This window comes from Chiloscyllium plagiosum, unplaced genomic scaffold (assembly GCF_037043375.1).
Source record: "Chiloscyllium plagiosum isolate Xiang-an unplaced genomic scaffold, Cpla_swu_hap1 HiC_scaffold_10, whole genome shotgun sequence".
Classification (NCBI taxonomy): domain Eukaryota; kingdom Metazoa; phylum Chordata; class Chondrichthyes; order Orectolobiformes; family Hemiscylliidae; genus Chiloscyllium; species Chiloscyllium plagiosum.
Window position 1 is genome coordinate 4,359,579 of NW_028270148.1, and position 51,090 is coordinate 4,410,668.

At 42.6% G+C, this 51,090-nt stretch overlaps 1 protein-coding gene across 1 annotated transcript; it reads right to left on the bottom strand.

Moving 5' to 3' along the window:
- Positions 1-14,112: 14,112 nt before the first annotated feature.
- LOC122552546 (zygotic DNA replication licensing factor mcm3) lies at positions 14,113-50,471 on the bottom strand. Its single transcript, XM_087991030.1, has 15 exons — positions 50,024-50,471; positions 49,362-49,492; positions 46,649-46,887; positions 44,080-44,188; positions 43,573-43,726; positions 42,380-42,511; positions 40,375-40,583; positions 38,973-39,147; positions 37,503-37,629; positions 22,475-22,625; positions 21,402-21,542; positions 19,034-19,128; positions 18,486-18,598; positions 17,544-17,634; positions 14,113-15,846 (listed from the first exon to the last, which is right to left on the bottom strand). Exons 2-15 carry the CDS (start codon positions 49,407-49,409, stop codon positions 15,648-15,650), a joined length of 1,983 nt encoding a protein of 660 aa, XP_087847156.1. The 5' UTR covers positions 49,410-49,492; positions 50,024-50,471; the 3' UTR covers positions 14,113-15,647.
- Between the last annotated feature and the right edge of the window lie 619 nt (positions 50,472-51,090).

The window sequence follows — 51,090 nt, forward strand, 5'->3', positions numbered from 1 at the left end:
GATCAATAGTGTGGGAACTCGGGAAGGAGCACGGAGGGGTTTCTGTGAGGGAGCTGCCTAGGTCTCCACACCAGTGCTAATGCCTGCATGCAGAATGGTGCCTCACCGCAGTCTGTATTGTTGCTGCACAGTTGGCACCAGATAACATTATCAGCTTGTGGGGTACGTATTCCACTGACTGCCAGTCATTAGTCAGTACCTCTCATCGCAATGTTGGTGCCTGGCACTCACCATCCAATCAATGCACTGTCCAGATGCCAGCCTTTTACCTGGTTTCCCATGGTTCGGATCAGTTGCAGTCTGGAGTTAGCCTGCTCTCTTCAATTGGGCCAATCTTGGAAGCAATGGGCAGTTTTAAAAATGCTGGTGCAAACTGCAACAAACTTTAGCAAACAAATATAGCAGATTACGCGATGGAAATGAAATGTAAGAATGTATTAAATGTGTTAATTTATTAAGTTATTTCTTTGTATTTATATAAAGATTAAATATTTCTGCCTAAAATGCCTCAACTGTACACTTTGGTTTTAAAATAAAGATTAATGCATTAATCAATCAGATTCTGGCTTTGAGCATTCGTTTCACAACCAAAGTAGAAAATCTCGGAATCACCACGAGTTCAGATTGATGAAGATGCCATCGTGGCGGTGCCAGCTCTCTGAACAAGCATCCCCCTCAGAACCATTCTCTCACCTTCATTCGGTAATCCTGCACATTCTTCCTTTGCAAACAACTGTCTAATTCCGCACTGAATCACTCAATGGACTCTGCTTTGCCCACTTCTTGCATTTGCTTCTTTCAGTAAGTAATTTAAAGCTCTCGATCTTTTCACCAATGGACACTGTTTCACCCTCTGTCCTCTGTTCAGACCTCCTGTGATTTTGAACAGTTCTCTCAACTTTCCCTTCTCCAGTATGGCAGGCACAACACCTAAAGACTATCTTCAGAAATTAATCCACACCTTTGCACAACATCACAAGCTAAACTCAAAAATTACAACACTTGGTCATTGGCCTCTCTAGTTAATGGTTACATTACACAGCCAGTCATTCTGATGTGAGACTGAGCTTCCTTGTTGAGTCACTGCAGTCTGTGTGTGGTCTACATACACTCACATTCTCTAGTAGGGGAGAATAGGACCATGGGACATAAAAGGTTTTATAAAACATAAGATGTATTTAAACATAAAAGGGACATGAGGACTGGAGTGTGGCTAATGTTGTGTCTTTATTTAAGAATGGCTATAAGGAGAAGCCTGGGAACTACAGGCCTGTGAGCCTGACATCAGTGATGGGTAAGTTGATGGAGGTGATTCTGAGAGAGGGGATTAGAGAGAATAAGCATGTCAGCAAGATTTTGTACAAGGAAAGTCATGTCTCACAACTTGATTGAGTATTTTGAGGAAGTAACAAAAAAGGTTGATGAAGGCGGAGCAGTAGACATTGTTAACTTGGGAGTTTAGTAAAACCTTTGACAAGGTTCTGCTTGGTAGACCGATGAGTAAAGTTAGATCACATGGGATTCAGGATGAACTTGCCGACTGGATATAAAATTGTTTTGAGGTAGGAGGCAGAGGGTGGTGGTGGAGAGTTACTTTGTAGACTGGAGGCCCGAAACCAGTGGTGTTCCACAGGGATCAGTACTGGGTTCACTTTGATTTGTCATTTATATAAACAAATTGGATGAGGATGGAGGAGGCGACATTACTACTTTTGCAGATAACACCAAAATCGGTGGGAGCGTGGACAGTGAAGAAAGTTATCTAAGATTGCAAAGAGATCTTGATTGATTGGGTCAATGGGCTTAAAAATGGCAATGGGGTTCAATCAGGATAAATGTGAGGTATTACATTTTGATAAAACAGAGAAGGACAGGCTTTATGCAATTAATGGTAGGGCCCTGGGTAGTGTTGACAACCCAAGAGACCTCGGGGTTCACGTACACAATTCCTTGGAATTTGTGCCATAGGGAGTCAGGGTGATTAAGAAGGTGTTTAGTACACTTGCATTCATTGCTCAGACCTTTGAGTTGACTCATTCTGTTGAGGTTGTACAGGACATATTAGCGAGGCCCCTTCTGGAGCACTGTGTGTAGTTCTGGTTGCCCAGCTATAGGGAGATTATTAAGCTGGGGAGGGTTCAGGAAAGACATATCAGGATGTTACCAGGAAGGGAGGATTTGAATTATAAAAATAGGCTGGAATAGACTGAGACTTTTTTCATTGGAGCATAGGAGATTGAGGGGTGATCTAATAGAGGTTTATAAATTATTACTGGCATAAATAAGGTGAATAGCAAAGAGTCTTTTCCCTAGGGTGGAGGAGTTCAAAACTAGAGGGCATACTTTAAGGCAAGGGGTGAAAGTTTTAAAGAGGGGCAACTTTTTTTACAGAGTGGTTCATGTGTGGAATGAACTTCCTGAGGAAGTGGTGGATGCTGGTACAGTCATAATATTTAAAAGACATTTGGATAGGTACATGAATAGGAAAGGTTTGGAGGGATAAGGGACAAACACAGGTAAGTGGGACAAGTTTAATTTGGGAAATTGACTGGTGTAGACTAGTTGAACTGAAGGATCTGTCACTCTGTGATAGAGATGAGGAAAATTTGCTTTTCTTAAAGGGTTATTAGCATAATGTGTGGAATTTTCTTCCCAACAAGGTACCAGAGACTGGGTCATTGATTGTATTCAAGGCTGAATTCGATAGATCTTTGATACACAAGGGAGTTGGGAAAGTTAGAAGGTCAGACAGGAAAAGTGGGGATAAGATCACACCCAGATCAGCCACTATCTTATGTGAATGTTGGAGCAGGGAAGAAAGGCTGGATGATCCTCTCCTGCTCCCATGTTCTGACAATGCTGTTAGGGAGGGAATTCCTGGGGTTCTCTCCTGGATTGAAGGAATGGCAATGTATTTCCAAATTAAGATGGTGGGTGGCTTGGAGAGGAGCTTGCAAGGGGTGATGTTCTCATCTATCTGCTACCCATCCTTCTGGATGATTGGGGATGACTAACCTCCAACAACCACAACCATCTTACTATGTGTCAGGTATGACTCCAACAAGAGGAGAGTTTTTAAAAATTTATTCACAGGCCCTAATTTCCCAGAGGATAATTAACAGTCAACCACATTGCTGTGGGTCTGGAGTCACGAGTAGGCCAGACCAGGTAAGGACGGCAGTTTCCTTCCCTGAAGGACATTACTGAACCAGATCGGTTTTCCCTTACAATTGACAATGGATTCATGGTCAGATATTTTTCATTGAATTCAGATTCCACCATCTGCCATCACAGGATTTTAACGTAAGTCCCCAGAACATTACCTCCACCTCTGGATTAATAGTCGAGCTATAATACCACTAGGCATTAATTCCCCTTGGAAATCCCTCCAGTTTTGCTTCGGCTTCTTGAAGCCATACTCTGTCAGATGCAGTCTTGATATCAAGGACCGTCACTCTCCCCTTATATTTGTATGTCATTCATCTGTCATTGACACTGACTTAACAAATAGCCTGACTGCCATCATCTTCACAATGATTACACTCAATTCCCTGAAATTACATTCGCCAGTAATACGGTGATAGTCTATGTCTTGCTTAAGCTAAACACTGACAATTTTTGATAATCTCTTGAACAGGTAATGAAGGCTGTTAGCAACTTGTGCACTGTGTATTCCAGTCATGGATTGTGAATGAAGAAAGAAGGCATGTGATTGCAAAGTTAGGAAGAGATGTTGCAGGTTTAGAAAGTTGAGATTATAATGCGATTTATTTCCAGCGAAATGTCACTGTGTGTGTAGGAGCATTGTCTGTGGACATGTATATTTAAATAACTACTATAAACTTGCAAGTCAAGAATGCGCATTTCTGGTGCAGAAACAAGAGTCCTGTCTATTCTTAGTTTGGTCTGAAAAGTCAAAGCATTGAAAGATAACCACTGCCTGCAGCTTCACTACAATGTCTTTATAAAGGCAAATGCAACCCACCTAAGAGCATGCAAGATCTGGTTCTGATAACATCACATCCAGCCACTGGAGAAGAGAGTTGTCTGCACACTGCCATGAAAGTGTCACAGCCAGGGCTGTCATTTACGGTCAAACCAAATGGTTCTGTTTGCAGCCAGGCCTCCTGCAAAAGACACAAAACTCAAATATAAGTATGAAAATGCGACGGCTTTGTTTGGTTATGGAGTGAATGCAGCTGAGTTTGCATAATGTACATCACTGTCCATCATACACTCTTCAAATGGTGTTATGCTGCAAATTCCTCTTTCTCTCACAAACAGCTGTCTTAACTGTCCAAAGGGACTTGGTGGGGAATAATGAAAAGGAGCACAACTTAAATTTCTCCTTAGTTTGCCTGTTCATTTAATAAAATGTACAAGTCTGGTGGTGCACTGTTAGTGTCCCTATCTCACGGCCAGGTACCATGTGTCCTAGTGCAGTGTCACAACATGTTTGAGTAAGTTGATTTCATTTTAAAAAAGGGAAGGTCAATGCTTCCTGGTTAAACGTTGATAATCAGCCACAGATTATCTGGGTTTCAACATCACTCCAACCTCATACACTGCAAGTAGCAAGAACAAAATTACTGTGAATCCCCAGCAGAAGGCCATTCTGTCTCAGAGCACAGGAGAAAGTGAGGACTGCAGGTGCTGGAGATCAGAGTCGCGAGTGTGATGCTGGAAAAGCACAGCAGGTCAGGCAGCATCTGAGGAGCAGGAGAATCAACGTTTCAGGCATAAGCCCTTCACCAGGAATGAGGCTTATGGGTCGGGGCTCAGAGATAAATGGGAGTGGGGAGTAGGGTTGGGAGGAGGTAGTTGGGAAAGCGATAGTTGGATGAAGGTGAGGGAGAAGGTGATAGGTCAGAGGGGACAGTGATGGACGGGTGCGGAGGTGGTGCTGAGTTGAAGGCTTGGGACTGGGATAATACCCCAGGAAGACCTCTCCCACCATGATCAGCACATTCAACATTTATCTATAACTTACAGTTATGTAGCTCTTCTTATGGTTTCAACTTATATTTTTATTGCAAAAAATATACTTTTTAAATAAAAAAATCTTTATGTACAGACACTGAAGCAGTTCTGTACAGTATTTTACATGAAGAACAAACAAACACTGGGACTTGACACTACCTGCAGTTACAAAGACAGTCCAATGCATTTCTTATTTATGCAGGACAATATTTTTCACACATCTGAGACACCCAGAGGATCTAATAACTGAACAGACTCCCATTGTACTTTAGTAGAAAGACCTTAAATATCTTCAAATTACTTATAGTCAGTATTCGACTGTGAAATGCAGCCATTATGACAAAACAGAAACGTCACCAATGACACAAACAACAAGATAAGCTGTTTTATTGTTACTGATGAATAAATAAAAACCAAAAGATCTGAGGATGCTGTTAATCAGAGACAACAACAGAAATTGCTGGAAAAGCTCAGCAGGTGTAGACAGAAATCAGAGTTAATGTTTTGGGAGAAGTCACCCTGAAAAATAAACGTCAGCCACGATCCAGGGGCGAGCTCCTGCCATCTTCAAAGCTGCACTATGGGATGTTTCTGTACGTGTGAAGATGACATTCAAGCTATAACTCCTTCACCTGAGAGACTGAAGCGTTAAACTGTGCCATGTACAAGACAATGACAATTCAAATCTTGATGGGAACTTTGAGCATGTTAACTTGCTTGAAATCTTATCTGGGAATAAAAAATTGGTCTTAGTAAAAGTCACTGTGAAGTACAGTGATTCTCCTATAACACCATTGTTGCATTCCAGTGAAATCTCGCTTAATAGAAAATCATTTAATAGAAATAATGGGGTTAGGGGCAGACCAGCATAAAATCTCACTCACGATCACTCAAAAATCACCCAAATGTTGAATGAAGGATTAAATCATATTTATTAATAAAAGTAAATTTAACACAACACATTTAAAAGATGTAAGAAAGCTGCTCTAGCAGCAGCTGACATCAGTGCATGTGCAGAACAAAGCGCACAAACCAATTCCTGCTGGAATCATGCTATTGTGAACAAAGGTAAGAGTTCTCAAAAATACCGTTCCCTAATTCTTTAGCGACATTATAGCCAAATTGTGCTGTCGAAATGCATGTATTCCCAGAACTACCTGTAATCAAACTGTTGTGTAAATCTGTTTGATTCGCTTAGGGAAAGAAAGTGTCTTGGTTATCTACTCTGACCTGAGACCCTGAACACAATCTCACGATTGATTTAGTCAGTGAATCCATGTCTTCTTCCACCTTAACTACCTCATTTATTATTTGCCCCAGTCCAATCTGTTCTAGATTCGGAATAACTGAAATATTCCAGTACAGAATGCCATTCAGAATGCTGTGTCTGCACTGGCTCTCCAAATGAGCACTCACACCATACCATTCTCTTGCCCTCTCCCTGGAACGCTACACATTGCTCATTGTGAGGGGAGGCAATGGCCCAGTGGTAGTATTGCTAGATTGTTGATCCAGATAATGTTCTGCCACCTGGGTTCGAATTCCACCATGGCAGATTGTGGAATATGATTTCAGTAAAAATCTGACTTTAAGAGTCTAATGAAAACCATTCATCCATTGCCAATCATTGTGGTACAACCCATCCATTCACTAATGTCCTGTAAGGAAGGAAATGGCCATCCTTACCTGGTCTGGTCTACATGTGACTCCAGACCCACAGCAATGGGTTGACTTTTAAATCCCAGGGCAATAAATGCTGCTTGATCAGTGACATCTCCTTTGTACCTTCCTCCTAATATTCGACTAACGACGACTCCTCGTACCAGTCAATCCTGCCCTGGGGAAAAATCTCTGGCTATTGACTCTATCTATTCCACTCATTATCTTGTATACCTCGATCAGGTCTCCTCCCTTCCTCCTTCTCTCCAGAGAGAAAAGTCCGAGCCGAGGTTCCCTCTAAAGCTGCTGCCATTCACCTCAAAATCATGCCCCCTTGTTATTGACCCTTCAGTTAAGGAGTGCTGCTTTTTATCCACCTTATTCATGCCCCTTATAATCTTATCCCCCTCAATCAGGTCCTTTCTCAGCCTTCTTTGCTCCGAAGAAAACATCCTGAGCTGATCCAGCCTTTCTTCATCGCTGAAATGCTCCATCGCACGTACCATCCTGGTGAACCTCCTCTGCACCCCGTCCAGTGCAATCACATCTTTCCTATCATGTGGAGACCAGAACCACACACAGTCCTCCAGCTGCAGCCTAACTATAGACCTGTACAGACCCAACATCACCTCCCTGTTCTTATAGTCTGTGCTTCAAGTGATAAAGTGTCCCACCTCCCTTTGTAATGATCCTAGTAACCTGTCCTGCAACCTTCAGGGATCTGTGCACAAGCTCCCCAGATATTAGTCAGTCTTGCGTCTGTGGTCAGCAAAGTTTTAGAAAGAATTCTGAGGGATAAGATTTATGATTATTTGGCAAAGCATAGTGTGATTAAAGGCAGTAAGCGTGGCTTTGTGAGGGGCCGCACAAATCTTATTGAGTTCTTTGAGCAGGTGTCAAGACAGGTTGATGAAGGTCAAGCAGTGGATGTGGTGAATATAGACTTCAGCAAGGCATTTGATCAGGTTCCCCGTTGTAGGCTCATTCATAATATCAAGACGTATGGGATACAGGGAGATTTGGCTATCTGGATTCAGAATTGGCTGTCTGATAGAAGGCAGAGAGTGGCTATAGATGGAAAGTATTCTGCCTGGAGGTCAGTGTTGAGTCGGGTCCCGCAGGGCTCTGTTCTTGGGTCTCTGCTCTTTGTAGTTTTTATGTGACTTGAATGAGGTGGTTGAGGGTGGGTTAGTAAATTTGCGGATGCCACAAAAGTTGGAGGTGTCGTCGATAGTATAGAGGGCTATTGCAGGCTGCAGCGTGACATAGACAGGATGCAGAGGTGGGCTGAGAAATGGCAGATGGAGTTCAACCTGGATAAATGCAAAGTGATGCATTTTGGAAGGTCGAACGCGAATGCTGAATATAGGATTAAAGACAGGATTCATGGCAGTGTGGAGGAACAGAGGGATCTGGGTGAGCAAGTATGTAGATCCCTCAAAATTGCCACTCAAGTCGATAGGGTTGTTAAGAAAGCATATGGTGTTTTGGCTTTCATTAACAGGGGGATCAAGTTTAAGAGCCATGAGGTTTTGCTCCAGCTCGACAAGTCCCTGGTGAGACCACACTTGGAATATTGTGTCCAGTTCTGGTCGCCCTATTATAGGAAAGATACACAGGCTTTGGAGAGGGTGCAAAGAAGGTTTACTAGGAAGAAGGGCTTATGTCGATTCTCCTGTTCCTTGGATGCTGCCTGACCTGCTGCGCTTTTCCAGCAACACATTTTCAGCTCTGATCTCCAGCATCTGCAGTCCTCACTTTCTCTCCGAAAAGAATTTTTACTCAGAGGATAGTGGGTATCTGGAATGTACTGCCTGGGAGGATAATTGAGGTGGGAAACCTAACAACCATTAAAAAGGTTGAGCAATTGAACTGTAATAACTGGGAATTGGAACTACTGTAGGTTTTGTGAAGCTTTGGGGATACAGACTTGATGGGCTAAAAGGCCTCTTCTGTACTGAATGGTTCTATGATTTGAGATGACATTGGACTGTCTCTAGCCTCTAAATTCCATATAGTACAGACAACGGTCTTGTCTGTACTATATGATTCTAAGTAATGTGTTTTCCTTTGATATTACAACACACTAACCACTTGGATGAGTTCTGTACTAATGCAAGCAGTCCCTTTTATCAATACTGACACTCCTTCCTTATCTGTTCTTGCTCAATCTGGATCAGTTTCTATTAATTCCATGCAATACAGATGCTCCCATAAAATTATTGCTTCAAGTCCTATGCTTACCTTGCCTTGATTTGATTTATTATTGGCACATGTACCAAGACAGTGAAAAGTATTGATTTACATGCTAACCAGACAAATCAAGCTTACATCAGGATAATAGAACAGAATGCAGAATATAATGTTACAGCTACAGAGGTGTAGAGAAAAATCAACTCTAATATACGAGAGGAATGTTCATAAATCTGACAACAACGGGAGAAAGGTGTTCTCGAATGTTTGTATCTGTTATCAAACTTATGAATCTTCTGCCAAAAGGAAGAGAGTTGAAGAGAGGATTTTTGGGGTGGTAGAATCTTTGATGATGTTGACTGCTTTACCAAGACAGTGGGAAGTATAGACGGAGTTAATGGATGGAAGGCTGGTTTGCCTGATGGACTGGGCTGTGTTCACAACTCTCTGTAGTTTCTTGTGATCCTGGGCAGAGCAGCTGCTGTAACAAGCTGTGTTACATGTGGATAGGATGCTTCCTATGCTGCATGTGTAAAAACTGGTAAGTCATTATGGACATGCTGAATTTCCTAAACCCCCTTAGCAGTGGCATTAGTGTACTTTCCTGACTGTAGCTCATTGACACTGCTCACTGAAACCTCATGTTTTTAAATACAACTCTTACTTTATAAAAAAATCTAAGCCACTTCTACCTTCAGTCAATCCTTTCCATTAGTCGTGAATCATTTTGATTTTATTCCTTTAGTTCCCTACTCAAAGGAAAATTCCCTTGACATCAAGCAGCTTTCAACTAAATATTAAACAAGAAAGAAGGGATTGTCTTTTTAGCAAAGGCTAAAGAGGTGAGGACTCTACTCACTGGAGAGGTGATCTCATTGAAACCTATAGGATTCTGAAGGGGCTTGACAGGGTCAATGCTGAGAGAATGTTTCCCCTCATGGGAGAGTCTCGGATCAGAGCACAGTCTCAGGATAAAGAGGCACCGATTCAAGACTGAGATGGGGAGGAATTTCTCAGAGGGTTGAGTGTCTTTGGATCTCTTTGCTACAGAGAGCTGGGGGCAGAGTCCATTTGTATATTTAAAGCTGAGATACACTCTTGATCAGTCTCGGAATCAAAGGACATGGGAATGAGCAGTAAAGTGGATATGAGGGATGTTGGGTCAGCCACAATCCTATTGAATGGCAGAGCAGGTTTGAGGGGCCAAATGGCCTACTTACAATCTGAGTAAAACTGTGAAAACTCTCTGATGGGGTTGGCAACAATGGATGATGGTTGTGATGGGGGCTGGGCAATCATCTCACCAAGAACTTCGTTGTAATGATACATCATTGCATGGTCTGGAACCCAACCAGTTTCTGTCAATCCACCAACACCATTCCCTTCATCATAAAGTGGGCTGAAATACTGATGATTACAGGATATGATTCCTTTCACAGCTCTTCATAGGCATATGTGCCTGCAGTAAGATTTAGTCTGCCAATACTTTCCAATTGATCGATTCAGAGATGTTATTAAACACTTCTGGAGCAGGTGGGACTTGAACCTGGGTCTCCTGGTCCAGAGGCAGGGACACTACCACTGCACAGGACGGTGCCAGGAAAAAAATATAAGCACTACTGCTGTTAGGCAGTAGTATGGGGGAAAAGAAAAAATAATTCACCTCTCACCAGGGCTGTATGCTGAAAAATCAAGCTCTGCCACTTCCAAAATATAAAAATTGTTAGTTTTTTTGACAGCCAATACACAAAATTTGTCAATTGACCTGACTCTTTGACCTAGGACTCCCATTCAGGCAAGTGGGGAGTGTTCCATCACACACCTGACTACTGCATTGTAAATGTAGGACAGACTTTGGGGAGTCAGGAGGTGAGTAACTTGCCACAGTATTCCTATCTGACCAGCTCTTGTAGCCACTGTGTTAATGTGGTGGGTTCAGTTCAGTTTCTACTCAATGGTAATTTCCCGAATGTTGAGGCAATGGTTGAATCCTGTCCTGTTGCACATGGTCATAGCCTGGAACTTATGTGGTGCAACTGTCACTTGTCAGCTCAAACCTAGACTTTGTTCATATCTTGTTTCATTTGAACATGGACTGCTTCAGTATCTGAGGAGTCGCGAATGAACATGGTGCAATCATCAGCAAACATCCCCAGATCTGACCTTACAATAGGTTGTGAAGTTTATAAAATAACGAGACTTGCAGATATGAGTTAATGGTAGTTTTTTACAGTATTGGGGATTTCAAGATGATGAGGCACATTTTTAAGGTGGGAAAAGAGATTAAAAAAGGCGTATGGAATGAACTTCCTGAGGAAATGGTGTATGCTGGTACAGTTACAACATTTAAAAGACATTTGTATAGATATATGAGTAAGAAAGGTTTTGTGGGATAAGGATATGGTGTTATGGGCAGATGGAAAAACTGGAAGACAGTTGTGGCCCATCTACAGGGTTTGCTGTGACGATTCTGGGCCAATCATAATACTGCTTTTTGGCCTTCATTCTTCGATGCTTTCAACGGCTTGCAGACGACACAATGGTTGCTTCATACCTATATAAGAACGCTAACGTATTAAGTCACAGCTTACAGCATTTGCTGAAGGAGAAATAAACCTGCTTACATTCAGCCGCAAGGCAGCTTCTACCACATAGAACAGAGAAAGCTGCCGAGCTGGTGGAGGTTTCATGATTTCTCCCCTAAATCTAATGCAGCCCAAGCGGGTAAGCTACCTGAGAATCAATCACATTGTCCAGAGACCGAGCTACACGTTGCTAGCTGAATCTTCACGTTACCAGTCCAACTCACTGTTCGAACAAGCAGTTGTGTAAATAGTGCTTATAATGACTGTCAATCTGCTTGCCTTTCAAAACATGCAGTGAACCTTCAGTAATCTTTGATTTTTAAAACAGTTCTTCTCCTATTTTTGTCTGCAATCAGAAGTGCAGAAATATAACAATTTTTACAATATTCACACACAATAGAAGCAATGTGTACAACTGGCAAAGTGCACTGCAGAAAATCATCTAGGCTCCTTAACACCTTCTAAACCCAGAATTACTCCCATCTAGGACAAGGTCAGCAGGCAATTGGGAACATCAGCACCTGCAAGTTCCCCTCGAAGCCTCTCACCATCCAGTCTTGGAAATATATCACCCTTCCCTCACTGTCACTGGGTCAAAATCCTGGAGTTCCCTCGCTAATGGTATTGTGGGTCTACCTACAGCAGATGGACTGCAGCAGTTTAAGAAAGCAACTCACCACCACCTTCTTAAGGGACAATAAGGGGTGGGTAATAAATGGTCAGGCCAGCAACATCCCCATCCTGTTAATTCAAACATAAAATGACAGCTAGAATGTTGTCCGGGGCAATGGCCTTTGCTATTTCTTGTAATTATGTGAAGAGGGAGGGAGACCCTCAGAGATCTATTTACATCAGACAATTTGCACTTTTGACTTCAGTCTTATCTTTTACATTCAGGTGTCAAGTTTCACTTAAAATAACTAGGGCATTTACCAACTCTACTGCTGCCTGTCCCCACTATCAGTGTAACCATCTTCAAATACTTGTTGCAAAAACAGGTTTCCATATTCAAAGTCTCAAATAGTCTTTACCTCCTTCTCAAATAGCAAGCTCAAAACAAATTGATGACCCTCTCCGGATACATCTGCTGCATCAATAGCAGAATCTCGAACTCCTAACTTGTGGCAATGCCATTTGCAATATTATTGCGTTTACTTTCAAAGATTAAGTTACTGATATAGATCATTTTATTTTGCACTTCCTTCTCCTTCTAGTTTCTCTTTCTCTCCCTTTATTTCTCCATCGCTAGCTTGTTGCATGATCACCCCCATTCCTTTAGGTCTTCCATTTTCTTTTGAAACCATGTAAGAAGCCACTTCCTAAATTTTCTTAGGCGTTTGCAATGCCGCTTCCTTTTAACAAATACAGGTTATGTTGGCTATGCAAAGTATTTTGCCCCTTTTGCATTGGTCAGCAGCTGAAAGCGGTCAATCCAGGAGGAAGGGTTAGTTATTTCAACAGCTGTTGATCAATGGACAATATTGAAGGTGCATTTTTCTGATACAAATCTGCTTACAAAACTTGCTTTGCCAAGAACATGAATAACAGATATGAAAACAACCAGGAAGCCTTTTGCTTGAACTAATCAACTCATCAAAAACAAGCTCTCTCTGTACAATATTTGTTCGTTAATGGAGATTATCTTAGCTTCACTTTTTACATTATTATTTTAAGTACACTTACTCATCTTCTCTAAAGCTCTTTGAAGATCATCTATTCCCTCCAAAGCATTTCTCTTGAACTTACAATCAACATTGCTCTAAAATTCCAGCCCAGTACTTCTGTATGACATCAAGTATTGATCATTTCCTCAGTGGTGCCTGATTCAATCCAGACAAAACTAATTCATGGCATTTAAGGATGTACAGAAGCTTAATTCTGGACCTGATTGTTGCAAAAAGTCTATATTTGCATCATTTACTGTACACAACACAACTTTTCATGTCTTAAAATAGCCTGTGCATTTCATGCCAAAACTATTGCAGATGTATCTAGTGCACCACACTGAAAGCTTCATGTCTGTGGAATGCTATATGCAAACAAATGCATCTTTATTTTCTGAGAAATCTTCATGTATGAAGTTGCCAAGAATTCTCTCACCAGCTTTATTTCGTGCAAGTTACAATAACTTGCTAGTCTTGTACGTGTATGAAATGATGACCTACAGTAAAAACAAAACCATCTGAATACAGCACCAGTGTTCTGGGAGAGCTAATGGAAACAAAGAAAGATTGCTTTCTAACATTGAGAACAATTTAAGGATTTTTGGGAGTTATACCACCTGAATGGGAAATGTGCAGCAGGAATTGTCACTCCAGAGGCAGCTACATTCTTACAGTTTTCCAGCTTTTTAAAAAGGAATGAGAATGAATCTTCATCTTCAGGATAGAAGGAACGCCAAAGCAATACCATAATGCGCTGTGAAAATCTGAATGCAAAAAAAACTACAACTAAAAAAAGCGGTTCTTGAAACCGCAAATTACAAATGAACTAAGAATGGTCTCTACAAGTTAGTGAGTAGACCTAGATGGAATGTATGAAAGTAGAACAAAAAAACAAGGTCAGAAGATATTGCAGTCGGAACAAGACATACATTTCTTTCCATTATGATCTTACACACAATTTCTACAACTGGAACATCTCATATTGAAACCAAAAATAATTAATCCTTATTTGAACTGAACATTCCACAAAAAAAAGTAAAAACTCAGCTTTATTATCGAAACAAAATAAAAGCACATAACACAAGTTCAACACAGCTTATTGTTTGCCTCTCTGCCCAACCTTCAGTGAGAGTTAACCAAGTGTTATCTATCCGTTAGCAAACTGTTGCTGGGGTTAAATGGAATACTTGAAAGGGAGATGTGATGCCAGTTTTCAATGGACCTGTAAGTCTGGATCTTTGCTGCCAGTGGATCATAACAAGGTCAGGGCATTTTACACTGGATGGTGTATAGTGATTATCTCTTGCTAGGATGCTGCTTCAATGCAAAGTTACTGTGTCTGAACGCCAGGGAAATGGGATTCCACTGACTAACCCATTATTTCATTTGGAATTTACAATGGGTTGGTGACATTTTCTCACTGCATGCATTTTTTCTCTGTTGCCATGTGGGTGTCTCTGACTGGACAAGGATTTACTGTCCACCCTGGTTGCCCTGGAGGTGGTGGTGGTGAGGTGCCTTCTTGAATTGCTGCAGTCCATGTGTTAAGGGCATTGTGCATCTACCTACAGAACACAAGACTGCAGCAATTCAAAGTAGCAGGACACTATCATCTTCTCTGGGGGCAAAAGGGAACGGGCGATTAATGCTGGCCCAGCCAGAAACATTCACTCCCATGAATGAATGTTTTAAAAAAAACGTAGTGAGAAAGTATTGCCAAGTCTTGCAGTAATTTCCAAGCCAAAACGTGGAGAACAGCATTCCACTCCCTACGATTTTCCCCAAATCAGTGTTTTTGTGACTGGTTGATAGATCATGTGTAGCCCAGAGGCAAATACCACTCCCTGATTCACTTCAATCTAAAATCCCAGTTTTCATTAACTTTTGGTACCTGCAAAATTGCCAGGAACAAAATGTAATCCCTCTGTTCAACAAAGATTAAAATCAACTCCAGCCTCCGCCCCCTCCAACCACACCAAACACCAGATCTGACAGGAGTTACTGATAGTCAACAGAAAACGTCTTTTGAAGTACCTCTATTGCAAGTCTTTCAAAGATGCATACCACTTAACCACCCCACATGGCCCCCGAATTCTGGGGCTCTACATTAGACTAACACCTTGAATTAAAGATCAATAAGTTAGCTTCTTCTCCAACTGCACAAACAGTTCTTGGGAACCTAATGAGATTAGCTTGCATACAAACGTTGAAAATCACTTTCTTTTCTTCAGAGCTAAAGATAATGTGCCCTCTGCATCTGGCTGTACTTCCATCTTATCGACAACATTAAAAGATTCAAACAGTGCCCAACATGGTGGTCAAGTAACCCACGTACTGAAATTGAAGCAATTTGAGAGATGTGAGAGCGTACAAGGATGGGGCAAGATACCAGGGTTGGAAGCATTCAGCTGAAATCTGAATTATATACAACAGGATTGGGTGCATTAAATTGTGGGACATCCTTTAGACAGAATTTATACTTTGATAAGAGTGGTGAATTAATTCAGCTGGACACGGATTCACTCCATGAACTCCCCCCTCACTCAATTGACAAACACCATTGTCATTAGATCAGGAAGATGATCTGATCTGACACCATAATCTGGTTGTCTTCCTGCATCTTGTCCAAGGCAGTCTGCACCTCCACATCAGAGAATGGCGTCTCATTACCTTTGTTGATCGATGCCATCAGAGTCTGCATGCCAAGGGACTGAGCATGTGCAGTCTTGAAAGCATCCAGGAGAGCAGCTTTAAATTGTTTGAACCTGTGCCAGAATTAAAGACATGTTGAAACCCACAAATAGTGCATACAAATATCCTCGAGGAAGTATGATCAAAGTACAGTTACCTAATACAGAATGGAGCAGAATAATAGCGTAAGAATATATTGAGCTTGAGCTCAAGCTCAGTGTGCAGCATCATACTGTAAACATCAAGATATTCCGATTCTATGGTTCTCCCCCAATACTATGTTTTATTTATTTGTTAACCAGAGGGACTGGGAGATGAGCTCTATCAATGTCAGTCTTGTTCAGATTACAGTCATCTTAAATTAGAACGCTCTGAGATTAACCCCTGCGTGTTTGTGCTCATGTGCCTCCATAAAGGGAGTCCAAAAAGTTCGAAAATGTGTAAACACACCATTTTTCTCTTTGTCATACAGCACTTGCCCCAAACTTTCAATCTATGACAATTTGGTCCTTCAAGTTAAATTCCCATAGAGAAGAATCAATTCCCAAATCAATGTGTAACAAGAGACCTAGCTCCTTCAGTAAAGCTGGAATGTTCATCCTGCTGATTAAGGTCAGTTTACTTTGCCTGATATCACTCATAACATGAGAATGTATGAATTAGGAGGAGGAGATACGGTCCCTCAAGCTTGTTGCACCATTCAGTAAGATCAAGCTGATTAGCTTTGTTTGGAATTCCACATTCCCATTTATCCCCCTGTGGACCCTCGGTTCCCTGCCTAACAAGAACCTAGCCCCCTGTTCAATGAGGCAGAGAAATCAAAAGTCATGCATTACTCAGAAAACAGAAGTTTATTTATCTCTGTTCTGAAAGCGTGATCCCTAATTTTCCAAGCATCCTCTAATGCTGGACTGGCTCAAAAGAGGACACATCTCTTCCACATCCACCTTGTCAGAATTAAATACACTACAATCAAGTGACCCTTCACTCTTCGAAACTCTTGCAGAAACAAGTTCAGTCTGTCCAACTTTCCTCATAAGACAACCCAGATATTAACCCATAAACTTCCTCTGAACTACCTCCAACAGACTCCCTTAAGTAAAGAAACCAAAATTGCACAAGGTATTCAAGATGTGGTCTCAATGTTCTGTATAACTGGAGAACATCTGTATTTTATTGTTCAATTTGTCTTGTACTAAAGGACAGTATCCCATTAGCTTTCTTGATTATGTGCTGTATCTCCATATTAACATTTCATGGCTCATGTACCAGAATGCTTTGATCCCTCTGCACCTCAGAATTCTGCAGTCGGTCTCTATTTAAACACAACTCTGCCTTTTATTCTTCCTGACAAAGTGAACAACTTCACACTTTTCAACATTATACCCCATCTACCAGATTATTTTTCATTCACGCAATCTAAATCTGCCCGAAACATTACGAGGGGCATCGATAGGGTAGACAGGAAGAAACATTGCCCGTTGATGGAGGTTTAGCAGAGACGTGAGGAAAAGCCTTCTCACCCAGAGGGTGGTGGGAACCTGGAACCCAATGCCTGTAAGAATGGTAGAGGCAGAAATCCATCACATTTTAGTAGTATTTAGATGTATCCCTCGATGTCAAAGCATACCAAGCTACGGGCCAAATGCTGGAAAATGGGATTACAAAAGTTAGATGGTTGTTTTTAACCAGCATGGACACAATGGACCAAAGAGCCTTTTTCCATTGCTGATAGCGTTAGTCACAGTTTCAGGATACTGATAAGACTCACCTTTGCTCACTCAATTCAGACTTCTTAGCAGCTTCATCACTGGTGTCCATCTGGTCCTCTGGCTCTACGGTCATTGGAGTATGTGGTAGGACTGAGGGGCAAATAACATCAGAATCTTAATCATAATCTAGGTAAACTACACCTACCCTACTAGCTGCATGCATGAAAAAAAAAGTTTCTTCATCAAACAGGACTTTTCTTTCATAACACCAGGTGGATTTGGCTGATCACAGTATGATTTGCAAAACGAACTGTTGAAGACTTCTTTAATGTTGATTTCAGTACTTGACCAATGTCTAGGTAAATGGTTTGGTTTTCTCTTTCAACATCTCTTAAGGAGGGAAGAGGATTTATGTCTAAGCAGAGACACCTATTGTCCACTGGTGAAGAGATCACCCACCTCACCTCCTGACTGCTGAGTTTTGGAAGATGGAGTCATTGTTCATGTCCAACCTCCACTCCTCTAGGAGCAGAGCAGAAATCTTTCAACTCAAACCCTCACGCTACCTCAAGTCTCAATTCATGAAAATTGCAAACAAAAAAGAGCATTAATAATCAGCACTCAATGAGATTAAGATTCAGAATAATGTTACAGTTAGTGAAACACCCAGGAGCTATGCAAAGGAACACTCAGCTGAGTTAGGTCACTGTTATGCCAACCTTGTCACTAGACGAGATTGCTAATTTGATCTAATGTACCTGTTAGATTTAATAGCTAATCACTACTACTTGGGCCTTGATTAACCAACCTCAAAGCTAGCAATTGCACGTTTTGACAGTCAAAATATGAATCTGTTTTCTGATAGCTCAAAAGGTTTTGGTGATGAACAGCCAAGTCACCTCTCACTATGCAATCCAAACTGCAGACAGGAAGTCCACCACCCCCCTGAATGCATGGCTGTCATACACTCAGACTGCATCGAGAGAAAAAACTGGACTTACCATCAGGAGTTTCTTCCTCGGCGTCACTGAAGTCATAGGGATCATACTGCTCACCCTCCTTTAGCTCCCGTCTCTTTTTCCTGCTTTCACCATCTTTAGCTCGACTTTTCCTCCTAAGATGACCAGAGTTGACAGCTTTATTACACACACTGCAAACAAATACAACTCTCCCAGTTACTGTCTCATCAACTGAGACAATGTTTCATGCTTTTTGTGTGGGCATCCATTAATACCAAGAAAGAGAAGGCGGTAATTGATGTCAAACGAAAGACTGCATTAAGCTTATGCTTAAGCCTCTCAAAGACCGTCATTTCATTACATGCCCATTACCAATCAGGAGAGTACTTCAGTCTTAAACCGGAGGCCTCTTCACGAGACAGGGCCCCACCTGAGAATACAGTGAGCTCCTGCAGTGTGCAGCAACTGTCAAGAACAAAGTTCAATTAAATCCGTGATCTTGGACACACCTTACTGATGCACACATGTAAACAAATAAGCGCCTGGATTTGCCAGTGCTCTGTGCACGTTCTTGCACTGTATACTCTTACCTCTTCTTGCTATCTCCATCATCCTGGATTACCTCTTCTTCCTCAGTTTCCACATCACTCTCTTCTTTGCGACGTTTCTTCTCTTTCTCCAAAACCTACACAAAACATAACATTAGAGCTCGATGGCTGTCTGGGAAAATGAACATTTTTCTTCAATCGGATCTCCGTGACAGGGAGGAATAGGATCCAATGAGCAGTAGTTAGACTGCTCCTGTTGGTATGTAACAGAACTGCATGGGTGTGAGAATAATCGGCTATTCCTACAGCACATTGACACACAGAGCTCAAAACATTTAATGCAGACTCTTCTTCCACAATGACAGCATGGTGTTAAACTGTAAGTTCCCTCCAAGTTATACAATGTCCTAAACTGCACCCTTTCTTCAGGGTCGCTCAGTCAAAATGCTGGAATTAACCTCAGTGGCTCACCACCAGCAGCTCCAGGGCAAGTAGAGATGGACAATAAATGCTGGCCCAGCCTGTGATGTCCACATCCCATCATACTGTTCTCATGTACACTTCTAACTCTATCCTTGGGTACATTACTAACCCAATCCTCTGATACAACCTGAGCTGATTAACAGATAATAATAGCACCATTCCAGTAAGAGTAGTTGTAAGGATAAAACTAATTAAAAAATGTCTTAATGCATTGGTTCCTTAATAAAAGCAACACACGGTATGTGGTTGGGAAAACTAGACTGAAGCAAAAGGCCATTAACTTGAAGGGCAGTATGATGGATGATGGAGGTCAGAATTCCAGCAAAACCACTGGACATTTAATCAGTATCGCAGCTGCAAACTTACAGCGGGGTCGTGCAAGGTGGTAGTTCTGACCTTAAGAATTGTATACCTTGCTTGTAAGGGAGCTCACAATCTAAGACCTCCATGAGCTTTGAGCATTTTAGGTGAAAATGACACAGAGTTGGGAAGTCTTGGCATTAGACCTCTAGAAGAGACCTGGATTAGTGGTGCTGGAAGAGCACAGCAGTTCAGGCAGCATCCGAGGAGCAGTAAAATCGACATTGCGGGCAAAAGCCCTTCATCAGGAACAAGAGACCGACATGAATCACCACTCTGCAGTGATTGCAATAAGGTCAGCCAGGTGGACCACATAGAATGGGAGTTCCCTGATTGGGGCTGTTAACTTTGTCCAATCAGGGGGCCCTGGCTGACAGAGATAAACAAGAGTGCACTCAGGTGTTTCCTTTCTTCCTGGTGGTGGAAACTGAATAAAGATTCGTGCACCTTGTGTCTTTCACTGTGTCTCACACCTGCACACACACACATGGGTGCTAGGGAAAAAAATAAGCACTACCGCAGTTAGGCGGCAGTGTGGGGGTTAAAAAAAAAAACAAGAGTGTCAGACATCCTGACACTCAGAGCTGGCTATAAAGGAGCTTGATCCGTGTCAAGGGCTTTCCACGGGAAAATAAAGAGTGACTTAGTGATGGGGTACTGGTCTCTCTGGAGTTACTTCACACTCGACACTTCAGGCTGAAGATTAGTGCAAAGGAGAAAGTGGAAATATTTGCAGCAATATGCTTGGCTCCCCCTATCTTGGAGGAGAGGGATCTTTGTGAAGGTTTATCCATGAAGTTAATTGTCACTACCATTCTTATCAGAATGTGGCAAAACTAGAGTTTACATCTGATCCATTGGTTGTGGGATTGCTTAGCCCTGTCCATCACTTGCCGCTGATGCTGTTTGGTAGCTTCACTTCATTTTTAGTTATGTCTGGTGCTGGCATGCCCTCCTGCACTCCCCATTGAGCCAAAGTTGATCTTGCTTCTGAAGAGTCGTCACTGGACTCAAAAGACTAGCTCTGCTTTCTCTCCACAGGTGTTGCCAGACCTCAGTTTTTCCAGCAATTTCTTTTATTGTTTCGGATTTACAACATCTGCAGTTCTTTTGGTATTTATTAAGCATATTGTACCTGTTTGGGACAAGGTGCTTTCTACTGCAATCAGTGCACTGGTTACAATTGTGTCACAACAGCACATTGCTGCCCAAACTTTCTCCCACTGAGACTTCATTTCGAGGCTTGAAAATGAGGAAGTGGAGCAGAGCTGCTGAAACTTGGTGGGAGCTCCCTGGCAACCATTGCTGCCTCATAGGGGTTCCTCATCCCTTCCACTTTGGGAAACTCTGCCACTGCATAGGAAATGTGAGAAATAGGAGGAGTAGACCATTCAAGCCTGCTCTACCATTCAAGAGGTCACTGCTCACCTGACATAGATCTTAATTCATTTGAGTGTAACAACTATATATAATCGCCATTATCAGAAACATTGTGTAAGGTACAGAAATTATGCCCTCACTAACTGTGGACTGTACTGTTAAAGTGTATGCTACAAGATGTTCTCACCTTCTTAAAGTACGCAAACTGAACCAGCTCAGCTGCTGCTTCTGAATCTTGCATGTCTATTGTCTTGCTCATACGGGCTTTGGCATGAGCTGTTGACAGTCTGATCAAGGTCTCCAGAGTTCGGGCTGTGACAGGTGAAGTCTGAATTGGGTTGGGGAAGAGACAGAGGTGGGGGTTGGAGAAGAAGAGAGAGAGAGAGAGAGAGAGAGAGAGAGAGAGAGAGAGAGAGAGAGAGAGAGAGAGAGAGAGAGAGAGAGAGAGAGAGAGAGAGAGAACGAACATAACTAGTTAAACCACAGCTTGTAAGAAGAGTTGACTTTGCAGAGCAAGTTATGCACGCGCGCGCACACACACACATGCACGAGCTGGAGCCGAGGCAGCTTAAGGCAAAGAGGAGGAGGAAATCAAATGCAGTGACATTTTACTTTGAAACTATTCACCTTTAAAACACAATGGCAATGAAACAGCTTGCCCCCCTCCCCACCAACTCCCTTAGATGGCATGTGTGACATAGAAGGGCAAAACTCCAGCTGCCATCAACAATCTGTCACTGAGCTCAAAACTGAAGATGTGAAACAGGGTTCCCCTCCCCTCTCAAAGAAACCGGTAAACCAGTACCCAAGGATACAGGTTTCCAGGGCATGACAACATGAAGAAGTGCTCTTAAGAGGAAGGTAAACCTACAAGAAGCAGGTTGGTTCAACGAGTTACCAAGACCTATTACAGTACAAACAAGGCCAAAGTGTGGCTGAGAGATTAGCTGATCATAATATCCAGGGGCTCTTTCTCACAAACATCACTCTCCCCGACACAAACACCCTTGGGGTGGGGAGTGATTGATTCAGCAGCAGCCACCAGCACACAGCATTCCCCACTTCCCATACACAACCCATACAACAAACAAAGGGCCACCCTATCAACCAACAAAGCTGAGGGAGAACAAGTGTGCCCAGATACCTGGGCCACTCCATCAAGGTGTGTATCAATCATAAAGAAACATGATCAGGAAATGCATGAAATAGCTTCAAAGAAATTCTGTGTGAAAAGCTAGTGATATAAATAAATCCACAAACCCGAGCAACATCAGAACTCATCTGGTCCTGATTGCGCAGATTGGAGTAGTGCTCCGCAATGTAGTTTGCGGCCTCAGAAGTGAGCACGGGTTTAACAATCTTTGCAACGTGGATGTACTTGCGCATGAACTCCATGCTGACAATCTTCTCCCTGCAACACAAGAGCATTAGGCAAATCATTTGGTTATCATACCAAGTTAGACAAAGGTACAGGACATGTGAGCAACAATAACATGGCAATGCCCATTGTGTATCTCTGGACGTTGAAGGCAAAGTCAACCAGTCCAAGGAAAGAGTTTGTGAATGGTCATATTGCTCTAATAGTAGCCACAAAACATTTTGGACTAAAAAAGGATAAATCAAGGTACTTTCTATGGTAAAGTAGTTAAATACGGTAGATGTCCAAAGGAGTTGGGAAGCCTGGGTGCATAGATCTTTAAAATATCACAAACAGGTTTATTAAAAAATAATTCATTGTGGGACATGGGCATCACTGGCTGGCCAGCATCTATTGGCTGTCCCTAGTTGGGAGAAATTGAGGACTGCAGATGCTGGAGATCAGAGCTGAAAATGTGTTGCTGGAAAAGCGCAGCAGATCAGGCAGCATCCAAGGAGCAGGAGAATCGACGTTTCGGGCATGAGCCGTTCATTTTTAGACCCTAGTTGCCCTTGAGAAGGTGGTGGTGAGCTAACTTCTTGAACCACTGCAGTCCACCTGCGGTGTACCGACTCACAATGACCACGAAGTGAATTCCAGAACATAACATAACACAGATTATCATCAAATGCAGAATACAATCAGGAAAGCATTATATCAAGAGGACTGGAGTACAAATGTGCAGATGTTACGCTGCAGTTACAGAAAACCCTAGTTAGACCCCACTTGGAATACTGTGGACAAATCTGGGCACCACACCTTGAGGATATATTAGCCTTGCAGAGTGCACATCGTAGGTTTACAAGAATGATACCTGTACATCAGGGTTTAAATTTGGAGGAGAGATTATACAAAGTAGGCCTGTATTCTCTAAAATTTAAAAGGTTAAGGCATGATCTGATCAAAGCGTTCAAAACACTAACAGGAAATGACAGGCTAGATAAAGATAAATTACTTCCACTTGTTAGAGATTCTGGAACTAGGGGACATTGTCTAAGAATTAGGGCTAGACCATTCAGGAGGGTGTCAGGATGGTAGAGGGTTGGACCGCAATTTCACAAATGGTAGTGGATGCTGAATCAGTTGTTCATTTTAAATCTGAGATAGAGTTAAGCAAAGGTACAAAAGGATATGGTCCAAGGGCAGATATATGGCGTTTGGCCACGGATCAGTCAAGATCACACTGAATGACAGAACAGGCTCATGGGGCTGAATGGCCTCCTCCTGCTCCTATGTGCCCATCAGATTAGGAGAAGAACAAACAAGTATCAAACCAATATTTAGTGATAAGTTACCCTTCACAGAGACAAGATTAGTGAGTACGAGAGATACCAACTCTCTTCAAACAATAAAGCTCTCGCACCCAGTGACAGCATCTAGTATTTATTTCTCACGACTAATCAGAAATAGAGTTAATCATATCTAGCTACCGACTAGACTTTCACATCACTGCGCTGTATAGCTCATTAAAATAATTTCTTCAGTCATTATGAAAAACAAAAATATAGAGAGCCTGGCTACCAGTGTACAGTGAGTTTCTATATCCCTTGATATTCGCTTGTGAGGACCATGAACACGAGTGCGACATTTCCCACAGCACTGACTCCAAGGTCTCTTGTACGTCACTTAATTTGAACTAAAATACAGTAATGCCAGGGAGCACTGTTTCCACAAAGATCTTGAGCTGGTTATCGCAAAAGTAAACGTGTGCCCAGATTATTGCTATTTCCCCAACACTCCCACCCTGCAGGGTATTTCCAGCACTTTCTGTTTTATCCTTAAACTCAAAAATCCGAACAATATGGAGTAACAGTAAGAGCAGCCTCAAACTAACAGAACAGCAGAAAAAGCTCAAAGCATTCAGAAGACCTCCTCACGGTCACATATTCCTGTAGAGATATTCTGTTGAACATTAAAGATCCTCACAACCAGTTCCAACTAGAGATTTTGACTCAGGGTTGATCTGGGTTCCTCAGCTTGAGTTGTACGATTACATTAGATTCCATATAGTGTGGAAACAAGTCCACACCGACCCTCTGAAGAGTAACCAACCCAGACCCATTCTCCTTACCCTATATTCACTAATGCGCCTAACACTCTGGGCAATTTAGCATGGCCAATCCTAACCTGCACATCTTTGGATTGTGGGAGGAAACCAGAGCACCTGAAGGAAACCCACGCAGACACGGGGAAAATGTGCAAACATACAGACAGTCGCCTGAGGCAGGAATCGAACCTGGGTCACTGGTGCGGTGAGGTTGCAGTGCTAACCACTGTGCCACCATGCCACCCAACTCAGATGTTTAACTTATCCTTAACTCAGAGTTACTCAATTAATTATCCACAAGGCCACTGACTTTTTTGAACTGGTATGATAAGCTGCTGCACCAGGAAGTTATAACATAAAAGGAAACCTACTTAAAGCCAGCTCAAGTCCCGTACACCATCAAAACAAGTTAGAAATCCAGCCTTCTCCAGGCCAATAAGCCTCAAATCCTTTCCAAAATAGTAAAACCTCTAGTTCTGGCGTCATACTAGTGAATCTCTTCTGTACTTCTCCAGTACCTCTACTGATCAGAACTGATAATTTTCATATTACAAAAATAAATAAAAAGCGTGACAAGATTACTAATATTTAACCAGCTTTACTTTATCTGTATTTAACTGATCGATATCATGAAACAACTGCACAAATCTATTTCCTGTAAATATATCAGTTAAAACCTCACTCAGTGCTACTATAAGGGGCACAGTGCTACTGTCTAATCCTTAGTGCAAAAGACTCAGTAAGGTTAACTTAACCCTGCAATACCACCTCCATTTAGGATAGATCCGTTGGCAGTGCAAGGTCGAGAACAGAGAACGAAGCAAGTTTGTCCAGAGGTCGATTGTAAGAAAATGCCTCCCACATAAAGAGAAAAAGCAGCTCAGACTCCTCTTACTCCCAGTAATGAGTATTCCCCTCACCTCTACAAAATGGACACAAGAACAACTAATGTACAGTAGAATTCCTAGCAACCACGTGCAAACCTCAAGCTAAATTATCGCTGACTTCGTCAATCCCACTTTGCCACCCAAATCCCTCAAGAGATCACAAAGAAGGATGATTACATCTGAACAACCCACATTGCACTTAGATCGACCTTTCCACTTAAGTCACTTTCCAGCACAGAACCGGAGGATTTCCAAGAAGAGATGCTTTCAAAGCTTTTTACCTTGCACTGATCAGGACAGAAGCTTGAACACCAGATTTAAGGAGCGATAAGAGATTGCTGAATGAAGAAAGGGAAGCTATCTGGTCTCGACTCTTGATGTCGAGCTCCAAGGTACACTTTCTACGGCAACATCTCAACAATCAGTACCACTTACCTCACCGTATAAATTATTACTCCCTTTGCAATTTAGCATTTTTCTATCTGCCCTGATGAGAGCAAGATAGAAAGGGTCAAAAGCATGTCTCTTCTCTAGTTTCTACTTGGGTGACGAGAAGCAGGGGCATATATGTACCTCACCGCTAAACATAGAACATAGGAAAGTACAGCACAGAACAGGCCCTTTGGCCCACAAAGTTGTGCCGAGGGTTAATCCTAATGTAAAATAAAATAACTTAACCGAAGCACCCCTCAACTCACTGCTATCCATGTGCATGTCCAGTAGTCACTTAAATGTCCCTAATGACTCTGCTTCCACCAGCAACGCTGGCAACGCATTCCATGCGTTCACAACTCTGCATAAAGAACCTTCCTCTGACGTCTCCTCTATACCGTTCTCCTAATATCTTAAAACTATGACCCCTCGTACCAGTCAATCCTACACTGGGGAAAGGTCTCTGCTATTGACTTTATCCGTTCCTCTCATTACCTTGTATACCTCGATCAGGTCACCTCTCTTCCTCCTTCTCTCCAGAGAGAAAAGTCTGAGCTTTTCTCTCCACTACAGCGGACAGCTGAAACTGACAACCGGAAGCGGCAGGGACAGACCACTATAAACACCGGAGGAAACATCAAAGAAGCGCTTCGCAGGAGGCTCCCAAGCACTGATGATGTCGGCTAGCCAGGGGACGAAACGTTTGCAACAAAAACTTCCAGCTCGGCGAACAGAACCACAGCAACGAGCACCCAAGCTACAAATCTTCGCACAAACTTTGAGTCTGAGCTTATTCAACCTCTCTTTATAAGGCAAGCCCTCCAGTCCAGGCAGCATCCTGGTAAACCTTCTTTGTACCCTCGCCAAAGCCTCTGTATCTTTCCTATAGTAGGGCGACCAGAACTGGACACAATATTCCAAGTATGGTCTCGCCAAGGACTCGTAGAGCTGTAGCAAAACCCTGCAGCTCTTAAACTTGATCCCCCTGTTAATGAAAGCCAAAACAGCATATGCTTTCTTAACAACCCTATCCACTTGGGTGGCAACTTTGAGATTCCTCTGTGCCTCCACACTGCCAAGAATCCTGCCTCCAATCCTATACTCAGCATTTGAGTTCGACCTTCAAAAATGCTTCACTTCGCATTTATCCAGGTTGAATTCCAGCTGCCATTTCTCAGTCCAGCTCTGCAACCTGTCTGTGTCGCGCTGTAGCCTACAGTAGCCCTCTATACTATCACGGCACCTCCAACCTTTGCGTCATCTAACTCACCCTTTGACCTCATCATCCAAGTCATTATAAAAACTACAAAGAGCAGAGGCCCAAGAACAGAGCCCTGCGGGACCCCACTCAACACTGACCTCCAGGCAGAATACTTTCCATTTACAACCACTCTCTGCCTTCTGTCAGCCAACTAATTCTGAATCCAGATAGACAAATCTCTCTGTATCTCATACTTCCTGACTTTATGAATGAGCCTATTATAGGGAACCTTATCAAGTGCCTTGCTGAAATCCATATACACCACATCCACTGCTCGACCTTCGCGACCTGTCTTGTCACCTCCTCAAAGAACTAGCAAAATAAAAGCACAACACTGTGAATGCTGAAGATCTGAAATTAAAAGAATTGCAGAAGTGCTAAGGAAACTCAGCAGCCACCAGCGGCTATTCATTCTCCTAGAATTCATCCTCCTGGAACATTGGAGGCTGCGGGGTGACCTTATGGAAGTTTATAAAATCATGAGGGGCACGGATAGGATGAATACTCAAGGTCTTTTTCCCAGGGTAGGGGAGTCCAAAACTAGAGGGCATAGGTTTAAGGTGAGGGGGGAAAGATTTAAAAGGGATCAAAGAGGCAATCTTATTGTGCAGAGGGTGGTGTGTGTATGGAATGAGCTAGAATTAGAATTCCTACAGTGTGGAAACAGGTCCCCCGGCCCAACAGGTAATGGAGAAAGGATTAAAAGGGTCTGTTGATGGAGTGAGATGAACAGGGAATGGGAGGAATCTTATGTGAAGCAACAAACCTGGTGGTTGTGGGGGGCTGGGGGCAAGGAAATGGGAGACTTAGGGAGAAGACCTTCAGTCTGTGGAGGGAACAGCCCATGTTTTAGCGCAACTCTTCTATAACCTCCAAGTGGAAAACAGCCTGTGCACGCTGAAGCTCAACAGCACCAAAAACACAAATAGAAAAAATCTGATCCCAAGATCAGTGCAGATCACTGACCTCAACTGATCTTAGTCTAACAATTAGTTGCAAAACAACCCAAGAGTAGATTTGATTGAGATTCTTAAGATCTTGAAGGGGTCGCAAGATTTAGGAAGACATAAGTGTTGGGTTAATAAGGGGAGGTCACAAGTTGAAGATGCTTGGCAAAAGAACCAGAGGAGACATAAGAAAAACACTTGTAAGCAACTAGTGATAGTGACACAGATTCAATAGTAACTTCCAAAAAGGAGACCGCTGCAATAGTAAGAGATAACATTGCAGGGACAGACTCTGACTCATTCTTCTTCAGAAAGGCCAGCACACATCCTATACATCAAGATTCTGCAGTGTTTCGTTACATTTAACTTACAAACCAGGTAGGAGGGGTTAAAGTGGTTTATAAATTAATTTAGTCCAGGTCAAAACTATAACAGGTTAGTGACCTGTTACCCAAATACTACCGCCAAATGCGTAGCTGCTTTGAATAACTTATAACAGATGTTGATTACTTGTTCTGAACCCAGACTCAGTGAGATAACTCAAAGCCAGTCAATGCCACAAGTAACTCACTGGCCAGACTACGAGGTGAGTCAGTCTGTGTTGCAGGTCCAGAGGATGCAAGTTTCTCGACTCATCACTTTACAATCAGATAACTCGGTGCAGCTTTGCTAATACTTCAACCACACTACAGATCAGTGGCTTTGATTCCACAAAGAGGACGCCCAGGTATGACTACTAAAATTAGTCATCAACACATTTCATTGCCCTTCCTGCTTTGTTTAATTGATGCAACTTGTAATTAAATGTCACAGCCCAGTCATTTGCCCAGAGCCGCAAGACGTAGTAAGACATCTGGACTATTAGTATGATCAATTAAACTCTTAACGCTGGGAGAAGGGATGAGATAACTAATAAGTACACTATCTTACCGCAGATCGAGAAATTAGAGGTGGTAATGGTGTCCCTCAGTTGGCAAATTCAAAGATGAAATCATGATGTGATCGACAAGGATTGATAACAGCCAAATATAAAAACATCATAAGATTAGAACCAGGAGCAGGAATAGGCCATCGAGACGCCGTGAGCCTGTTCCCCCATTCAAGAAGCTCATGGCTGACTTTTGCGTGGACTCAGCTCCACTTACCCATCCATTTACAATATCCCTTCATTCCTTTAATGTTCAAAAATCTAGCTTTGCCTTAAGAACATTCAATGAGATAGCTTCAACTGTTTCACTGAGCAGGGAATTCCACAGATTCACAATCCTTTGGGATTCCTCCACAACTCAGCCCTAAATTTAACTCCATCTCATTCTGGGGCTATGCTCCCTGGTTCTTCTTTCACCTGCCAGTGGAAACAATCTATCCCTTTCATAATTTTATACGTTTCTATAAAGATCCCCTCTCATTCTTCTGAATTCCAATGAACAGAATCCTAGTCTAATCTCAGTCGACATGTCAAATGGACAAAACAGGTTGGTCAGGTAGCCTTGAGGAGGAATTTGTTGAGTGTGTCTGTGATAGTTTTCTTGAACAGCATATAATGGAACTGACGAGGGAGAAAGCTATCCTAGATCTGGTCCTGTGTAATGAGAAAGGAATAATTAATGATGTCACGGGAATCCTCTTGGAAGGAGCGATCACAGAATGGTTGAATCTGGAATACAAATGGAAAGCTGAAGATAAAATCTAGTACTAGGGTGCTGTGCTTAAACAGGGGAGACTACAATAGGATGAGGGAGGAGTTGGCTAAAGTAGATGGGAAGCAAAGACTTTATGGCGGGACAGTTGACGAATAGTGAAGGACTTTGAAAGCAATTTTTCTTCTGAGGAAAGACTGAGGGAACTGGGATTATATTTATTGGAATTTAGAAGAATGAGGGGGATCTTGGAGAAACATAACATTATGAAGGGAATTGATAAGATAGAAGTAGAGAGGATGTTTCCACTGGTGGATGAAACTAGGACAAGAGGGCATAGCCTCAAAATGAGAGGGAGCAGATTTCAGACTGAATTGAGAAGGAACTTCTTCAGCCGGAGGGTTGGGAATCTATGGAATTCCCTGCCCAGTGAAGTGGTTGAGGCTTCCTCATTGAATGTTTTTAAAGCTAAGGTAGAAAACTAAAGGAATCAAGGATTATGGAGAGAGGGCGGGTAAGTGGAGCCGAGTCCATGTAATGATCAGCCACAATCTTATTGAATGATGGAGAAGGCTTGAGGGGCCTGATGGCCTACTCTTGCTCCTAGTACTTACGTCCATGTATGTTCTTATGTTATGTTCTCAATCTCTCCTCATAAGCCAAATCTTTCAACTCTGGAACTTAGTGAACCTCTTCTGCACCCCCTCCAGTGCCACTACATCCGTTCTCAAGCAAGGAGACTGAAACTGTACCCAGTACTCCAGGTCTGGCCTCACCAGCACCCTATATAGCTGCAACATTAACTCTCTACTTTAAACTCCATCCCTCTTGCAATGAGGGACAATATTCCATTTGCCTTCTTAATGACCTGCTGCACTTGCAAGCAACCTTTTTCTGATTCATTAAGAGGCTACCTTGATCTAATTTCCTCTTCAAATAGGGCTGAAGCTGTGGATGTTTAAAGGATTTTCACAAGTTGCTTCAGAGGCTCCTCAGAAAGCTGAAGCAAATATTGCAGCATGGATAACATTTGCTGACTGACTGGGAGCAGAGTTGAGGCGAAATGAACTTTGCTCAGAATTGAGAAGGGAAATGGAGCATCTCGAAAGTTTGCACAGGAGCCATTTTGATAGGTGTAAGAGATTAATATGTGGGAAATATGGTCACTAAAAGGAAAAGCACTTGCATTTGTGCCCGATGATTCAGGCCATAACAGGATAGCAGGAACACGTCACAGTTATACTCCAAAAAATAACTATTTGAACAGAATTAATCCACTCTTATGTGAGATAGCTGCTTCTGTTAGCTACACTCCTTAAAACTCACCCTCCTCCAACCCAATTGCTTGTTTTAACCCAATTAACAAAAAAGGTAACATTCAATGTCCACCGGAACAGCGAGAACCCAGCTTCTTCTCCAATGCCCTCACCCCCACCTCCTTCCCATACTACTCACGAGGAGCAGTGTGAGGGTTATAAAGATGCAGGGAAGGAAGTGAGGGAATTGAATATTGCATTCATTAATAGTTTCCCCACTTTTATAGAACTGAATCACACAAACTTAACCTTCATTAATATGTCTTGACACGTCTCAGGCATTCCCTCAGATGACAGATAGTTATTAACAAACCGTTCAGATAACTCATACTGCTCGTGGGGCAGGTGCAGTGTCTTTACCTCTGGACGAGGAAGCTAAGGTTCAAGTGCCATCTACTCCAGAAGTGTGTAATAATATGTTTGTCGATATTTTCTAATTGGCCTGTTCAGAGATATCTATTATACACCTTTGGAGAAGTGCAATTTCAGGAGGCAGAGACATGTGAAGGTCTGTAGCTCAGGTTGACGTTCTGGATCTACACTTGCTCGCTGAACTGGCAAGTTTGTTTTCTGATATTTCGTCACCGTATTAGGTAACATCATCAGTCAGCCTCCAGTGAAGTGATGGTAGTATGTGCCTTTTTCTATTTATGCGCCATGCCTTCTTAAGGTGGGTGATATCATTTCCTGTTCTTTTTCTCAGAGAATGGCAGATGGGGTCCAAATCGACGTATTTTTTGATGGTGCTCCGGATAGAATGCCAGGCCACTCGGAATTTTCCTGCAAGTCTGTTTAACTTGTCTAGGGTCAAGTCAAAGTGGTGTCCTTCTTCGTTTGTAAGCAAGGATACTAGTGGCGGTGGGTCATGGCTTTTTGTGGCTAGTTGGTGTTCATGTATCCTGGTGGCTAGTCTTCTGCCTGTTTGTCTGATGTAGTGTTTGCTACAGTCCTTGCATGGCATTTTGTAGATGACATTCATTTTGCTGGTTGCTTTACTGGTTCCTTTAGGTTCATTAGTTCTATTTAAGTGTGTTGGTAGGTTTGTGGGCTACCATGCCAAGGGGGTCTGAGTAGTCTGGAAATCATTTCAGAGATATCTTTGATGTATGGTAACGTGGCTAGAGCTTCCAGACGTGCTGTGTCTGCTTGTTTGGGCTTGTTGTTGAGAAATCAGGGGACTGGATTTATTGGATACCGCTTCTTCTTGATTATGCTGCATAGGCATTTTTCTTCTGCTGTTTGTAGTTCTTGGATGCTGCAGTGCGTTGTGGCTCATTGAAATAATGTACTGATGCAGCTCTGTTTGTGGGTGTTAGGATGACTGCTTCTGTAGCTAAGTATTTCGGCTGTGTGTGATGTTTTCCCATAGACTCTGGTTTGAAGTTCTCCATTAATCTATACAGTGTATTCAAAATGAACAGTTATCTAATAAAACAGCACACCGATAATATCTCAGTGGTTAGCACTGTACTCTCATAACACCAGAGATTTCAGCCTTGGGTAACTGTCCGTGATACATGCTCCCCATGTTTGTGTGTGTTTCTGCTGGGAGCTCCCATTTCCTCCCACAGTCTAAAGATGTATAAGTTAGGTCGATTGGCCTTGGTAAATGCACAGTTACAAAAGAGCACAGAAGTGAGAGAGATGCCCTTTGGATGGTCAGGTGCAAACTCAATGGGCCGAATGGCCTCTTTCCACACTGTAGGTATTCCATGAACACTGTTCCCAAGACCCTCTATTACATGACAATATCTACGAGACATTTCAGAATTTGTAATACTACTGAAAGACCTCAGTTACGTTACCCAGTTCCAGGAAATGTCTCAGTTGCATCACAGTTGCTGCAGGCTTGCTCCATCACATGATCACAAACCACTAAGGCCTAAGGCATCCTGAATCACTCAATGCGAGAGCACAGAAACACCACGCTCAGACCATCAACAATTACACTGATCGAATTCTTCACGAGAACTATGGAGTATGATCCCACACCCCCTACTCTTCAAGCTATTATCTAAACCATCGTGAACTCAACACAACAGACCGTTTCATGAATCTTTAAGTGCTGTAATTCCAATGTTCTCCTCATATGTTATCTTTTAAAGTGCAAGCATTCCTTTCAGGACAAATGAAGCAGCCAATCTGTGCACAGAAAGGTCCCGTGAATTGCAATGAGACAAATGCAGAGTTTAGTTCTTATTACAGACATTGGTCAGGGGTGAAAATTGACCAGGTCATCATCAATACTGGGACTTCTTACCCCACCTCTCTCAGCACTACCCAGGAAATGTCAATACGTGTTCCGTGTTCAAGTAAAATTAGAATCCATGAATTTCTGACTTATTGGGAATAGAGATACTTGAGAAATTATTTTCACTGTAGGTGATTAAGGATTGCTCTGTGATATCTTCATGGTTTTCCCCGGGTACAACAGAGTGTTACAAGGGGACATAAATTTAAGGTGAAGGGTGGAAGGTATAGGGGAGATGTCAGGGGTGGGTTCTTTACCCAGAGAGTGGTGGGGGCATGGAATGCGCTGCCCGTGGGAGTGGTAGAGTCGGAATCATTGGCGACCTTTAAGCGGCATTTGGATAGGTACATGGATGGGTACTTAATCTAGGTTAGAAGTTCGGCACAACATCGTGGGCCGAAGGGCCTGTTCTGTGCTGTATTGTTCTATGTTCTATGTTCTAAGGCTTAAAATGGAACATCACTGCCTTTGGCTGGTCTGAAAACAACAAAGACCCAAATTTATCATAGGCATTATCATAAACATTTCTGCACATCATGTGGTTTCATCACAACCCATCACTGAAAGAATTAAAATAAATTTCCCATAAAAGGCAAATCAGTTGCAGCTAAGTAGATCCTCACAGACACCCGATGTGCTGACTGCTGTTGCCGTCCTTTAATTTTCTATTATTGTGGACTTTCATTACAGTCAAGTCAGGGCTCACCTGAAGTGATGCGTTTCATTAACACTGCCCTGTCACACAGTGGGAACTCAATTCAAATGGAATGGAAGTTCCCTTCCCGAGAGATTAGAGGGCTTCAGATTTGCTCTTGACAGAGTTCTAGGTCAACGCCAACTCATTCTTGTGTTGCTACAGATGTCTCGTCCGTGTCGCTTTATTGATGGGAAAGAACTTGTACTGTATTTAAAGCAAAACTATATTTAAAGACATGGGACTCTGGTCCTGCACTGTCCACTTGGTGCTGGATACAGGAGTTTTAAAAAGGGGAAAATTGTAACTTTCCAGTGAAACTGCAGATATTTCACTGGATAGGGACTCAATAGGATCTGCTGGAACCCTGTTGTGACGCCCCCTCAATATTATTCTACTTTAGCTTCAGTTGAAGTGCAGGTATCCAGCCAGTTTGTGTCTCACCCCATGACAGTGATTAACTCATCCTATTTGGGTCAAAGACAGAAATGTTTGAATCTCTTCATTGGTTCATTGAATAGTCAACTCCTTTTCTGCACTAAAGCACCACAGATAGAAATCTGGTTTCACAAGAAGCTAGGGCATCATACAGACTACTGTGTAGCCTGTAACCAGTCTTTCCACAAGAAAAATTGTGTCGTCTGCGGTAATGAACAGACATTTCAGCAAGTATAAAAGCTGACCTACATCAGGGGCTCAAGAAAGCAGTCAGAGCGCATGATGAGTAAAACAAAATCTTCCACGATTCCATTACCTTGGGTCCCAGTTTCTACTTGCAACTCCTACTTCTGAGAAGAGAAAGTTTCCCATCCTTGGGCTTACACATGAGGTCACACCGAGGGCAAAACCAATCACCATTCTATAATACTCACTCAATCTTACTTCAAGACTTTCTACTGCCAAACTCTTTCACTGTGACACTATCATTCCCAAACAAGAATATCCCACCACTGTCTTGGCCACCTATTCTATATTCTACCCATCCAGAATGCCATTGTTCTGATGGTATCGTACAGCACCACCTGAGCAATCATTTTATTGGTCGCTAACTCGTGTAATCTCCAGCCTCCCCAATTTCTCAAATGCAATATTCTCATGCTAGGGCGTTAGCCCTCCCAGATTCACTGAATTTACACAGACCCTGGCTATTTGATCCTTCATTCCATTATTTGTGGTCATGTCTCAACTGGAATCTTCTTTCGGTATTCCTTGCACACCATTTTTTCAATCCCAGCCTCTTTAAACAATTCGTGAGCCCAATCTCTCTCATTGACATTGCTACTGTTTGTTTGATTTTACCTCCACCAAGTTCTTCAGCGCATTTTAGGAAACACAAGCTGTGAAGCTGCCCTATAATTCACAATACAATGCCAATTTCCCAGCAAGAAAAGGCTGGGTGAGGGTAAGAAAACCCAAGAAGTGGGTCTGATACAGGAATCTATTCTCAGATGTGTTTGACACCACAGCTGCCTTTACTGTACTACTCTTTACCCAGCACCTTGCAACTACATAAACTTCATGTCCACAAAGTCCTTAATTAGTACTTTTCAATATACAGGGTCAATTGTAACTCCTTGTCATTATAAGCTAAGCCAGTTCTGTGCTCTTTAAATACAGTATCTGAAGGCAGGGAGTGTACAAATCACTTCACCTCACTATTAGCCAGAGAGCCCATGCGAAAGAGTTTTCTCAAAAGTTGTGGTGGATCAGAACTACAGAGGTCTTTTATGTGGTTTCATTAGAGAGAATCACTTTTCATTAATAGAGGCACAACAGGATATTCTCAGAACTCACGTAAGTTCAGGCTGAACCGTACATTTTGTGATTACACAACATGATGAAATAGGAACATTTGTGAGCTCATGCATTTTCCTCAATAAACACAGAAACCAGTGTGTACAATTCTAGAAATTCACTTCTCGGTAAATAGATTTAACAAGTTCGGTCATTACCATAAGTGGTTAGCACTGGTGTCTCATAATACCAGAGATTCCAGATGATTGTTTCAATTTCCAAACTAATGCGACAAAATACATCACAACCATGAAAGAGCTGCAGGCCACTCAAACCACCAAGTCCATGATTTTCAGACTGTACACAACCTGCATGGTGGAAATCCCATCAATTCAATTATATTGCAAGGATGAATTTGCACAAATCTTGTCCTGTGCCTATTTGGAAATGAACCAAAGCAGCAAAGACCCATTGAACTCCATATTCTTGAGAAAGGAAAGGCAATCACCTCTCCACTCATCATTACAGCTCTGAATTCCATTTTCCCTACACAGTATTACCCCAGCTCCTTTTATTGACGTGTTATTCGAAACATCATCAATTGCTTACATTTGGGTAAGGAATAATTTGCAGTCTCTGATCAAATGTCCTCTCGAATGTACCAAATAAAACTCAGTTCAATGACATCTCAATGCAAGAACCTCTGCAGTGCCTTAACAGCTTAAAATCTTCAAAACGTCGCTTGGCTAAATCGCTCTCGCTATTCCAAGGACAGTCTTACCATGTGAAAAGACCAGAATTAATTCTGGTGAATCCTGAAATCCCTTCAGATACAAGTTGATAGTCGAACACTTTGATAACTTCCATACTTCTTCAAATTTCACAAAATCTTCTTGTTGGTTCAGAAACCTGTCATTACAAACAGCATTCTCCCTCCGCTGCAGTCCCCAAAATTAAATTTTAGATCATAAAAATGTGGAAGTAGGCCACTCAGCCCATCGAGTCTGCTTTCACTAGTTCCTTGTTGGAAAAAAAAGGCTTCCTTAGATCAGTGTTCACGAGAACATATGAATGAGGAGCAGGAGTAGACCATCTGGCCCCTCCAGTTTCTGCCATCACACAAGATCATGGATGATCTGATTACTCGCTTCACTTGACCTTTCATTTTGCACTTAGCGAGGATCTACCTACGGTAAGGAAATTCAAAAAACTCTGTCCTTGAGGAACAGAGTTCCAAACACACACAATCTTTAAAAAAAAACCTCATCTTTTGCAGGTAACTCTCTAGTTCCAGCTTCCCCACCAAGAGGAAGCAGCCCTTTCACAAGACCGCTCAGGATTTTATTGTTTCAAGTAAATCCTCCCAACAAAATTCAGATTTCCAAGAGTTTTAATCCATCCATGTCTACTGGATAGGCACACAGAGCTGAATGGTTAATGTATTGATTAAGTTACACTACATTACTCTCCAGTACATATCAAATCAACTGTAAACATCAATTCTGCCATCTTGTGGCAGATCAGAAAATGCCAACAGTCTCTACATCTGGAACTGTTTACACCTTCTCTTCTATAATTGGATGGTGTGGGCTGTTAGCTGGGAAGCTTTTTAAACTGCTGCTTACATGACACTGTCTGCTGATAATCTCCACAGGAACTTACCTGTGTCTCTTGGCTCCATGTAAAAGGTTGTCATGTTTTTCATAAATCTGGAGCTCCTGCTCCTCTTCGTGAATGGCATCAGGATCCTCTGTTGCCAGAATATCAACTGCACTGCCCAGAGGTAAGGCTAAATAAAAAAATGGCAAACATCAGATTTGGGATCAGCAGTGTTGAATTAAGAGATTGAAGTCATTAACCCTCCAATTCCATTTCTCAAACAAAAATGATATGACCACTGTCAGCTACTGATGGCTGGGCAAGTAATAAAAAGCAATGAAACTCTCTTTGAAGTTGCAGTACAGGGGACAGGGATGTGGTGGCAATTTCACTGATCTGTAATCCAGAGGTCCTGGACAATTTTTGGAGGATAGAAGTTTAAATCCCATCTCGACACCTTTATTTAAACGAGATTAATAAATCTGGAATGTAAAGCAAGACTCAGCGATGGTGACCATAAAGCCCATTGGTGATTGTTGTAAGAACTAATTGCAGCTGTCCTTAGTCAGTCTCGCCCACATGTAACTCCAAACCCAGAGCACATATGGTTGACACTCGCTTCAAGGGAAATTAAGGATGGGTAACCAATGCTGCTCTTGCCAGTGATATCCACATTCCTTGAAAAACGTGCCAGCAATAAAGGCCGACATAGAATTTAATTTTCTAAATGCTTGCGGTACCTGCTTATTAACTGTAGTTCATGTACAGGGTCCATAAAACCCCTCTCAACATCAACATTAAATATTTTGCAACCTAAAAAATAGTTTTTATTCTTCTTAGTAAAATAAAGTCTCAGATTCCCCCACATTATACTCCATCGGCCACCGTCTTTCCTCCTCATTTCTCCACATCACTTTCCCACCTAGCTCTGGGAGGAGTTAGTGCAGTTGGCTGGTTTGCAATGCAGAGTGATGCCAACAGTATGGTTTCAATTCCCGCATCAGTCGAGTTACCATGAAGGACTGTCCTTCTCAAACTCTCCCTTCAACTGAAGCGTGGTGGCCCTCAGCTTAAACCCCAACCAGTTGCCTGTCTGTCTCTCTGTCTCTAATGAAAGCAGCTGCCCTGCTCTGGTAAGACTATGGTAACTTTAACTTTACCTTACCCACCTAGCTTTCTATTGTTGGAAAACATGCATGTATTACCCTCAATTAAATCATAAATTACAAATAGCCCACTATTAAAATGCTGCCAAGTTGAAAATGACAACTTTCTTTAAGCCTTTAACCAATTCCTCAGTCATGCACATCAACTACCCAAGCCCTTAGATTCTGCAATGTTTTGCTTGACGGTTAATTAAATGCCTCCTGAAAATCCAAATATATTAAATCCAGTGGGTTCCCCTTAATCTTACACAGTCAATTTTAATATTAAAAAAATCTGTGGGTCAACCCTAACTCTCTTTTCAAAAACACCACGTCACATTAATGGTATTTTTTGTTTAAATGGCTTATTACTATTTGCTGAACTTACCATCACCATCCTGTTCCCCTGTAGCTCGATACCTGTGCATTCGCAGCACGTGCTCAGAAACTGCTCGGTCCTGTTCTGGATCCATTTGATCCAGCATAATGAAAAGCAGGTCAAAACGAGAGAGCAGGGAATCCTGGAGGCCAATGTTCTCCATCGGAGTTTTGTACTGGTTGTACTAGCAGGGAAAGGGGAGGCAAAGAAACAGACATCAAATCAACCGAGAGAAACAAACAAGAATGTATGTCTGCGACATCCACCACATGACAGAGACTTGGCGGAACCGACTAGCCCCATTCCAGAAGAGTCTCAGCCAACGTATGGCTCTCTGCATTGACTTCTTATTAGAGCTGAAGGTACAGAAGGGATTACTGCCCCAAGCAACCACTGTCTGCCCTTTACAGTGGAATTAATGAATGGCAGCAATCCAGTTTGAGTTGGCTGGCTCTGGAACTGATTTATAATTTGAAGATTTTAGCACTGCCATTTCAAAACACAATAACAAAGATAGCTTAGAAACCGCAAACTACAACAAAACATTTCACTCAGCATAACTCAGAGGAGTTCACAAAAGAACATTCAGTTCTGGTGAAAGGTCATCAACCTGAAACGTTATCTCAGATTCTCCCTCCACCAAATCTGCCAGACTCGCTGAATACTTCCTTTATTCACACCCAGGATGTGGGAGTCAATGGCTGGGCCAGCATTATTTTACCACCCCTAGTTGCCCAGTGAGCAGTTAGTAGTCCACATGTAGGTGAGACATCAGATTTCCTTCCTTACAGGGAATTAATAAACCAGATGGTTTTTACAGTGATCGATAATAGTGATGTGGTTGCCATTAGACTGGTTTTCATTAATTTCCAGCTTTAAAATTTACCAGCTGCCATGATAAGACGTGAACCCATGCCCTTGGAGCATGAGCCAGGATTCTGGAGTACCAGCCCAGTAACATCCCCACTTTTCTCCTGCCTCCACTCAGTAGTTTCTGGCTTTATTATAGATCTCCAGCATCCACATTATATTAGACTCATATGTTACAGATGGGGTTCTTTGGGAATAGAGTTAAAGCACTGTCTCAGAGGTCTGATGCATTGGGAGTACAGCACTCCTGCAACCCTAATTTCCACTGCATGCCTTCAGAGGTCCAATGTGTAGAAGGGATTTCCAGATGCAGATATCCACACAGCAATGAGCCAATCGGGGGAGTGGAACCTCTCAGCAGCTCTGGGGCCACACAGCTCAAAGGAAATGTTGGTAAAGCAGAGTACAGAAACATGATTTAGAACATAAATCAGAGACAGATTAGATTGGGCACAGTGACCGACAGAACTTGATGTTTAGACAACACTCCAGATGAACCCAATCCTAATTTGTAGGGATCCTCTTGCATTGTCATTCTTACCTTTCCATAAACAGGATTAGCTGCAGCCAGCACACTGCACCTGGCATTCAGCCTGGCATGAATGCCTGCTTTCGCAATGGTCACACGGCCCTGCTCCATCACTTCATGGATGGCCGTACGGTCCAAATCAGACATCTTGTCAAACTCGTCTATACAGACCACCCCTCGGTCTGCCAAAACCATCGCTCCAGCCTCCAGCCGCCGCTCTCCTGACAGAGAAAAAGGACAAATCAGAAACCTGCCTTTAAACTGCACTTTTGCATCAGTGAGACACAACATTACGGGACTCTGTTGCTCCATAACTCTCATTGTTGAGCAGACAGACAACGATTACCAGCAGTCACCAGTGAAAACCTTCACATCTCGGCAGTAATGCACCTTGATGGGGTCATATTGGGAGAAGACTTCAGCTTTGGCAGTACAACTGATTAATCCAGTGCATGCAGTGGTTTCCTTATTTTTGCTAAATATTCTGTGGAGTTCTTATCGAATCAGAAGCCAGTTAAGACTGATCCACCACTTCCCCACAGAGCACTGTTTCAGTACTGGACGGAAGCACCCATCACCACAGACCCAACTGTATGAGTCAAGGGAAAGACACACAGCTGACCACTGTTTCTCTATGGCACGTGACTTCTCCAATTCCTACGTCACAGAAATCCAAATGGAAAGCAATTGCATCCAGAACCACTCTTAGACAAGATGAAAACAACATGCATTGCTAGTCTACATTGGGACATAGACTTGTCCCAGAGGTGTACAGGTTAAATCAACACAGAAGGGCTCTTGTAATGCAGTGGCACTGTTCCTTTCTCTGGACCACAAGGCCAGAGTTCAAGTCACACTTGCCAGAGATTTGAGGTAACATCTCTAAACAGGGGCAAATCTTTCTCCTAGAGGGTGGTTTGTGTGTGGAATGAACTTCCTGAGCAAGTGGTGGTTGAACAACATTTTAATTGATACATGAATAGGAAAGGTTTGGAGGCATGTGGGCCACTAGCAGGCAGAACCAACCAGTTTAGTTTGGGATTCTGTTTGGCTTGGACTGGTTGGACCAAAAGGTCTGTTTTCTTGCTGTATGAGTCTTGACTCTATAACAGACTGATGAGAAAATAACTTTAAAAAGCAACATGTTTGGAATAGTGAATACAAGGTGCTGAGATATATTAGCCCATTACCCCTCCGTGTGGCAGCAACAAGTACTGCAAGCAGTATTATGGAGCATGCCTATGAATATCTAAAGCCCTAGCTCAATACTCTCACTATTTACCAGACATCAGACCAAAACCAGACTCCAATCTTAAATATGATGTCCTGTGGGAGAAATGTAAAATCTTTACAAACACAGACGGTCCCCAAGTTGCAAATGGGTTCTGTTCTGGAGTCCATTCACAAGTTGATTTGTGCACAAATCAGAGCACATGCAGGATAATGTAAAGCTGCTGTTCATAAATTCTGGATTTTTAAAGAATAAATTGAAAGCGCATATGGGACTGCATTTGTAAACGCGAGCATTCATAAATTAGGGCCCCTGCATTGAGAATTGGTCTTGAAAAATATAAACATATTTCTTTGTCAAGAGGAAGCCGTGGCGCCATTACAACAATACCTCATGACATTTTACACTTGCTCTAGTGCGGGATCATGAGCAAGTAACATCAGTAGGTCACTCAGTCCTTCAAGCTGTTCCATCATTCAATAAGGTCGCGGCTGATGTGCCTTTGACCTCTACATTCCTGCATATCCCTGATATGCCTTTGACCCCTGGGTAATCAAGAATCTACCTCCCTCGTCCATAGAAATATTTAAAGATTCTGCACCCAAGGTCTTTTGAGAAAGGGAATTTCAAAGACACTTAACTGTGAGAAAAAAAACATTTCCTCATCTCAACCATGCTCCCTCCACGTGACTGGCTTCAGCCCATTTTATAAACTGGTAAATTCAACAATCCCTCCCTCACGATTGCCTCCAAGGTCAGCACCACAGGCTGATCAACAACTCTTACCAGTTTCTTGGTCAGTGGTGACTGCGGCAGTCAAACCCACACCAGTGGAGCCTCGGCCAGTGGTTGGGATAGCACGTGGAGCACTGAAGAGTACGTAACGCAGGAGCTGGGATTTAGCCACTGATGGATCACCTGGTGATTGGGGAAAAAAAAAGCATAGTAAGTGGGCTGCTTCTTTCACTCAATTCCGGAAAGCACACACTAAGGGCAAAGCCAGCCCCTTGCTACCTTCGGGAAGGTGGCGATGAGCTGCCTTACTGAACTGCTGCTGTCATTCCTGTAGTTAGACGCACAATGCCCTTAGGGTTTTGACCCAGCGGCATTGAAGGAACAGCAATATACTTCCAAGTCAGGATGGCGAATGGCTTGGAGGGGAACTTGCAGGGGGTGGTGTTCCCACGGATCTGCTGCCCATGTCCTTCGAGATGAAAGTGGTCATGGACTTGAAAGGTGCTGCCTGAGGAGCCTTTGTGAATTGTCACAGTGCATCCGAAAGATAGTGCACACTGTTGTTAAGGGAAGTAAATGTTAAAGATGTTGAATGAGGTATCAAGCAAGCAGGCCACCTTATCCTAGATGCTTTTTGATAATCAATAGTGCCATGATTGCCATTAACCCAGCTCTTTATTCAAGATTCTGATGGAACTAAACGTTCAACATGCGCCAAGGCAGGATTTGAACTGATGCCTTTAGAGAATTAGCCTCAGTTTTTGGATTACTAACCCAGCCACATTTCTACTGCCTCCTCATGACATTCATGCCCCGGAAATGAGGTGACTGACCTACAACAACCACAACCATCATCGTTTATGTCAGATACAACTCCAGCCGGCAGTTTTCCTCATCATTCTCACTGATTCCAATTGTTCCAAAATATCCTTGACACCATAATCAATTGCTACCTTGATGCGAAGGGCAACCATCTCCCCTCACCTTGGGAGTTCAGCTCTCTTGTTCATATTTAGACAAAGGCTGTGACATTACCACTACAGCACTGCTTCCTCCAGTATGGTGTTGGAGCTGCAGTCATTGAGGAAAGTGGACAGAGTATTCCATCAGACTGTTGACCTGTACTGTCCAGGAGGATATTCAGATTTAGCCATGAATGTTTTCATCAGGAACCCATCCACAGCATACAGATTGAAGAATAGAACTTTACCCAGCGCTCAGCAACACATTCTGTCCCCCATTACCTATTAACAGGACATTGATGTCACCACGAATCCTGCTCCCATTCTCGAGGACTTTCTCTGATCCACCCAGCAACAAGCAGAGAATCGCCTTCTTGATGTACTCATGCCCATGAATACTGGGGGCCAGGGACCTAGCGAGCTGCTCAAAGATGTCCTAGTAACAGAGCACACGAGTGCAATGTGAGTCAACAAAATCATTGCCAGTGGGAGTAAATGATTAAGGAAATGCTGTAAACCAATGGAATATAACTAACCCCATAGTCACCCATCAAAATACTCAACTAGTTTGACTCAAGGAAAGAAAAGGACATACTTAATATTTCCTTAGAAATGTTTGAACAGAAGTTGAGATTTACGTCTCTAAAGCAAAATTTTCAACCATAAAGGATGACAAGCTCAATATTCAAAAAGCATTAACTTTATTGAAGGTTCACTTTATTAGAGAGAGAATGTCTATTTTATGGTGCTACTTAATACAGGTAAAGTGATAAATTCACCAACTCCTACCTTGGACCGAGATTTACTAAATTTCTTGATTTTGGCCACATCATCCGCAGAAAACATTGGCGAAACCTCCTTGCTCATCATCTTAACGTTACATGCGATCAGGATGGTCCTACAGAAAACAGCTTCGTTACACAGTTTCCAGCTCTTTGAAAATGTGTATTCAGGTTTAATTGCTGCCCTCCTTCTTTCCCATTATTCACAGCACTAGTTGCGACTTGGCCAGACAATCCCATGGGGTGGAAGTCATCACATTTCTTTATCCCTATGGCTCTCCAATCAATCAATGAACCATTTAGGAGCTGAAACAAGTGAATAATCTCCCTGTTATCTCACAGAGGCGATGGTGATTGACACATTAGAAACTCTGAATTAGGTTGATAGTCTGGAATTCCACAATCTCTGATGTTAACATTAACTCTGGGACACAGAAAAAGATGTATAGCAAAGAGCTAAGTAGTTAGAAAAAGGAGCAAAGTGATGAGCAAAAGCATTTTCTGAGTGGCTGGAAATCACAGCACAAGTGAGGTGGAGTCACGTTCAATCAGAGCATTCAAGAGGGAATGAGCGTTTTAAAAAGAAATGATGTACTGGGTTTTGGGGAAATGGTGAAAAAATGTCAACAGATGATGATGCTCATTTGGACAGTCAGCAAAAGATACATAACATATAGGAAGGATATGGAAGCTTTGGAAAGGGTTCAGAGGTGGTTTACTAGGGTGTTGCCTGGAATGGGAGGAAGGTCTTATGAAGAAAGGCTGTGGGAACTGAGGCTGTTTTCGTTGGAAAGAAGAAGGTTGAGAGGTGACTTAATCGAGATGTATAAGACAATTAGAGGGTTAGATAGGGTGGACATTTAGAGAATTTTTCCTTGGATGGTGATGGCTAACATGAGGGGACATAGCTTTGAATTGAAGAGAGACAGATTTAGGACAGATATCAGGGGTTGTTTCTTTACTCAGAGAGAAGTAGGGGTGTGGAACGGCCTGCCTGCAACAGTAGTAGACTCGCCGACGTTAAAGGCATTTAAATGGACATTGGGAATGGAATAATAATGGAACCATGTAGGTTAGATGAGCATCAGAATAATTTCACAGGTCGGCACAACAAGGGCTGAAGGGCCTGCAATGTTCTAAATAATTGAGAATCAGGAGGTGAAAGGGAAGGAGGAACGTAAAATAATTAATCACCAGGGTAAGAATATTGAAAGAATGTCAGAACTAAAATCTGTCAAGTCCCTAGATCCTAACAGACTTCTTCACAGTCCCTTAAAAGAAAAAGGAGGTTCTTGAAATAGTAGATGCTTCAATTTTCCAAAATTCTCTAGATTTTGGAAGGGTCCTATCAGATGGGAAAATTCAATTTTGAATCTTCTATTCTAGAGGAGATGGAAAAGAGGAAATTACAGGTCGGTATGCTTAACATTGACCATAGAGCAAGAATCTATAGTTAACAAAATTGCAGCAGGGAAACTGGCTTTGTAAAAGGGAAATCATGTTTTGACTGATTTATTACAGCTCTTTAAGGAAGTAATAAACAATGCAGAGAAAAGGGAAACCTGTGAACGTGCTATACTTATGATGTCCAGTCAGTATCTGACAAAGTGCCCCAATGATTACTCAAGGTGCAGGTGACAAATCAGCATGAACAGAGGATTATTTGGATAACAAACAGAAACAAAAGAGGCAGAAATGAGCAATTCTCAAGTTGCAATGCCAAAAGTAATGGATTGTTCAAATACTTACAATTTTCTCAATAAAGGAACCACAGTTGCTAAATCTGCCGATGACACAAAGGTAGAGGGGATAGGAAGTTGTAGACAGGACATAAGCTGACTATATCATTTGCAGACTCCTTAAGTGAATGGCCAAAAGAATTGATGTAGCATAGATAAATGTGGACTGATCCACTTTGACAGGAAGGCACTATAGAACTCTGAGGTACAGGCGAGTCTGAGTGTTCTTGTACACGAGCCCTTAAGTTAGTCTCCAGGTACAGCTGGTGATTAGAAAGACAAATGGAATACTGTTCCTTTCAAGCAAATGAGAATAATCATGTTGAAAGGATTTACAGTAGCCTTAATGCTCATTGGGGAGACCATAACTAGAGTTCTGTATACAGCGTTGGTCTTCTAAACTAGTGGATGTAAATGCATTAGAAGCATCTCAAAGAAGGTTCATAAAACTGATACCTGAGATGGAGAAGACATCTTAAAATGAAGATGATATCTTGAGAAGAAAGATTGAGACTATATCCATTGAAGTTAAAGAATGATCTTATTGAACATTCCAAGGGGACTTGACAGGCGGATGCTGAAGAGATGTTTATGAAAGAGACTAGAACAGAGGACTTAAAAATAAGGCTTGTCCAATTAACACAGAGATGAGACAGATAATTGAACTAACAAGGTTATCAAGAATGATCAGAAATGTGGAGTTAATGCCACCATCAGATCAATCGCGATCCTACTGACTGGCACCAGAGGGGCCTGCTCCAAACGTGTGTGTTAGTATGGTCTGTGCTCCCACTGTCAGTGATTAATGCTACGTGCACCTTGCCTCACCAAACGTACCTGAAGGTTCCTGAGGTGTAGCCGTTCTTTTTTCCCGGCAGACAGCGGTAGGTGCCTATGACCTGAACTCGGTCCCCTGGCTTCACCACATCCACCAGGTCATTGTCCAGAATAACATCGACTGAGCGGGGCAGCTGGCCAGCAGGAGCCTTCTCTGGCATCTCCTGAATGGTTATCGTTTGATGGTCTTTGTAAGAGGACAGTCCAAATTCTGTTTCCAAGGGATTGTTCTCTTCATCCTATAGGACATGAATACACAGAGGCTTACACAACGCTCAAGCAGAGATGGTTAGTTAGCTTCCTGCTCAGATTCTTTTAAAACAAATACCACTAACTTTAGGCAGCATTTCCAGACTTCACCGCAGCCCAAAGCGAACACCAACGCTCTCCACTGAACCAGGGTTGATCCCCTGGCTTAATGTTAATTGTAGAGCCGGGGATATGCCAGGCCATGAGGCTGCAGATTGGGTTGGAGTAGAATTGGCTGCTGCTGACGGCTCTCAATGCCTCAGATCAAAATACATGACATGACATGATGGAGGAGAATTCTCAATGTGAAGGTGGTTTCAATCGTACTGATAGTCACAGGCAAATGCCTCTGTGATTGGTGAAGCCAATTGAGGGAAATACGATGTCTTAGTGGTTAGCACTGCTGTCTCACAGCACCAGCGACCTAGGTTCAATTCCACTGTTGGGCGACTGTTTCTGTGAAGTTTGAATGCTCTCCCTACGCCTGTATGGGTTTCCTCCAGGTGCTCTGGTTTCTTCTCTCAGTCCAAGGATTTGCAGTTTAGATGGATTAGCCCTGGTGAATGCAGGGTTACAGGGGTAGGGTAGGAGGGTGGGTTGGGTGGGATGCCCTCTGGAGTGTTAGTGTGGACTTGATAGGCCAAATGACTTGCTTCCATGTTATAGAGTTTCTGTGATTCTAAGGTCACGTAATTTTTTCTCTTATCACCTTCCACCTACTCAGCTCAGCAGCTAGGCCTTTTATGACTCAGACAGAATGGGTCAGTGGTGCTGCTGTCAAGCCATTCTTGCTGATGGACACTGATGTCACCACATGAAGTACATTCTTGTGTCTTTGCCACCCTCAGGTACACCATTCAAGTTGTGGCGAACATACTGGGAGGACAACTGCATCTGATCTCCATGTCACATTACAGGTGATCACCATTGCACTACACACACACACACACGGACACAGGTACACACAGACACCCACCCTTACAGACACACACACACTCCCATACATGCACCCCCTCACTGACTTAAGACACTCTGCACTTACTACACACACACACACACAACCCCCACCCCTGACAGACACACACACACACAGACAGACAAAGACCCACATGCACACATATATTTTGTGGGGTGAATTTGTACTTGCAGAGTTACCTTGCACTTTGCTCAAAAACTGCATGCATTCATGTAGAACTCTTATCTCACTTTTTAGATTAGAATCAATCTAAACATCAGGTCATAGACAGAGAACACAGGGGTCCAACACCTTCAACATATTGTCTAGCTATCACCATTGTTAACAGCTAACTCGAGAATGCAACTTTAAAAAAAAAGGTTTTGTGATTTACACATGAAAGAAGTGAAACTATCACTGTATTCTAACAGATGAAAGGCTTAACAGACAATCAATTTTTCAATGTATAATTTCAGTTACATCACACTGCAAATTTTTGCTATAAATTCTGTGTTACGATCGAGCCCTCCACAATCACCTGATGAAGGAGCGTCGCTCCAAAAGCTAGTGTCCTTCCAATTAAACCTATTAGACTATAACCTGGTGTTATGTGATTTTTAACTTTGTACACCCCAGTCCAACACCGGCATCTCCATATCCGATCTCCTGACTGTGGACCAATTTAACATATATGGCCGTATCTGGGAAATTGAGACGTAACGGCTTCAGGAGTAAGACCTTATCAAGCAGTTTCTCAATAAGCATGACATAGCTCTCCTAATTTTGTAAAAGGCGTTGGCAAGGAGACCTTTGTTCGGGTTACTACTGTCGATTCCAATGTCACAGTCATTGCAAGGGAGCTTGTCCAATTTCATTCCTTTGCAGAGGCTTTGACATAAGTAAAATGTTTTACTCTTCTATTTCAGAGAACGGTTGGGAATTAACCATATTGCTGAGAATCTAGAGGCACATGTAGGTCAGACCAGGTAAGGACGAGATATCTTTCTCTAAAATTACATTAGCCAAATTAGCTGCACTAGTTGAATATTCATCAATGGTTACATGGTTATCCTTAAGCTAGTTTTTAATTCTGATTATATTGATTTCAAACTTCAGCAGCTGCTATAGTGGGATTCATCCTCACAGTGGCAGAACATCATCCCAGGTCTCAGAATTATTAATCCAGTGGCATTATCTCTATGCACCATCTCCACTCCCTTTATAATCTTGTAGCTTTGTGATTAAACTGGGAAAGATTCATTTGTTGGTTTTGTTTTAAGAACTTTACAAATATTCATGCCAACAGTATCATAAGTTGCTCTTCAGTCTAAATGACAGGTTCACTCTTGGCTACCCCACAGCCAGTAAGATTGTCCCACCCTCACTGCACAGCTCAGAACCTCCAGCCTGAGAAAACTGAAAGTGACTGATTTCCAGGGGTCCAAGAGTGTATGTTATCAAACCCTGAAACCAGACCAGCCCCTTCACACTGTGCTGCAGCAACCTCACCTTTGTTGGGTAAATAGCGCTGGAGGGGAAGGCTTCAAGCGATGTCATATCCGTGTACTTGCGTTCAATGGTTTTTTTTGTAGCTGGACAGTAATGGACACTACGGACCACTTTGGGACGCACTAGTGAACCTGCAATGAGAACCGACAGCATTAGTGATAAATTCTGTTTAAGGACAATGACTGTTCACCTCGATGTAGTGTGCAGGAGACAAGAGTTTACAATGTCACATGAGGGAAAAAGGGCATCTACACTTACCACCCAGCTCATTATTCCTCATCCCAGCAAAAATATTCAAGTTACTTTAAAGCACAACTTATCCAGCTATCTAACACAAGCAAGATCTCAAACTGCATCCAACAATCAACAAGTATCTGGCAGCACTGATTGAAGTGGAAGGTTGATTGCAAATCCAAGGAGACTCCTTGTTCTTCAAATGGTGCTTGGAGATCTTTCAAAAACACAGGAACCACTTGGAAAAGCAGTTTGTCTTTAATTTAACATTACTAGCAACGAATCATTCTCACAATGCAGCATTAAGCTATGAACTGATTACTACATGTTCATTTTCCTCACTCGATGTGAACCAACTGCCAGCATTCACTAACAAAACAGAACGCAAATGGAGAGCAGCACCCAGTCTCACCCAATCAGACACTCACATTTGATCACAATTCCCTCCACACACACAACATTGCTGAGAAACCGAGAGGTCAAGGTTCGCGGGCTGACGTGGTTAGATCCGAAGCTGCCTTCCAGTCCGACGTAAAAATCTTCAAACTGTTTGGCATAGGTGGCATCAATTGAGGCAACAAAGTCCTTCAGCGCTCGCTGGAAGGCCAAGAGTTCTTCAAAGGAATTGCTCAGCAGTCTGAGAGAAAATTAGACAAAGATTAATTGCTCAGTGCATCAGCATCAGGCTTTCGAATGTTAAACCGAAGCCTCCAAACCAGCCCCAGTTCTGAGAGCAATAAGGATCAGGAACCAGGGATGACAGGTTTTACTGGAAAAAGAACCAAAGCCATGAGGTTTGTTTTAACAAAAAGGTGAGCTTTGATCTGGAATGCACCGAAAGCTAGTGGCTACAAATTCAATGATAACTCTGAAAAGAAATCAGTTCAATGCTTGAAACTTTGCAGGCTAGCAGTGACGGAGCTAACTATTGGGGCTTAACTGGATAGACCCTTTAAACAGCCAGTACGAGCATGATGGGCTGAATTGACTCATGGAATGCTGTACATCTCTTGGAACAAGAAAATGGAACAGAATATCAATGCAGAAACAGATATTTCATGATTATTCCACCAGCTCCAGCACATTTAAAAATTGCTTTTCAAATAGATAAGAAATTTCCCTAGTTCGAGGATTGAGAATCTCTGGAATTTGTTTTCTTTTCTTACCTACCCATAGGGTGTGGCTATGGCTGGCATTTTGATTAGATTCCCTACAGTATGGAAACAGGCCCTTTGGCCCAACCAGTCCGCACCGACCCCCGGAAGAGTAACCCACCCAGTCCCGTTTCCCTCTGACTAATGCACCTCGCACCATGGGCAATTTAGCACGGCCAATTCACCTGACCTGCACATCTTTGGACTGTGGGAGGAAACCCACGCAGGAACGGGGAGAATGTGCAAACTCCACACAGACAGTCGCCCGAGGCTGGGACTGAACCTGGGTCCCTGGTGCTGTGAGGCAGCAGTGCTAACCATTGAGCCACCATGCCACCCTG

What these genes read in the sequence shown, in the direction of transcription:
- LOC122552546 (XM_087991030.1), bottom strand. Translation starts at nt 49,409, where the DNA reads ATGACATCGCTTGAAGCCTTCCCCTCCAGCGCTATTTACCCAACAAAG. An exon ending in AGGGGAACAGGATGGTGATG is followed by an intron (nt 37,630 to 38,972) that starts GTAAGTTCAGCA and finishes TTTTTTATTTAG; the next exon opens with CCTTACCTCTGGGCAGTGCA. An exon ending in CGAGGAAGAAACTCCTGATG is followed by an intron (nt 17,635 to 18,485) that starts GTAAGTCCAGTT and finishes TTTGCCCCTCAG; the next exon opens with TCCTACCACATACTCCAATG.